Source organism: Myxocyprinus asiaticus, chromosome 47 (genome assembly GCF_019703515.2).
Source record: "Myxocyprinus asiaticus isolate MX2 ecotype Aquarium Trade chromosome 47, UBuf_Myxa_2, whole genome shotgun sequence".
In the NCBI taxonomy this organism is placed as follows: Eukaryota; Metazoa; Chordata; class Actinopteri; order Cypriniformes; family Catostomidae; genus Myxocyprinus; species Myxocyprinus asiaticus.
Genome location: NC_059390.1, coordinates 12,481,346 through 12,553,434, shown reverse-complemented (window position 1 = coordinate 12,553,434; position 72,089 = coordinate 12,481,346). Strand labels below are relative to the sequence as shown.

General features: G+C 39.4%; 2 protein-coding genes across 2 annotated transcripts; both read right to left on the bottom strand.

Annotated features, from left to right (window-relative positions):
• Positions 1–17,184: 17,184 nt before the first annotated feature.
• On the bottom strand, positions 17,185–30,037 carry LOC127436949 (uncharacterized). Its single transcript, XM_051691494.1, has 6 exons — positions 27,564–30,037; positions 26,796–26,859; positions 26,417–26,519; positions 25,986–26,179; positions 25,675–25,797; positions 17,185–19,319 (listed from the first exon to the last, which is right to left on the bottom strand). Exons 2-6 carry the CDS (start codon positions 26,813–26,815, stop codon positions 18,716–18,718), a joined length of 1,044 nt encoding a protein of 347 aa, XP_051547454.1. The 5' UTR covers positions 26,816–26,859; positions 27,564–30,037; the 3' UTR covers positions 17,185–18,715.
• A 559-nt stretch (positions 30,038–30,596) lies between these two features.
• On the bottom strand, positions 30,597–55,305 carry LOC127436944 (cullin-associated NEDD8-dissociated protein 1). The gene is made up of 15 exons (XM_051691487.1): positions 55,022–55,305; positions 50,758–50,901; positions 50,131–50,285; positions 49,546–49,669; positions 48,642–48,898; positions 40,909–41,014; positions 38,675–38,820; positions 36,620–36,912; positions 36,271–36,412; positions 34,518–36,011; positions 34,289–34,384; positions 33,463–33,632; positions 33,199–33,363; positions 32,717–32,824; positions 30,597–31,647 (listed from the first exon to the last, which is right to left on the bottom strand). Exons 1-15 carry the CDS (start codon positions 55,087–55,089, stop codon positions 31,423–31,425), a joined length of 3,693 nt encoding a protein of 1,230 aa, XP_051547447.1. The 5' UTR covers positions 55,090–55,305; the 3' UTR covers positions 30,597–31,422.
• Positions 55,306–72,089: the final 16,784 nt, after the last annotated feature.

Here is a 72,089-nt window from a genome sequence, read left to right as displayed (position 1 = left end):
CTGTAAATGTTAATCCTTCCTGAATGTGTCCCAGACAGCAGGGAAGCGCCACCCCTCACCTGTAAATCAAATGCTGTAATAAAACAAGAGTTTACACTTTGCCGGTAATAAGCGGCATTAAAGCAAATAACCGCCCGATCTGAAAATTTAAAAAAGCGGAGATATGCACAAACACGAACTTCATCTTATTCAGTGTGTTTGATATCAACACAAATGAGAAGCATGAACATCTGAAGCTCCTTTAATACAGGTAATCCACTAAAATAACAAATAATTCTTCTCGAAATTTTGCATTTGTGCTTAAATTTCATGTGCACCTGGGAGAAACAGTTTGTCATCTTTTTCACACTTTCTTTGTCTTGTTTACTTTGTTGCACTTTAATGTCATGCAGTAACACACTGACATATTGATTGAGGTATGTCCTCATGAATCAGAGACCCTCCCCTCGAAATCCGAACACAAGTGTTCACAGGAGACGCATTTAAGTGACCAGGTGTAAACAGGGTCTAAATGGAACCAAAATAAATACAACTCCTTTTAATACATACAGTAGCACAGAACTGTAATTTTACCTAACTTGTTGGGAGGATTTGCAGAAATTATGACGGTTCTCCATGTGTATCTGAAGGCCAGTGGTGTGTGGCAATGCTGATGCTCCTTCATGCTAAAAGGACATTAATCTATGATCTGGTAGACTACTCTGCCTGTCAGCCACTTATGGTATAGAACTAATCACTCCCACACCGTAGACACTTAATTCACCAGTGCAAACATAGTGTCTACAGAAATCCAATGAGAGGAATGGAGGGTTTTTATCTATGTCACTGGAGCTGCTCTCCCTCTCTGCATCTCAAGTTACACCACTAAATTCTGGGGGCTTGCTGATATAAAACGAGCCCTGTGTTTAACCCTTTATGTTTAAGACATTGGGTTTCTAAAGTTCATAGAAGTTCAGAAATGAACTCTTCCGGTAGAATGTCACCTGAACAGCATTGTACAACACACTCATCAGGTACAAAACAAACCTGATGCACAATTAATCCACAGCATACATAACAGTAATCAGATTAAAGTCAGCATGAAACAGAAGTTGCGGCTGATTTTACTTCCGTATTGTGACGTATTTCTGAGTGAAACAGCTTATCGAACAAGAAAAAAATGTAGGGTGGGGATTTGAGTTTATCCACTGGTTGCTGATTGGATTGTGAAAATGTGGGCGTTGCATAGTGGAATGGAGGCAGATCTGAATGCGAGTTTGCAGTGGACACAAACACCCCTACCACCGTGCTGCTTGAGTCAGAGCCGGTTATTGGTGAAATAGAGCTGTGATCTCAACACATTTATTATCAAACTGACAACATAAATGCATGGGTTCAAAAATCTGAGTCTATTCAAAATATAAATTAAACCTGGAAATAAAGTTTTAGGATTTTGCAGGTGTGATTCACTGAAAATGCTAAAATACACTATATTGCCAAAAGTATTCGCTCACCCATCCAAATAATTGAATTCAGGTGTTCCAATCACTTCCATGGCCACAGGTGTATAAAATGAAGCACCTAGGCATGCAGACTGCTTCTACAAACATTTGTGAAAGAATGGGCCGCTCTCAGGAGCTCAGTGAATTCCAGCGTGGTACTGTGATAGGATGCCACCTGTGCAACAAGTCCAGTCGTGAAATTTCCTCGCTACTAAATATTCCACAGTCAACTGTCAGTGGTATTATAACAAAGTGGAAGCGATTGGGAATGACAGCAACTCAGCCACGAAGTGGTAGGCCACGTAAAATGACAGAGCGGGGTCAGCGGATGCTGAGGCGCATAGTGCGCAGAGGTCGCCAACTTTCTGCAGAGTCAATCGCTACAGACCTCCAAAGTTCATGTGGCCTTCAGATTAGCTCAAGAACAGTGCGTAGAGAGCTTCATGGAATGGGTTTCCATGGCCGAGCAGCTGCATCCAAGCCATACATCATCAAGTGCAATGCAATGCGTCGGATGCAGTGGTGTAAAGCACGCCGCCACTGGACTCTAGAGCAGTGGAGACGCGTTCTCTGGAGTGACGAATCACGCTTCTCCATCTGGCAATCTGATGGACGAGTCTGGGTTTGGCGGTTGCGAGGAGAACGGTACTTGTCTGACTGCATTGTGCCAACTGTGAAGTTTGGTGGAGGAGGGATTATGGTGTGGGGTTGTTTTTCAGGAGCTGGGCTTGGCCCCTTAGTTCCAGTGAAAGGAACTCTGAATGCTTCAGCATACCAAGAGATTTTGGACAATTCCATGCTCCCAACTTTGTGGGAACAGTTTGGGGATGGCCCCTTCCTGTTCCAACATGACTGCACACCAGTGCACAAAGCAAGGTCCATAAAGACATGGATGAGCGAGTTTGGTGTGGAAGAACTTGACTGGCCTGCACAGAGTCCTGACCTCAACCCGTTAGAGCACCTTTGGGATGAATTTGAGCGAAGACTGTGAGCCAGGCCTTCTCGTCCAACATCAGTGTCTGACCTCACAAATGCGCTTCTGGAAGAATGGTCAAAAATTCCCATAAACACACTCCGAAACCTTGTGGAAAGCCTTCCCAGAATAGTTGAAGCTGTTATAGCTGCAAAGGGTGGGCCGATGTCATATTAAAACCTATGGATTAAGAATGGGATGTCACTTAAGTTCATATGCGTCTAAAGGCAGATGAGCGAATACTTTTGGCAATATAGTGTAGTTGATCAGCTTGTGATGCGCGAATGTCTTGCACGCGCAGCACGAGTCTCGTCACACTTTAAAAGTGTTTAGTCTCCCATTCAGCTGATGAAAACATGCTGTGTGATCATGATGAAGGATTACATCAAGATTTAGATTGGAATGTAGGTGCGAAAAACTTCATATAAATAAAATAGCCTGCTCCACTCTTGCTGTTGCTTGTGTGCTAGTGATTACATGATTAAAATGACATAATTTAAGAAATCTTTAAGATTCCACACAATTTTGTGATCAGTAATCAAATAAGCAAATTTGTGACTAACTGTTTTAACTCATTTTGTACAAAAGGACAGGGGTTTTTTTCATTAAAGGTGCAGTATGTAAGATTCAGAAACCTTTGTTATTAATGACACCTGTGGCCGTTAAGTGAACTGCAGCCAGCTACCTGTTGCTCGTGCTCACGCTCGTGCACACACTCCATAGGGATGCGAGTGAGCGAGCATCGGCCAAAACAATAACGTAACGTACAAAGTGGCTGAACGTGATTCACTGGCATCATGCTGACAGATGAGGTAGCATAATTAAAATTACACAGTTATGATTGTTTTACTTCAAACTTTGAGACTAAACTAAAACTACTTATCAGCTAACATAGCATATTGATACACACATACAGCTACGTACTACTGAACTATACCAGAGAGTTTACTGTTGCACAGCACTGTTATGTTGCACTATTGTATGTTTTGTATGTCATAAGTTGTACTACAATCAAGAAACCAGCGTATTTGCTTAAATTTATCCTGTATACCTGACTTTTAATATAAAGGGAAGATCGTTGAATTTATTTGAAAGTTACAAAAGGTAGCTTGCAATTCGTCAGCGTTAGCAGGCAAGATCAAGTTAGCTAAAATTACACAAATCAATCCTTATGGCACTATATTTCACATGCTTTGCAGTTCTGTAAGCTTACCTGTCCAATAAGAAGAATGCCAATTCAGGGTCTGTTTTGATCCCCAAAACCGAATGAAGTTCCCTCCAGGAATCAAATGTCCTGCCGATGTTCACTCTAGTATTCGCTCGACCACGATCACGTTCCCGCTTAGCCTAACATTCAGTAGATAGTTTGTGTAGGAGTCAGTGTTGTGCTGGGAGCTGGCCATTTGCTGGATTCCATCTCTAAGATCACATTACCTAGTGTTGCAGTTTGTTGTCGCTGTTGAATAGCGGACGAGAAGCACTGAGGCAAGGCTCTCGAAAGCGCGCATAAACGTCACATTCTTTGGATTTTCCCGGCAAAACCCACCCGCTCCCTTCGCATGAAAATCAGTCTACAGGTTTTAATAGGCAACCTAGGAAGTCCGGGAAGGGCTCATTTTTTAAGTTGCATTACAAGCTGGTCACACATTGGCAAAAAAAAAAAAAAAAAAATCAGGATCATGATTATATCATAATCAACAGGTTTTGCAGAAAATTTTGAAAAAAACTTGTGCTGATAATATCATTTGTAATGAAATATAAATGATTAAATTCAGAAAAATTGACTCAAACTTAAAAAAACAAAACACATACATGCGCATGCACAGCCATTGACCAGGAAAATAGAAAATAGCACTCCATGTCAAAAAGGTTGCCGACCCATGCCATACAATACTTTTACGTTCTGATTCACAATACTGTAATGCTGGGTACAGGGAGTGGAAGAGAGGGGACGCAGGAGTGTATACTTTCAATCTTTTAATAATAATCACTGGAGTGGAACAAACAATAAAGCTAAACATACTAATATAACACAACGTAACACTTCAAGGACCGACAAATGAATGGGCAAAATTAGAGGATATTTAAACACAAGGAGCTAAATGAGGGAATGGAATACAGGTGAGGATAATAAGGAACAGATGGAAGTGATGAGGGCAGTGAAACATGGGAGATGTAGTCCGGATGAAAACTTCAAAATAAGAGTTCTTGAAGAACATGAGGGAGAAAGACTGTGTCAAATACACTTAAAAAACACTGTGCATCCCAAGATAACTGCACTCAAAAATATAAATAAACTCCAGAGGCATCGAAGCGTTGTATTCATTAGTAATCACCTCAGCAATTCAGGCGTGAAATGTCTCGAACACAACCGCAAATTCGCCATTATTCCTCCTCATGCGAAATGTAAATTCAAGGCAGTTGACCAGTAACCAAGGAAGTTTGGGTTAAGAAACGATAGTTTTGAAGGAAAACAGACAAAAATACACCTTGCCATCTTCACTAACATGATACTGACACTTCGTTCAACTCTATGCAAGGTTGTGGTATTTATAAGAAAGGGGCAGGTTTTAAGCGGACTGAATGATTGGAGAAGTCCTGTATATGTCACCAGAGAGAAGTCTGTCATTTCACCGTAAGATTGTGTTATGACATTTTGTTTAAAGATTACGAGGTCAAACAAACAAATAATAAATAAATAGAACATATGCATGGGTGAATCGTTCACAACAAGATCAATAACATGCATTTAGAAAATAGATAGGGTGAATTTTCATTTCATGTCGACTTTAAAACTGAGCAAAAATAATAATATATCTGAGAAAATTGCTCAAAACACAATAACAAAAATTAAACTCGATTTTCACATTTAGAAGACAACTTGAGTGTGTTGTTTGCCAGTACAAAACTTGCTGCCGCAGTGTTAGGGTGTTGTGGGTGGATGATAGAGATGTGTTGTTGCTAAGGTGTTCTGAGTGGTTGCCAGGCAGTAGCTAGGGTGTTTTGGGTTATTGCTAGGTGCCCACTCCCAAATCGCAGTGATATTCTCTTCCCTAGAAATAACTCCTAGTTAAAAAAAAAATAAATTAATGAGGAAAAAAATACTGAGTGCACCTTTAAAAAAGTATTACCGCACCACTCAACAAGCCTCAGTATTTGAGGTATCATTCATAACAGGGACAAACGGTGCAGGACAAGTTACACACTAACTTTTAATACTCCGTGTTGTTAAAGAGTTTTAAATATAATTTTATGTTTCTGTAAACATATTTTGAAAAATCCCTAACCCAAGTATGAGCAATAATAATTGTGGTTTTACAACAATTGCAATACTGATTACTGAAATAGTCTGCAGGTTAACTTAAATTCAACATTATTATGCTTTACAATAAAGCTAATATACATTTAAAACGAAAATGCAAGAATATGTGTACATATTTTCAATGTGAGATGTCCAACTCAAGTATAATCTGAAAGTTGGTCAGTTCTGTGTCTTTGCTTGCCACTCTGCCATCTGTGACCATCTGTGCTGCTGTTACTATGAAAGCATACAGACTGAGGGTCACTGGCATAATGGCACAGTGTGATCATGAGGGCATGTTGTCTGTGTAACAGTGTGTATATAGTAGCATGTCATTCTCATGGCACAGATGGATGCTCACTTTGACTGTTAGGCCACACCTATGTGTAAATCTCAAGAGTATCATGAAATACACTCACTGACACACAAGCTGTCACACTAACCTCATGTGTGTCCACAGGCTTAATTTATCTGAGTCACAGAGAGCAATTATACTGTTACACTCATTATGCTGATCACAAACGTCATGTAGTCATATGCATGAGATGTGGCATGCACTTAATGATTACGTAATATATTTCACCTAACCGTTCTCCCATTTGACATGTTCCCCCATGAGAACCCTCTGTTTTGTTGCTTAGTTACATGTAAGGCATATGATTGGGCCACTTAGAGGCTGTTTACACTTAGAGCTCTTTTCCACCTGGTATTAAGATGCATTTTGGTGATCCAATCACAAGTGGTCAGCGCTAAATATAGGTGGTAACGGGGTCCAAAACATTTTGGGATTGATCACAAAAACCACATATGTAGTTCAAAACCCATATGACCACATCACATTTGAGGTGTGAAACGCAATCTGTCTTGAATGCATCCCAGACAGCAGCAAAGCACCCCTCACCTGTCAATCAACCGCTGGACTAAAACAAGAGTTTAACCTTTGACGGTTACGTGCGGCTTTAAAAGGAAAAAAGCATCCGATCAGAAAATTTGAAAAAGCAAATACATATACATATGTACATATGTTTGGTTCAGCCACCAAATCAGACATAAGGAAACTACAACGGACAGTCAGGACTGCTGAGAGGATTATTGGTGAAATCACAGACTCTCCCCTCAAAATCTGAACACATGTGTCTTAAACCACCACCTGAGTTGGTTTGAATAATCAGATTGCTATCCATCTGGAATTCATCTTGGAGGGCATTTACGCTTGCAGGTGTTTTGAGCGATCAGATAGCTATAGTATCCCAATCAGTAAAAACACATGAAGTGAACAAGTATAAATACAACATATTTTTTTCTTTTCACTTGTGGAGTGATACATTGTGTTTTGTTTATCTATTTAGACGTTTATTTGTTTAGGAGTATGGGGTGTGGTGTTGGCTCCTTGATTGACAGGTTGGGTGTCCACCCCATGAGGTCAGAGGTCGTAACGGTGACACTCTGCTGACCTGTTTCCCATCCAGCACAGATCAGCTGAGAAATACCTCCTATGCCCTCTGCCACATACTACTATCCCCTCCCATGCCCTGCCCCATGTCGCCCTGCAAATATAATGCAATTCCCAGAAACCCTTTATCTCTGTCCCCCTGAGCTGCATCTGACAGCTAGCAGGAGAATTTAAAAAAGAAGAAAATTTTTCACCTGCTGTTTTAATTGACGGACTACCCTTTAGCTCCACTGCATGTCTATTAACAGCCTTAAAGAAGCAAGCTAGCCAACTTAACCTCCGGGAACAAATCATTTTATTTTTGGCAACCATTACATGGCATGGCGAGACAGCCACTAACCCCGTCCAGCTGTCCTGGACTCTGGGTGCAGGGCTTTCTTTAGGGCAGGATTAGCTTACCTCTGCAGGGGTAATCTGCTTTTTACTTGTCACAAACACACACTCCCAAGGAGAGTGACAGGATGAGAGGCTGTACCAGGCTCCTCAATGGCCTTTATAAAGCTAACACACAGTAGATGCAGGTGAATCAACAGTGCAGCCATTCTCTGAATACTGCCTGTCCTGAAATAGCCCTTTAGGGCAAACACCTTTTGTTGTTGACACGACAGCCCTGTGGTCGTTTACGACTCTTTGAATTGCTCAAAGAACTGACTGACCGACAAAGTAGAGCAGTTCCAAACATATGGATGTGCTAGAGTAATCGATTAATAGCTTACTCTTTCAGTTTTAAGTATTTGACTAGTAAAAACACTACTCAGAATTGCAATTTGTTTTCATTTGTACCCTTGCCTGCCATGAGCAACAATGAAACTGCTTCTCTCACCTAAATCTTACCATTACAACTCAATGCATTGGTTGGCGCTGTGGATGCATGGCCCTAAAAGAAAATTCTGTAATTATTTAAAGTGATCATTTTGCTATAATGACTTGGAATGTATGTTTCTACGTGAGAGTGCAAATTATTATTATTGTTATTATTATTATTATTTTTATTTTTTTTATCTAGATGTTGTTTATGCATAATCCTCATTTCAAAACAGGTTCAAAGGTTGAACTTAAATTCTAAATTTCAAGTAAATACAAGTGTGGACAAAGAGGCTAATTTAATACTTACTGGTAAGTACTACTGCAGTTTACCTTACCTAACAATCTTTAACTGAGCACTGATTCTCTTAAAGCTAGGGTGTGTAATCCAGAGAGGCTAGCAGTTAGCAAGCTAGCTTTGAAAGCATAGAGCCCGCTCTCGCTTCAGAGGTGTCTCCAACGCCACGCCTCCTCTATCACACATGAACACACACACACACACGGAGCAGAGTCTAAGCGTTGTAGAAGTTTCTAACATGGTCTTCTTTTCTTGTTTCCTTTTACTGGTGGTTCAGGAGGAACATAAGGTAGCTGCGGTTCGCCTTCCATTCTCGCACAGCGCTCTCTCTGCACAGCGTCAAGGAACCCGCGCTGATGACGTGTGATTGTCTGCGTGAACAAGTTGCAAATATAGACTGACAGACAGGAAGGACATCCTATCATTACATTTGGACCGAATGCAATGACTGGTCGATAATTTTTTAGTCCTGTCCCCTCCACAGAAGATATAACAAAAAATGTTTCTGGAAAAGATTGCACACCCTAGCTTTAACTGATCTGTAATTTCTGGCAATTGATGGAGGGATTTTTTATGACATACCTAATAATTATGTGTTGACAGTTCTCATTTTGGACATATGCAGTAGCTACTAGACTCATATTTTTGCACTTGGCTTTACCAGTTGTCATGTGAAGAAGGCCTTGCTTAAAATTACTGTGTACTAACCCAGTGAAGTACTGTATAGTTACTGCTATGTTTAATATTAGGTTCTATGTAAGATCCCATTAGTATTGGTAAGTACCATAATGTCTTACATTAGTTAACATGTACGTACACTATAAGTAAGTGCCTGTTATTACCCCACACTTGTCTGTAAGTACTAGATATTTGCCATGTGTGTAGCATTGAGACATTCGGTAATGTTTCATATTGGTTACCATGTAGGTACGCTTTAAATAAGAACATATTGTTATGCCACACTTGTCTGGAGGTACAATATAATTACCATGTTTGTACCATTTGTAAGTACAGTAATGTTTCATATTAGTTACCATTTATGAACACTTTAGGTAAGTACCTCTTGTTACTACACATTTGTCTGTAGGTACAACATATTTACCATATACAGTACTGTGCAAAAGTCTTAGGCACATAAGGTGTTTCACAAAAGCATTTGTCTTAAGGTGGTTATTTATATATTCAGCTTTAATGTGTCAATAGGAAAAAATCAATTTTAGACTTACAAACTTTCTTTTTTCAAATAGAATAGAATAGAATAGAATAGAATAGAATAGAATAGAATATATGAGTCCTACAACAGATGGTATGGCCCCCACAGAGCCCGGATCTCAACATCATTGAGTCAGTCTGGGATTACATGAAGAGACAGAAGCAATTGAGACAGCCTAAATAGATAGAAGAACTGTGGCAAATTCTCCAAGAAGCTTGGAACATCCTATCTGCCAACAACCAAGAAAAACTGTGACCAGGTTTACCTAGGAGAATTGGTGAAGTTTTGAAGGCAAAGGTGGTCACAACAAACATTGATTTAGCTTTTTTATGTTTACTGGACTTTGCATGACATTAATTGATAAATGAACACTATTTATGGTATTATTACTGAAGACATCCTCATTATGCAACATTTTTCACAAGTGCCTAAAACTTTTGCACAGTACTGTATGTACCAGGAAAATACATGTACTGTCAAATAAATTGCTACTGCATTGTGTTTTTTATCATGAGCCAGCTTCAAACATCACTTAAAAGTGTTGTAAGTGATTTTTATGGAATAGCACATCAGATATGAATTACTTGACAGATATCACTGAATTAGGTATTTGACAGCCATTGGCTCTGTAAACAGCAAAAAGAGTCAAAGGAGTGACGTGTGCTTTTTAACCAATCAGAAATGCTCTCTGCCTGTCAATCATATTGAGAGTTCTGGATTTCTGACATCGGGTTGGCTGACTTGTCTTTGGAGTTTTTGGGGGTTTTTGGAGAGGGGCCGTGTGGTTGAAGTTAGCAAGACTAATAATACAACTAATAAACAACTTGGTTGCTCCTCACAGTGATCAAATCATCATATGGATGATAAGTAACAGCTCCATAATCATGATTTTCACAGAGAGTGACAAAACCTCAGTAGATTCCCTTGCAACTTCTTTTCAGCAGGTTTTATCCAGTTAGAGGCCAATCTGTATTCAACTCTCCTCCTCTCTTTCCTACACTCTCTATCAGTGTTCTTTAATGTTTGTTTATCCTGAGGCTTGGAGAATAATTCCATTAGCCATGCTTACTCTCAAGGGGTTTTGAGACCACAGTGCAAGGACTTCATACGTGAGCTGATGAAACAGTCGTGTCACGTATGGTCTTGACACATGTTCAGTTGTGTTGTCAATACAGTCTAATTAACTTTTACAGACTCAAGTGGCATTACAATGATGTTAAAATAAAATTCTGCAGAAAGATTCTACAGATCATTTGAACTTTGTACAAGACATTTTTCTGGGAATTTGAGCTAAATGAAGACATTTATTAAGGTGAAAGCTGATGTGCCACAAGTGTACCAAACGGAATTGCAAAATTTAATGACTCTGAAAACACTTCCCTGTCTTCCACTGTTCAGCCCAACAGCCCTAAACTCAAGCCACTGGTTGAGCCAAGGCTGCTATGTCGAGCCACTCAAACAAAGAGATTAATGTTGAAAGGTCCAAAGTGTTTACACTTTTGGGGGGAATTAACTCACAAACGCCTCATTTATAGTTGTCTCTGCACTTTATGCTGGGATAGGAGAAAGTCTAATCTAACATGAAAGTCATCAAAGAGTTTCTCATACTCAAGAGTCACACCTTCAAATTTCAAAGGCAAACAGCAATTAGAGAATAAAGCTAGAGCTTATTTAAAATGACTTCTCTGCCACCCAAATCATAAAATATTCAAAATTAATATAGAACTACTAAAATAATGAAAACTGCCTAGTGCAATTGACCAATTCTGTTCAGTCATGGAGGCTTATGCAATTATGAATTACCTTAAATATTTTCTGTTGTATGTTGCACTGATCCATTTACAAAGAAATCAACAGGAATGAGTGCCATTTAAAAGCAACTTATATTGAAAGTGAACTCTGTGAATTTCTGTAGTTTCTCACTATGTAAAAATCAATACTATCAAACATAGACAGTGACTTCTTTCTGAAGAATTTACAAGGTACCATTCCAGACCTCACTTTAGATAATATATTTTTTAGTATCTAACACACTGTGGTCAAAATAGCTCTTTTAAAGTAAGTTATGTACATTAAATAAAATCATTTGTTTAAGCAAGGTCGTTCGGGACATCTGCTGTACATTGCTGCTGTTTATCTTGACAAGCCCATGTGATTTCTCACCCTGCCGCTGATTAGATGCTCACTACCCACTGAACAACTCAATCTTGTCTGAAATATCACCCGGCCATTTAAGCAGAGTATTGTGGATATGTGCTAGTTTAAACTGATACAGTGGAAATTAACTAGCATGCATGCTCACAAATGTGTTTGAATAGAGTCCTTAAATAAATGGCTTGGTCAGCTCTCTCTGGCCCGTGGTGCATCAGGACTCTGCGGAAGTCACAGAGGACGCAGCCGTTTAAAGACAAGCGCCTGGCATGTGCTGACGGACAAGGGGGGATCTGCTTTGGCAGTCTTGGCAAAGGCCTTTATGAAAGTTATTGAATGATGCGGTTCCAAATACAGGCCTCACAGAGTGTGATCCAAATGAACCCATTCAACCTGACCTCTATTTTCTAAGCCAATGAGTTATCCGGTGCTTGTGCAGTTAAACACTGAACAGAGAACCAACTATATTGGATTAATACAGGTAAAGTGAGATGACTGTTAAGTGGGTTATTAAAGCTTAATTATCTATAAACAGTATATTCTTCCATTACTAAAAATCAGCATTAGGTTTATCCAAAACAATGGGATGACATTGCTGTACCCACATAATTTTTTTTTTTATTTTTATTTTTTTTTTTTAAAGCCAATGACAGCAACAGCAAGTGTCTCACTTTACTTGTATTCACCCTATATTTATGACCCTTTAAGACTAATCATGAACAAATCATATCAGCAGTGAGTGTATTTGTATTGATTAGTCTCGCTTTTATTGTGTTATAGATTTCTTTCTGAGACAAACTTTCCTGTGCCAAGCTATGCAGAGCTTGGTCTTTATATGGTTTTATTACAGATGCTTGTTATATAAGTACAAATGTGTCTACATTATTAACCATGATTCCCCTGCCAAACCAAGTGTTGTGAAGTACAATGATGCCAGAAGTTCTCTGTTTACAATGAATGTCTTGTATGGTGACTCATAAAATATTCAAAGCACATTCACATTGTCATTTAAACCTTGGACTGATACAAAGGATTTGTCACATTCAGGCTAAGCTGACTGCAATAGGAAAGACTATTGAGATCACCAGTTTATTGCTTATTATTTGGCTTATTATTTGTTGGTTGCCAACTAGTTCTTTTAATTTGTTTTGCAGTATGAAATGCAACTCATATGCAACTCAAAAATATCAGATTCTGCTTTTCTGAATATTTTAAAAGTGGTTTCAGCATTTTGTGTTGCAAATAAAAGAACTGACTGTATCTTGCAACAACCCTCCATGTTTATAATACAAAATGAAACCAAAGAGCATGGAAAAACTTTTGAGGCAGATCTGGGCTGCTACTATATTAATGGATGGACTTGAATACAGTAATTCTTGACTTCTTGCTCTGTTTACTTTTATGGGGGCATTTTTGATGAGTCTCATCCATGTCTTGTGCAGTCATTCCTAAAATGGACTGAATAAAATGAAGAACAACTTTTATAGAAATCTGGAGGTCTTTTTATGGTTATTGCTGATGTGAGATCTTCTGGTAACCAATTTGAAAATGTCGTAATCTTCGTGAATTGTGCTGAGGTGGTAATTTGGCACTGCTGTGCTTGGAGTCAAATATAGAAAGTTACATGGATGCATTGGCACACGTAAAATCTCACATGCACACCAAGAAGGTGATGGTCCCTATGAGAGATAAAGATCGCATGATGCCATATTCCGAGAACAGGTGTTGTTCATGCACACGGGTGCATGTTGCTTGAGTGAAACTATAGATTACAAATGGCAGCGCAAAAACAGACTAGTGCTGAAAGCTTCACCATGGCCATAATATGTTGGAATAAGTTTATAAATGCGCCTTGGTTGAGATTATATGACATCAAGCATACGGTTCACATACACACAGGTTTGACACCCCATTGTAAGTGAATTGGAACTTGTGCCCTAGTGAGCATACCAGTGACCTTCCAGTTTTGGAGTCAGGTCTGATGCTGAAGTAGCAACTGCTGCTGTAATCCTAACATTTCGCTAGAAATCTGATAGGCAGATGAATGACCTCCACATTTTAAGAGAGCTGTCTGTAAATGCATTGCAGCTGTTTTCCATATATGCCATATTCCAGTCAAATTTGGATATTTTTGGGCACTGAAATCACACTTAGAAATGTCTGAATTTCACTGCATTAGATGACAAAATTTAAAACCAAGTAGCATCTGCAAACAAATGATGCAAAAACTTTTCTTAGAATTAATTTCACTTTCCTGAGCCATTTCTTCCCACTTACTTTCAACTAACTGTTGCCAAGGTTATTTGTAGTGGATGCAGGAAGTCCACACATGTGTAGTCATAGGTATGGTTCATCTGCAGCAAACACAGAACGTTTCCCTAACGTTAGCATTTGGGGGGAAGTTACACAGAACCTTCCTTATTGTTATATATATATATATATATATATATATATATAATCAGAAACTAATATTCCCAGAACGTTTGCTGGGTCAATTTTGAATATTATATAATATTATATTGTTTTGTAAAATATAATTTTAATCATAACTTATTTTGTTAAATGTTTTGCTTGAACAATGTGTTTGTGTTACATTTCTTTCAAATAATTGCCACATGGGTTGACATGTATTCCTGATTTGTTCAGTTATATATTAGTAATTTTACCTTAATGGTAGTAACAATGATTTCAATTTAGTTTTTAACAACATGTGCTAATTGTATACTAGAATGACGCTGTTTTTTATTTTCATGTGGTTAACATAGCAACACGAGACCTCTGAGGTAACAGAAAAAGGTTTCTTTCGCCCTCTAGTGGTAAAGGCATTCATTTACATTTATGCATTTGGCAGTTGCTTTTATCCAAAGCGATTTACAGTGCCATTATTACAGGGATATTCCCCCTGGAGCAACCTGGAGTTAAGTACCTTGCTCAAGGACACAATGGTGGTGGCTGTGGGGATTGAACCAACAACCTTCTGTGTACCTGTTCAGTGCTTTAGTCCACTACGCCAACACCACTCGGCATTCCAGTGCATATTGGCTAGCAGGAGTTTTCCTCAAATTTTCTGCTGCTTGTCCCTATATTTTCTTATAGTTAGACACTTTTTTCAAGGGTTAGACTTATTTTTATTTTTTTTAGTTTACGGATGTGCTGAGATACTTGTAAGTACAAAAAAATAAATACAATTTTGCTACATTACCTTGGGAAGCTAACAACTGACAACTTTTGCTAATGTAATTTGTGCCTATATATTTGGCATGGGGGCCCATACTGCCAATATTCACTGTAGGAATGAGAGGAATGCCTGTCAGTGGGAGAGAAAAGGGTCAGGCGGTACCAGGACGGGGCAGAGGCAGTATGGGGGTGGGTGCTGCCATGGGTAATAGCTGACCAGATAATCAGAGCGTGAAACCACGGAGCCATTAAACCCATACACAAGCACAACCGGAGGAACAAGACCACATGTTTACACACACACACACACACACACACACACACACACACACACACACACACACACACACACACACACACACACACACATACACACACACACAAACTTGTTTTTATATCATTGTGCATTTTTTGGATTTTATACAGATCTAACGATAATTTTTATCCCCCAACCCTACCCCTACACCTAACCCTCACAGAAATCTTTTTGCATTTTACATAAAAAAAAAAAATAAAAAAACATTTAGTATGTTTAATAAGCCATTTTCCTCATGGGGACCACTGGCTGGGCCCCACAAGGTAGGTGATCTCAGGTTTTACTATCCTTGTGGGGACATTTGGTCTCCACCATGTAGTATAAGCATGTACACACACACACTCTCTCTCTCACTCACGCACACACACACACACGTTGGTGCAGCTGTCATTATGAGGACTCTCCATAGACATAATGATTTTTATACTGTACGAACTATAGATTCTATCCCCTAACCCTAACCCTAAACCTAACCCTCACAAAAAACTTTCTGCATTTTTACATTTTCAAAAAAACATCGTTTAGTATGTTTTTTAAGCGATTTGAATTATACAGACACTAGAAATGTCCATATAAACCACATTTATAGCATAATACCCTTGTAATTACCAGTTTGTAACCTTAAAAAAATGTCCTCGTAAACCACTTAAACCTGTCCACACACACACACACACACACACACACACACACACGCACACACGCACACACATTTACGTGGCTTTGTAAAGACCAACCCTAAACCAAACCCTAACCCTTCCCATACCCCTAAAAGAAAGCATTTTTAAAATAATATATAAATATAAACATTCATTTCTTAATGAATTGTTTTTTCCAAATGAGGACAAAAATAGATGTGGAAAAAAAGTCCCCTGGGTTTTGTCAGATTTAGCTAACTTATAAGAACAAACTTGTCCCCAAACTTCAGCATATACAAACAGTACACATACAAACACTTTTTTTTTTTCTTGGTGAGGACTCTCCACTGACTTTTTGTTTTGTATTGTTTTTAATAATAAGCTAGTTAAATTTTATATTCCATAACTCTGGCCTTACCCTTTAAGATAACTCTCACAAAACCTTTCCGTTTTTTTTATTTTTAATTTCAAGTTAATTTCAAGGAATAACGCTGATTACCACAGAAATGTATTTCAACTTCTCCCTCCTTTTCTTTAAAACAATACATAATCTGGGTGACAGTGAGGCACTCACAATGAAAGTGAATTGGGCCAATAACCTGGAATATTCCTATACACACATACTGGTTCAGCAATGGAGCTAAGCCTGGGCTGCTGAAGACCCCAGTTGTGACATGTTTGCTTACCGCTGTGGAAAGAGATGTTCATTCTATAAGGTTGTTAGGTATGTCCCTGCCCTAAGCACTGTGAAGCAAATCTGAAAAACATTTAATTCCATCAGCTCCAATATCAAAATCTCATTCCTCACCCTGTGACACCACCGAGCTGTTCTTTTATTTCTTGTGTTCTGACAGCAGAGTAAAGAATGTGAGAATTCTGCTCTGACCTCATAGCTGAAGTAGCAATGGAGTGCACAAGCATGCTTTACAATTCACCGTTGTGACATTTTTGCCTCACCGTTCCAGTCTGTGCATTGAAGGCCATACTGACAGCACTCTAAGAGCTGTGCTGTGCCAGATCTTGTGCTGACCACTAGTCTGAGACAACAGCTAAGAGGCAGAGTATCAGCTAAAATACAGCAACTGCAATTTTAATTGAATTTACTTATAATAAATGGCCTAATATATTGCAGCACTGTTGGAAACCTAAAAGCTCTTCAAAATATTTGACTGGATTGGTGTAGTTGGCAGAGATTTATTAGTATAAATCTCACAATGCACCATTTCAAAATTATTTAGATGCTATGATTCAAGTCTAAATTATAACTACTCTATAACCTTACAGTATAACATTATCATCATCATTAACAGCAACAACAAGGACAATGACAACAACAACTAAATCTCACAATTAAAATCAGACCAGTACAGTATATATTTTATTTCTGCAGCATAACACAGTGCAAAGTCAAAAACTGAAGCTGGTCATTGGACCATTGTTTCATTAATAACATTAATGTGAACAAATGAAGTTCCCACGTTCTGTTTAATCATCATGAAATAAACAATTATGTAGTTCTGGTAAGAACTGTCTTAAATGACACATGGCAGCTTAACAGTATATTGTCAATAGCAATAGCTCTGATGCATATTATTAAAGTACATACTGTATATTACTTTTAGATTATGCTGTACTCTGCAAATTGTGTTGATTTTACTTAGAAAAAGAAAAGAAAGCCATGAAGAGTGAGGCAAAGAAAAATTATTCCATTCTTTAGTAAGACAGACAAAAGGATTTGTACCCCAAGGGTCTTAACATCCCAGAAAATATATAGCATGACTTTATAAAGCTCCTCTTAGGCACTTCCTGTACCTCTCAGTTAGTTCCTGTGGAATAGTGCAGCCCCCGGATCTAGTTCTGACATAGCTTGCCTTAATGATCCTTAAGTTTTCCATGGCAACCAGATGAAAGATGACACATGATTTAACAATGATTTGACTAAACAGAGAACTGCACAGAAGTGATATTTACTCCTGTTCAATAATTGCTGGGTAATCAGGAACAGTGCCAAGTGACTTCACATATGTGTCGGTTTTGGCTATATAGTCTCTTAACATGAAAAAAATGAATTGAATTTGGTGATCTTATCTCTTTACTCATTTGTATGCATTGCAATATTCACTTTGAATTGCACTGGCACTAGTTCACCCAACAATGAAAATTATGTCATCGTTTACTTAACCTCATATCGTTCCAAACCCTTAGATTTTCTTTCTTCTGTGGAACATAAATCAGATGTTAGGCAGGATGTCCATGCTGCCCTATTCCAAGCTCTTTTGGACCATCAAGCTAAAAAAAAATAAAAGTACCAAAACAATAGTCGACATGACTTGTGCACTACATTCCAATTCTTCTGAAGCCATGATAGCTTTGTGTGAGGAACATACCGACATTTAAGTAATTCACTTAAAATCTTCCAATCTACGGTAGTTGTCAATTCTCATTTGTGCAATTTGAATATGCTTATATTGGAATATGTACATGAGAACCAATGTTGCTTCGCATTGATGAGATTTAATAGCTGCAGTGGTGGAAAAAGAATATCAGTGAATTACTTGCTGAAATTTAATAACATGAATAACAATTTTCTAACAATCTTTATGAAGTCCTACTCACACACAAAGCTGTCATATGGCTTCAGAAGACTCGCATGTACCACTTTAATGGTGTTTTTTTTTTTTTTTTTTTTTTTTCATTTTTGGAGCTTTGAGAGGCCCTGATCATCATTCACTTTCAAAGAATGGAAAAGAGCAGCGGCAACATTCTGCTAAACATCTTTTGTATTCTACTTAAGAAAGACAATTGTACAGGTTTGGAATGACATGAGGGTGAGTAAAGAATGACAGAACTTTCATGTATACTATCCCTTTAAATAGGCAGTACTCAGTAATGCTGCAATGCTTGTTTTGTCTGTCAAGCTGCATGCCTTGTCTCAGTGCGACAGAGGTATTTTGGAGAAGGTGTTGGGCGGGTCATGGTGATCCTGGGAAGCTTCTTTCCTTGGGAGTTACAGAGCTCCACAGTGCGTTCCATCAGGGAGCCATATGGGCCCCTGCGGGCAGGCACCAAATCCACCTGGTCCTGTTGGCAAGGTATATGGACCTGCGGCAGAGCTGCGCAATAAGGTAGGGGAGAGTGAAGGATCTGGCGGCACAGATGCTCCTGGAAACCAGAAAATGGCTCTAGCAAGTGGGGCACCAGTGTGCAGTTAAATACTCCTCCATATGGTGCCTGTGCTTTTTTCAGTACAGACCTCAGGGACTGGCATGCTATGTCAGTCTGCCTCATCTGTTGCACAGTGTCAGGACTGATGGGGTACACTGCCTGCACTACAGGACTCTGGAAAGTGATGCGAGATCCCCTGGACACTCCAGAGTCTTTGGAAGGGGACAAGTAGGGCCCGTTTCCTTGTACACTGTGCACCTTGACAGACAGAGCCGTCTGGCCGACAGGTACAATTTTCGGATGGATGAATGCATGAACAGGTTTAGCTGAATCGGTTTCCATTTTATCCGGCCTTTTCATAAAAACATAAAAATAAAAATAAAAGATTTTGAAATACTATGATCTTTTAAAAGCAGGAGTTTACATGAATATACAGTTGTGCTCAAAAGTTTGCATACCCTTGGAGAATTGGTAATATATGTACCATTTTTAAAGAAAACACGAGTGAGCAGGCAAAACACATTTCTTTTATTTCTTATGGGATTCACATTCAACTGTAGGTTATAACAGAATGACACAATCATAAAAAAAAACATGGCAACAATGAAAATGACCCCTGTTCAAAAGTCTGCATACCCTTAGTTCTTAATACTGTGTATTGCCCCCTTTAGCATCAATGACAGCGTGCAGTCTTTTGTAATAGTTGTCTATGAGGCCCCAAATTCTTGCAGGTGGTATAGCTGCCCATTCATCTTGGCAAAATGCCTCCAGGTCATGCAAAGTCTTTGGTCATCTTGCATGAACCACACGTTTGAGATCTCCCCAGAGTGCCTCGATGATATTAAGGTCAGGAGACTGTGATGGCCACTCCAGAACCTTCAACTTTTTCTGCTGTAACCACTGGAGGGTCAACTTGGCCTTGTGCTTAGGGTCATTGTTGTGCTGGAATGTCCAAGAGTGTCCCATACGCAGCTTTCGTGCAGAAGAATGCAAATTGTCTGCCAGTATTTTCTGATAACATGCTGCATTCATCTTGCCATCAATTTTCACAAGATTCCCCGTGCCTTTAGAGCTCACACACCACCAAAACATCAGTGAGCCACCACCATGCTTCACAGTGGGGATGGTATTCTTTTCACTATAGGCCTTGTTGACCCCTCTCCAAACATAGCGTTTATGGCTGTGACCATAAAGCTCTATTTTGGTCTCGTCACTCCAAATTACAGTGTGCCAGAAGCTGTGAGGCGTGTCAAGGTGTTGTCGGGCATATTGTAACTGGGCTTTTTTGTGGCATTGGTGCAGTAAAGGCTTCTTTCTGGCAACTCGACCATGCAGCTCATTTTTTGCTCAAGTATCGTCATATTGTGCTCCTTGAAACAACCACACCGTCTTTTTCCAGAGCAGCCTGTATTTCTCCTGAGGTTACCTGTGGGTTTTTCTTTGTATCCCGAACAATTCTTCGGCAGTTGTGGCTGAAATCTTTCTTGGTCTACCTGACCTTGGCTTGGTATCAAGAGATCCCTGAATTTTTCACTTCTTAATAAGTGATTGAACAGTACTGACTGGCATTTTCAAGGCTTTGCATATCTTTTTATATCCTTTTCCATCTTTATAAAGTTCCATTACCTTGTTATGCAGGCCTTTTGTCAGTTCTTTTCTGCTCTCCATGGCTCAGTATCTAGCCTGCTCAGTGCATCCACGTGAGAGCTAACAAACTCATTGACTATTTATGCACAGACACTAATTGCAATTTAAAAACCACAGGTGTGGGAAATTAACCTTTAATTGCCATTTAAACCTGTGTGTGTCACCTTGTGTGTCTGTAACAAGGCCAAACATTCAAGGGTATGTAAACTTTTGATCAGGGCCATTTGGGTGATTTCTGTTATCATTATGAGAACTATGTGATAATAAATGGCTTCATATGATCACTATCCTTAAATAAAAGATGATCACATGATCAGTCATATTTTCAAAATCAATGCCAAAATTTCACAATTTCTGCCAGGGTATGCAAACTTTTGAGCACAACTGTATAGAACTATAGTGTTAATATATAGGACTAACAAATTACAACATACAGGCACACTTGCATTCTTTGTGCATGAGGTGACCAATCGAATGTTATAAGAATCTGCCATTGACATATCTAAATCAGATGTGTAAACATTATTGGCGCTAGCTCATTCTCAAGTCTGAAACACCCTACATAAGTATGTGAACACAGATGCGAGCGCTTGGCCAACACATTGCCAATACGTGGTCCGGTTGAACATGCTTAACGTGCATGTGTTATTGTGGGGGGAACAATCCACAGTACTCAAGGTGGCGATAGAGTTACCTTCAAACTTCTGTAACATTAAACTGGATGTGTAATTATTCTGGTAAGTTATAAATATATTGACTTTAACTTACTTGCTCAGCAATATTCTCTTTAAACTGTTGCTCTACCATGACAGTAGTTGGCTTGAAAGAGAAAATGCACAGCAGAAGTGGACAGTTCACACTAATCTCGCTATAGCACCCCTGGTGGCAACATTGAGAATGCAGTGCATACTTACATAGTGTTATGAATTGCGGTCTGACACATTCTGGAATGCAACAACGCACGACATTGAGCTTGCGCAGCTAGAAATGTCTGCAATTACATACTTGCATACAAGGGTGTAGCCAGGAAATTACTTTTGGGTGGGCCTCAATAAAAATGGATGGGACAAATTTTTCCTACTTTTCCAGAAAGGTTGAAAGGCAGCGCATTCAATCAGTTCTTTTACATGTTCAGAAAGCAGAATTATTATTATTTTTTTTTTTCTATTTTATAAATATATATTTTAAGTAAAAAAATAATCTCTAATATTCTGGGTGGGCCTGGGTCTAATTTAGGTGGGCCCGGCCCACCCTTGGCTATGCCACTGCTTAGAGTATTTTCCAGCCTTTAGGGATAGGGATTTGAAAAATTTTGAAAATTTGGTGTGAAACTTAAAAAAATAGGCCACATATTTTCTTTTTGTGCTATAGACATGAACGATATCTCAAATTGTGCACCTAGCAACCACCTAGAATCCTCATGGCAACACTAAAAACTACTCAAAACACATTAGCAACCATATTGCAACGCCCTGGAAACCACCCATAAAACCCCAGCATCATGGCAAGAGCTTTGCATGGGCAATCACCAATCACATTATAACGATGCTGGCAATGACAGGCAGACGATGATGATCTGAAGAACCCAAGTAACGTGAAATCCAGAAACCGTGAACAGAAAACATAAACATGAACTAAACTAGACTTGACATAACTTGACTTGACATAACATAACTTGACAAAACTTGACTTGACTTTACATAACATAATTTGACATAACTTGTCTTGACTTCACATAATATAACTTGACTTGACTACCAAACAACTTTACATAAACAATACCTGACAAGAGACAATGGCAAACATGAGGGCTTAAATACACAGACATGGGTAACAAGTAAACAAGACAACCAATCACAAGACTGAACTAATAATGAGACAGTGAATCATGAACCAATGACATAAGACTGATAATGAGATAACAAGACAATGAACCAATGAAAACAAGACACATGAACATGGAGGGAAACAGGAAATCACATGACATGAAACCACATGACCTGAACAGGAACAGGAACTAAATTTAAAAATAAAAGACATGAAAACAAGAACAAAACACATAAACATGACATATCCCCCCCACTAGAGGCGGCTCCCGACACCCCAAAACATAAACACAAAGTTCACTGTGAAAGACCTTGGGGGTGGCCGTGGTGATGTGATGTGGCTAAATGGCATGACGTGGTAACATGGTACGGCAGGATCGTGACTTGGCCATGGTAGTCGTGGATGCTGAATTGTTGGCCGTGGCAGGCATGAGCGCTGTCTCGTAGAGCGGAGGCGGGCCTGGACCGTGGAGCAGTCTGGCTGAGACATGGCATGGAGCAGGCTGAGGCGTTGCTGTGACATGGCATGGAGCTGGCTGAGGTGTTGCTGTGACATGGCATGGAGCTGGCTGTGGTGTTGCTGTGACATGACATAAAGCAGGCTGAGGCATTGCTGTGACATGGCATGGAGCAGGCTGAGGCGTTGATGTGACATGGCATGGAGTAGACTCAGGCGTGGCTGTGACATGGCATGGAGCAGACTCAGGCGTGGCTGTGACATGGCATGGAGCAGGCTGAGGTGTTGCTGTGACATGGCATGGAGCAGACTCAGGCGTGGCTGTGACATGGCATGGAGCAGACTCAGGCGTGGCTGTGACATGGCATGGAGCAGGCTGAGGCGTGGCTGTGACATGGCATGGAGCAGGCTGAGGTGTTGCTGTGACATGGCATGGAGCAGACTCAGGCATGGCTGTGACTTGGCATGGAGCAGACTCAGGCATGGCTGTGACATGGCATGGAGCAGGTTGAGGCGTAGCTGTGACATGGCATGGAGCAGGTTGAGGCATAGCTGTGACATGGCACGGAGCAGGTTGAGGCGTGGCTGTGACATGGCATGGAGCAGGTTGAGGCGTGGCTGTGACATGGCATGGAGCAGACTCAGGCGTGGCTGTGACATGGCATGGAGCAGGCTGAGGCGTGACATGGCATGGAGTCGACTCAGGATCCGGGGCAGAAGGTGGTGCTGGCTCAGCGACCATGACGTGGGACCCTGGCTCGGTGACCGTGACGTGGGACGCTGGCTCGGGCGGCCGTGATGTGGGACGCTGGCTCGGCGGCCGTGACGTGGGACGCTGGCTCGGCGGCCGTGACGTGGGACGCTGGCTCGGCGGCCGTGACGTGGGACTCTGGCTCATGGAACATGGCAGGCTTTGTGGGAGTGCTGAGTCCCTCATCAGCCACTCTCACAGTGAAAGGTGAACCGTTCAACAACAGGGCATAGTCCATGAACTGAGCCAGAGTCCATTGGATTTTGCCTCCAGGCATCATGGAGCTGACCGGCTCATTTAGCCCAAAACTGAAAAAGTCTTTGAGGGCCACCTCATTAAAGTCGACTCTGCAGGCCAGAGTGCAGAAGTGCTCTATATATTCCTCCAGGGGACGATTCCCTTGACGTAAACGAAGAAGCCAAACTGCTGGGTTCATTTTAGGGTCAGGTATTCTGTAACGATGCTGGCAATGACAGGCAGATAATGATGATGTGAAGAACCCAAGTGCAGTGTTTATGTACATCAATGTGAAATCCAGAAACCATGAACAGAAAACATAAACATGAACTAAACTAGACTTGACATGACTTGACATGACTGCCAAACAACGTTACATAAACAATACCTGACCAGAGGCAATGGCAAACATGAGGGCTTAAATACACAGACATGGGTAACAAGTAAACAAGACAACCAATCACAAGACTGAACTAATAATAAGACACTGAACCATGAACCAATGACATAAGACTGATAATGAGATACCAATGAAAACAAGACACATGAACATGGAGGGGAACAGGATATCACATGACCAGGAACACATGAGGAAACAGGAAATCACATGACATGAAACCACATGACCTGAACAGGATCAGGAACTAAACTTAAAACTAAAAGACATGAAAACAAGAACAAAACACATACATGTGATACACATAGATTATATAGTTATATAGTATTTCTCATTGGCTTTTTCATGACATTTATTGCCAGTGCCATATTGGCTTGTAGAACATTAGCAAATGAACATAAAAATATACCATCACTAGATGCCAGACTGATCAATTTACCCTTTCTACTGTTGACTTTGCAACAGTTAAACAGAGAAAGGTTATCAGGTTTTCAATCACATTAAGATCCAATTACCATTTCGGTTACTCGCTCAGATTTATCAGTGATATCCCTGACATTTGGTAAGCGCAGACATACTCCAACTAATTGCTCTTAAATCAAATAGCAAGTGATGTGTTTACCAGTGAGACAAGAGAGGAGCCATTTAAACTTGCTCACTTTACAAGCTCACAGTCCTGACTGTTCTCTTGTTGCGCTGTTTAATTCCACTTTACTGGGACAATTTCATTTCATTTTATTGGCTCAGCTGTGGGAGCTTAGAGTAACTGAATAGAAATCCTGCAAGGTTTCTCTATCTGCCTCTCAGTTCTCAGCACTCTACACCCTCCATCATGCACCTAACAGTATCAAATAAATGAGGGAAGCGGAAAAATACTTGTCCACGTGATGCCGAGACTAACCAGGCTTCAAATAATTAATAAGCAGAAAATGACTTTGCACATACTATATCTGCCGGGCGTGGTATTGACTGTGCCTTTTCATTTTTGCTCTGTGAACTGAATGAATGCAGAAAGAAGTCGAGACTTGCAAAAAAAAATGTGTCTCCTGCCTACACAGCGACAAGTATGGAAAAAAATGTACCTTCCTCCGGCCCAAAGAGAGTAAGGCTATTGAATTCTGCTGATAAGTCCTGTTTTCTTTGTCTGGGGTTTCTAGCTGATAGAGAACTGATTTGATCTATGGCCCAGGCCAGTTAGCACCACAGACACTGAGGGGGGTATGTCCCCCAATCCCTCCCATCCCCCAAATGTTCAGAATAGTAGTCGATCAATTTGGATTTTTTTAATAGCAGATTTGTATACCTTTCATTTGGTCTTTTAAATGGCCTGACCATTGTAAGTTCACTGGGGCACAAAGTAGAATGGCTGGTAAGACAAAAAGGAGCTAATACCTGTATCCAGCCCTACAAGGTGGTCTCAGGGGTTCCATTTCATTCCAAGTATTCCTGAATTTGGTGATCGGTGGGAGTTTGAAGTCAGTTTTGCACCCAGTGCCTTTCACAATCAAACTGCACCTGGGAATCATGTTTACCAGAATTGAATTATCTTATTGTGGTATGCAATTGAAAATGAGCATTAATAATCCATTAGGGTAGCTGAAATCCCTGTTTGGAGGGATGCATGAAGTCTGTATTAAAATATTTTGCTCATAGCAGAACCATTATATTGCATATGACCACCTGGAATGGTCCGTATTCAGTACCTGGAGCTTATAAGAGGAGGGAGTCTGGAAATGACTTGATTCTCAGAAACTCTGTGTGACCTGTTGTGTCTAGGTTGGAGGGTTAATGCAGTCATCACCACTGGCAGGCTCTTGTGACTCCGAGTGTCATCATCATCTTCATCCCTTAGTGCCCCCTTTACACCAGGGAGGCGAGGAAGGCTAGCAATTACATCCTATACAATACAAGTGTACAAAGCCACATAAGTGCAGACTTACCTTACTTATTAACACATCTATTATTTTTGTTTCAAAATTCAAAATGCACAGTAGGTGAATACCTACAGTATTTATATTTTAACTATAGTTTCCTGCTTTAGAATCTTGTTTTACATTTGTGTATAGAAGCTTGCATGTACACCTATGTACTGTAAGACTCTATAATAAAGAGTTGGATGATTTTGCAGTGTTACCCGGTGTTGTAAGAATGAGACCGGTTCTGAGAAATGTGAAGGTACAGGTGAAACATCACGAAAGGGAGACTGGTTTCTTCGTTTTCTGATTTTGTTGGAGGGCCTGTTGAAGGGGCAAGTGATTTTATTTAAAACACACATTTAGCTGCTTTGGCAAAATTTCAAATAAATAAAAAAGATAGATATATTTACATTGCAAGTTACTTTTGTTGATTTATTAACATTTATTACGCATGATGACTGTTACTTCTCTAAATGATCTTGTCAATGTCATAACAGTTGTTTCTACAGACAAATACCTTAAAAATGCTGTCTTACAAAAGTTGCATTTATAAATATTTGCATTATTGTTGCACATTAACAATGAGGAAAACATTACCAGTCTCCAATCCCATCCATGGCAAGACCTTTGCCAGAAAAGCCCACCCTGACTCTTATTTACCCTTAAAGAGAACAAATCATTAGAACTGGTGCTTACTGGGATATTTATAATGACCAAATAAACCTTGATTAATATTTCCAAACCACTCTATCCTAAAAATATTTATATAATTAGAGATTTTCTTGAGCAATAATTCAGTTCTTATCTTTAGCACTGTGATTTCCAAAATGCTTTTAGTGTTGCAGTTCATTAACATATAAATAGGAGTTTCATTGCATTAATTCAGTGCCACAGTGGAGATAATTTGTCTTTTTACTGATGCAGCAGGATTGTTTTAAAGCAATCTCATGCTTTCAGATATTAATCAAGCACTCAATCCGCCATGAAATACATTGCTCCTGTTGCCTTCCCCATTTCACCAACATAAACCACATATTTCCTTCTTTTTCTCCATCTAAAATCTGTCAGTGCCAGATTAATGCAGCTTTAAATGAAAGCATGGAGAAGAAATGAGTGTATTTGTGCATTTCAGCCAACAGCATATTAAAAAATAAACCAATAAGGATATAAATTGCACATTGTTTAATATAGCCCATATGCTTTTATTAGTTATGCTAAAGACGTTTTATGGAACAAAATTCTAATCCTTGAAGCATAACAAAATTGTTACCTGTGTCAAAAAAGAATGAGTCAAATTTACTGTTTTTGGTATCTAAATGAAGAGTTTAATAAAACTGCATAAAAAAAAAATCCTTTCAAGCTTACCATGGGCATGCCAAATTTCAACAGGACTGCTCGGAGGAAGTGCTGACCACGTCCACATACTGAGAACAATCCACAGTACATTACCATGACCACACTAACAGACCAGTCAAAATCAAAGACAACAAAGTTCTCCACTGCTGATTGGTGGGTTGTGTCCTAGAACCCCACACCGAACTGAAAACCACATTTCCTGTGCAATAATTTGTAATGGGTCATTAATATCATAAAATAAGTAAACAAAGAACTATGAGTAACAGTAATACAGATCACCATAACTTGATGCTGTCTGCATAATATACTAAAAAAGCCTGCTACTTTTTATAAATAAGAAAAATAACACTCACTTTCAGTTGGTTTCCTGCCAAAAAAATAAGCTCATTCCAACCCTTAAAAGCATTTTAGCTTCTGTAAATCAACTAGTCCAAATTCACATTCCAGTTCTGGAAACTGCCTCAACACACAGACATTTGTCAGTGCATAGACTTAACTCTGGCACATAGCTAGTGTAAGCATCATTAGTGAGATGATATTAGTTATATGCCCCATCAGGGGGTGAGGTCTCTATGCATTGTTTGAATCCGGCTTAGAGGTGAAACATTAAGCTTCAGGCTTTTAAAGCTGCTACAAGCGACTGCTCAGTGGGCCGTGGACGGGTCTGACAGCGGTAGGGAGGCATTAATCTGCAATGTGCAAACACTGCTGAGCCTTTTCACGACCTCCTGCTGTGTTCTTCCATAGGGTACCATAGCCAAACACTCTGTCATCATCATAAAACACATTCCATCTATTACAATCATAAGTTTTTTGCTTGCTCACAATGATATGATCACAAATACACACACTTTTTGGAAGTCTGTGCAGCAAAAGTTTCCATGAATCCTTTTGATATTCAGATTTTTATTGGTTGAAATGTTGAATGCCAAAAAAGAATTTAAACTTTTTCATAACTATGTAGTGAATTAATCTTCAACCAAACATTATGGCTTTTTGAAGAGATGTGTACTATTACTTGTAAAAATGATTGGATTTAAAACAGGTGAAAACCAACTTTGAAGCAGCTGCATAACCATTACCGCATTTTGTTCGAACAAGCTCCACTCACATTTTCTTCAGATAATCTAACAATCTAGCAATTTTGTTGTGCTTATAACTAGCATCAGAATTTTGAGTAAAAATTAAAAAGGTGGCAAGCATGGAAATACAACAAACCCAGCTTTTTAAAGCGGAAGTTTATGAGCCACTAGTGCCACAGAACGGAATTGCAAAAATAAAAACATGGTTTTCAAACAGCTTTTCGAATACACCCCTTTTAGTGCCGCCCACAACTCACACCATCGGCTGAGCCAATGTTGTTGCGTCTGGCTGGATAGGCTGCTTAAACCAAACAGAGCAATTTCAGAGACAGTGTTTACTGTTTTTCTGAAAATTAACCTTCAAATGGCTTATAGTTGTCTCTGCATATTAAGCTGGGACAGGAGAAAGCATTTTAACACTAAAAAAGTTACACGCTTCAACTTTATAAGTGTGTGGAACTAGAATTCTCTTCTTGTTTAAGGCCAAGTTTATTATTTAAGGCAAATGTATAAGACATAGTTGAACGGGTTAGAGATGATCATTAAAAGATGTACACATAGCCATGCTGAAGCCTGTATTGACAGCAGTTACATCTCTAAAATTATTAACAGAACACTTTGTGAGGTCAATATGACGGCCCACGTGTCCTGATGAGCAAACCATCATGCCTGTGCATTAGTCCTCGCACCTCTGATACGAATCATGTTGCTAAAAATTGGGCTTTAATAACATTTGTATGACTCATTAGCATGCAAATTGGGAGTGGGTTCATTTAAGCTACGACAAACATAGCTAATGTACTTTCATGCTTCAGGCAGTCTTGAAGCTGATCAAAGGTCTGTTTAGAAAGACTCTTCTGCCCTCAGATTAGGATGTGTTTGTCCTGTGTGGCATGTTGACACAGTGATATTTTAAAGTCTTCGCAAGCTTATAAAAATGAATCGCTAGGGGTTGTTCTCCATGCATGAATGGAATCAATGACCTTTGCAGTGTGGCTTTGTTTTTCTAATTATTAACACAGGCTGTCAGAGGGCTAAACATCAGATCTGACCAGTTCATCTCATTGTTAATCATAAAATAATTTCACTAAAAAAGTTAAATCCCCCATGTTGCAGTTTTAATTAATTAGAACTTAGTTATAATTCACATCAGCTTTTGGAAAAAAAAGTGACATTTGTCTGCTATTTGTTACGTATAGTTGAACAAAACTAATAAACTTTAAAGTAAAATATTCTACTACAGCTTTGTTCACAATGCAACCAAATCTGATTTACATGTAAAATCTGATTGGTAGGACTGACTGGACACATTTAGCAAGTGATGACATCAAATCTTTTAGTTTGGACAGTGTAGTCAATATCCAAAATATCCACATCAGTTGTCACAGTAATGACTTGAGTGTCAGCATTCTTGCATTTTTCTTCAGCTCAGATTACAACCAAATATTAGATTTTTTTTCTGCCTGTTTGAAGAGTGCTTGCTATGACAGTGATGGTACAAACTGCACTGGAAAGACCATAAAATGACATTTTGGATGCAGGCAGCAATGGACCATTTTATTGATTTCTTACCAAACAATGTTGCCATACTGTCACACTTTAATGGAAGTAGAATGCAGTGTAAATGACTAAATAAACCTAGACTGTGTATTCGACACACTGTTTTCCAGAGCATTGAATTCAAACTCTTTTCACCTGTGGCTCTGTTGTATGGTCAGATGTATGGTGCTCTTTGATTCATCAACTTTCAGACATTCTTAAAGAGAGAATTGTACACTAAACATTGTACTGAAAGCATTGCAATAAATAAAACTAGCACTATGATAATTTTCCCAACCAATTTTACAGGTAAGCTACTCAAACAAGTTGGTACAAACAGGGTAGCATCTTATACCAACCCATCAGATCTAAGTAGTCTGAGCAACACCCTTATGGTTTCAGAATACAGTACCTGAAGAGAGAAGATTCTCCACTCGTTTTATTCACATATGTGCGTTCGATACAGGGCAAATATTTCCTCATAACAATGTTTGATGTCATATTTCATCCCTATATGACCGAGCCAAACAAAACTGTCATTAAGTAGAAAAAGAAAAATAGTATGCAAATTGTGGGCAGTTGAATTCTCATTTCTATGGATGCATGACACATGCAGACAACTGACTTTTTCGGACAGTGGGAATGTAATGAAATGCAATGATGAAAAAACATTGGTCATTCATTCAATGTAATACTCTAACTATGCCACACCTCATCAGGATAATATTTCTAAGATCTTGCTCTGTACTCGAGACATCAACAGTAACAAGAGGAGAGAGAGATGACATTAGAATCATACAAAAACCTAATAAAACTTGTCTGATAAGAAAAAAAAAATGGTCCTGAACGATTAAAACTCATTGAGTGCTACCCCTGTGATCCCGATTTCAGTTGTCTGCAGCCTAGAATGTAAAGAATAAATCTCCCATGGTAACTCAAATACTGTGGTCCATTTCTACGCTGTCAGTTTGGTGAGGGAGGAATGGAGAAAAGAGATCAACTGAAACGATTTCTTGTCGTGTAAAGAAAAACAAAGAATGTGGTAATAAGCTTTAAAGCTTAAGAGAATGAATGTCTGTCTTTTCATTAGTTTTTTTTCTTCTTTTTTTGATTTTAGATTTTTGTTTTCCTCCTATTTTGGATTCAGTGCAATGCATGGAACAATATAAGGGTCCCCCAGGGTTGGTAATCTCTCTGTATTTTCTTGGGAGCGACAGTGACGGGCGCGCTTTCGTTGGAGTCATCATTTAACTAGTGTCCATGGATTCCATGTTGGCGCTGGAGGAGTCCCTCTGGATGCTGTCGAAGATGGCGGCCAGCTCAGGGTTGGAGCTGATCTGAGACTGAAATTCACTCATTAGGGGGCTTTTCTCTGCCTCTGGGATGGTTAGTAGGGCCACCACTGCTCGCATGGCTGATCGTTTGAGCTCATCTTGCTTTTCAAACTCCTGTTTTACAGAGTTGGCCTTTACCTAGAAAAGAACAGGTGTATTTTGAGCCGATTCCATAATCAGAGAGTTGATTATGAGCACTATTAATTATAAGAGCAAACCTGGTAAGGTGTTTAATGATTTAGTTTTGCAATAGTCTTTTTTATTTTAGCGGGACAGGAAATGGAGAGAAGAGAGGGGAACTTGATCAGTAGCAAACTCAATCCCATGTCACCCACTTGAGCATCCTGGCTCATTGTGTTAGAACACTAACTGCTAGGCCACATCTTTGACTAGTTGACCATTTTGACACTTGTATTGAGGAGGATGGTGGAAAGAGGAAAGGAAAAGATAGGGAGAAGGGGGTAAATACAGCTCAGCCGATATGAGCAGCACGACTCAATATCAGGATTCCTACTCTTTTCAAGGCATAATTTTCCAGGGCATATCCAGGACATTTTATGTACCACACAGTTGTCATTAAAATTGTGGTTATTGGAAGGTATTTTGTTTTAAATTCTGTAAATTAATTTGTTAAAACTTTAAATCAAACGAAAATATTATTAAATTAATAACATTTTTCAACATAACATTGCATTATTTTTATCAAATGAAGTGCTTTTATACAAAAATCATAGGGCCCTAATTAATTTACATAACAAGGTGTAAAGGCCACATCATCACCACATCATCACCACACTACCACCTTGGAGTGTGAATGAAATTTTTTTTTTTTTTTTTTTAAATCTGCAGTCCAACCATCGTCGTTGTCTAAAGTTAACAACTCAAATGTTTTCGTAATTAAAATTACAGCAGTAATGGAACAAAAAAATGTGCACTATATTAATACTTGTACATGTAACAAAAACCTTGTCAGCTACAAGATCAAACTAAAATATTTTCCAGGATAAATAATTATTTTCCATTTAGGTATTTTTCTCATTTTCTGGAAAAATGCCTTGCAAAATTCCAGATTTTCCAGGATTTCCAGGATGCGTGGGAACCCTGCAATATGTCAGACTATATGAGCTAAAAGCTATGCTATAGCTTTGACTTCTACTATTGTCAGCGCAAACAGAGACTGTTCTGCGTTTATGTACGCTGTTTTTACCTTTGTGGTGCATGTAGCCCTGAGTGGCTCTACAAGTCTGTCCAACCTCTGTAGCACTGCACTGGGACACAGAGAAGACAATCTGGCCAGCATGAGAAACGTCAGCATCTACAAAAGATATTAATGGAGAAAAATGACAGACTATCAAGTCCATAGTAACTATATAATACAGAAGTCGTCTAACATAACAAAAAAATACTGCATTTTCTCCAGTAGACTGTACTGTATATAATTGTATTAAAATGGTAGTTAATGCTCCAGATTCATTACCATAAGAAAACACCTGGCAATTAGTATATTTAAAATAAAGTTTGACCACCTGATCTCTTGTCAATGCATAATGCATTATGTCTTTGATATGCCCACAAACTGATTATTTGTTAATCAATTCACTCTTTCATCTTCTCTGGTCACTGCATGATCTGCATGGCAAAAAGCCTGTGTCTCATAAAAGATTCATGGCATAGAGTCTCATGTCTTACCTTGATATCGTAATGGTCTTTAAGTCCATCTTCAACATGGTTTAAGAATTCAAAGATGTCAAGTCTATCAAGGCAGCTGTCTAATAGAGTGTACATGCACTCAAACGCAGCCTTCCGAATGTCCAGCCCATCATCCACTGTATGTTTGAACGGACCCATCTCAACCTAGAGACAACTTTCATTGAGCTCTTGGTTTTTTAAAAGCAAAGAGGTTTTAAAGCCGGAGACAGAACAGAAAAATTATTTGGAGAAAGTGCAGTTTACCTCTCTGATTAGTTCCTTGCGAACTTTGGTCTCATTGTACAAATGAGGAAGAACTGTATCCAATAGGTCTCGGATAAGGGAGGGTTTGTTATGTGCTGCAGAGTTGAAGGTAACTAAAGCAACTCTTCGTACATTGAGGTCTGGATCTTCCAATGTTTTCAAGAAATCACCTAAAATTGTAGGCAAAGCAATAAAATAATATTAATACAAATTTTGTCAGGTGGAAATTGTAACCACAGTGTGCACTTAACTTGCATGGGTGGAAATGTAATAGTAATTTTGGTTCTACACCATTTGGATCAACAGCTATAAGCAGAAATGCTTATAAGATGAAAAGGTGCAACTCTGAACTCTTTGTTGACATTTAAAATGTAAAAGTATTCTTTTAAAGAGATACTTCTCCCAGAAATGAAAATTCAGACATTGTTTACTCATCCCTGTGTTGTCATAACCCCATATGGGGTTGTTTCTTTTTCTTAACACAAAGGGAAAAACTGTGAAATGTTTTTGTGCTCAGTGATGTCATTCAATGGCAGTTTATGGTGACCACATCTTCAAGCTTCAAAATGACACAAAAGTATAATTCAGAAGTCTAACAAATTATTCCGGTGACTCATAATTTTTCAGAAAGCATATAATAAGGTTTGGTGAGAAACAAACCAAAATCTAATGTATTATTTAGTGAAAATGTTGACCGACAGTTGCTCTTATGTGCGCGTTCATAAGACTGCACTCTTTAAGAATAACTTGATGAGGAAGGGAGAACAGGGATATGTCTGTGTAGAAAACCCACTGAGTTGGTATTTCCTGAATAAAAAGTACTTGCCTATGCAGTTTTTAAGAAGGGGGTCAATTGTCTGTGGGTGATCAGAAATCGTGAATTTAACTGCTGTAACTACAGAGCTTCTGGCGTAAGATGATCCTGAAAAGAAAAGAGAAACTTGATAAGACAGTTATTAAATTAAAACCTCCACGTACTAGTTTTAAACTTGAAATAAACTGATCATAAATAAAGTGTTTTGATAAAGATTCAGCAGACTGAGTTTGGCAATCACCTGATAACAGATAGCTCTTTAGTCTGGGCAGAAGAGTCTCTGGGTCAATGAGCGTTAATTTGCCCAGACATTCCGCTACAACATTCCTTGTGCCTTCTTCTGTACACTCACAGTGTTTGAGCAGCAATGCCCACACGCTTTCCACATACGGTTTGAGACCTGCCACAGAGGCAGAACTAATGATTTCCTTGAGAGAGTGCAACAGCAGGTACTGCCGCTTGGGCTGGCCAGAGATCTCTTGCAGGACAAAGGGCAGGTACTCCGGGAGGTTTCCCACACTGATGCTGCCCAATGCGTATGAGGCTGCCGATTTTACCTCTTCGCTGGCTGAAGAGAATGCATCCAGGATGACAGTCTTCAGCTCTGGCTGGCCACTCAAATCAACGTGATGTCCAACCTCTCCCAGGGAAAGCAGAGCCAGCAATCGGATGGAGTCAGTGGAGCGCGAGTTCTTCACATCTTGTATGAACTGCCCCACCACTGCAGGGCCTTCTTTAGGGCAGGCGCGCGTCAGAGCGGCCACGCACTTTGCGATGGAGTAGTAGGACTGCTTATGGGTTAGAGTTGCACTCTGGGCATACACAGGACCTGTTAGCATACGTAGCAAGTCCATGTAGCCCAAGCTGGCAGTTCCCGTGGCTACAAGAGCTTGGAAGAATTCCAGCATGGCGCTAAGGGCACCACCTTGTAGTAATGGCGAACGGACAAGAGCGATGAGTTCAGCCAGAATGGAGCCACTGATCTTGGACAGTGAGTCTGGGTGGACTCTTGCAAGTGTTGTTAAGAAGCTGATAGCCATCTGGGAGACATGCATGTCACTTTCGTTGATAAGAGGTGGCAGCTCAGCCAGCACGGCATCAATCATGGCCGGTGTTACACTATCGCTGTAGTTCTTGACCAGAATATCCAGGGCAGCAAGCGTGCTAAGCTTCAATGCTCGTTGGTTCTTACGCAGAAAGGAGGCCAGAATGGGAACAGCTTCACCCAAGATGGGCCTAAGGTTGATCTTCAGAGGTGACCCTGCAATAAGCGTCAAAGCTTTGACAGTGGTCAACCTTGTTATCTCATTCTTTAAACGCTCCAGGAAGATGTTGAGAGTACCTGGTAGGTCTGCTCCAAGGCTATCACCAAGATTGCAAATAATCTGCCCCATACAGGAAATAGCTCGCTCCTTAACTTCTTGGTCAATATCTGCTGCCTTTAGCCTTTTGATGGTGCACGCAAAGAGGTCAGAGATGTAGGGTGAAGCATCAAAAGCATCTGGTTGATCCAGGGGCCTGATGACTTTGACCACCTGCTGGGTGACCAGTAGGGCTTCAGAGGTGATCTTGTAAAAGGGATCACCCACACAAGCAACTACAGGAGGCACTATGGCCTGAACATGGGGATGGAAGACTTGGGGCTGATGATTGCACAGGACCACATACAAGCAGGAGAGGGCATCTATCTTCAGGTTAGAGGAGCTTGACTTATCATTGAGAGAAAATATTATTCCTAGATAGAAAAAAATAAATTCACAAATGTCACTACACCCTGAAAAAAAAAAAAAAAAAGAATAGAATATGGGGAGAGACTTAATGACTACATATGATTTTCAACTCAAAGGGAGCTAACATTTCAAGATTTACCTCTTGGCAATTTTATAAATGTCACAGATGTAATGCTGATCACACTTGTCAAGAATTAAGCATATAATGACCGCAGAAATGACTGTACTAGTTTTAACATGTAGCAGCTTGCCTGTGGCCCATACCTGGGATGAGAACTGGAATATGCTGTGTCAGGGCCCCTGGCAGCACATTCACAAGTTCTGTCAGCATGTTAAAGCAGCACTGCCTGGTCTTAACACTTTTCTCCTTCATCTGTTTGTGCAATGCTTTCACTATCATGGACACCTGCAAAGCCACAAATTATATATTGTCCTCACAAATCCCTTTAAATAAATTTCAATAATTAGGAAGCCCAAGAGTTTGGAGGAACCAGTATTCTTTTATTCTTTTGAACTGTTTCCAAATGGCTTATGGACATAATCAACACCTTAACCCATTTCTGAGATGTGTGTAAACTAACTGTCCCCAATAAAAAAGGGTATCTTTCTCTACCTGGCTTTGCAGCATTGTGAGAGGAGTTTCTCCCTGTTCCATGGCATCTGGGTCACAGAGCCAGCTCTGGGCCGGGCGCGTCTGCTTGAGAAGTGACAAGTAGGCATGGAATACATCTGCTTTTACATTCTCTTCCCGTTCTTTAAATCGGGCGATGAGCGCTGGTGAAACCGTGCGGTAGAACTCGGGTAACATCTCGTGCCGTGTGCTCACCACGGCGTCCAAGCATTTTGCTGCCGCCCGCCTCACTTTCCAACTCATGTCATCATCGTCACTGTACTCATCATCACTGCCTGTTGGGTCACATGAATTAGATGAAAGAGAATTAGATGATTAGAAGCAAAGTTGCTAATTTGCATAATCCTTCCGTTTGCAAATACAGCATTTATGTTGCATACTGTTTGCAGGGTTAGGCATCAGCATCATTAATAGCAACAAATGTTGGCATAATATGTTTGTAGATGTGTCTGGTGCTGCCTTCAAGTCATGTTGGATGAGCACACATAAACAGTGGTAGCCACACTGTTGTAATTACCAGGGGGAAACTCTGGAATTTCTTAGAGCTACAAATCTCTGAGTTGGGGGCGTGTTGAATGATTACTGAATCTTACTGGAAGCTAATTGAAATTAATCCAAAAATGCTGACTGTACAAATCAGATTTTACACATTTTATATGCGGTTGATGAACATTGATAAGGCTAGTATTTCATACTCCGTGGCAAAACGAGAAAGCTAAAATATATAGTGTACATTTAAAAAAAAAAAAAAAAAATGAAATCAAATGCACATCAGGTCATAATTAAGATTTCTGATCTTGTACTTAGGAACTTTGTAGTAGGACTTAAAGGCAGCATGGATAGTTTGCATCCAAGCAAGCAGTACTGAAAAGTTTGTCAACACTCAGGACACTGTGGAATAAATGGGGCAGCAATTTTGTTCTTTGATCCCTCTTCTTCAGTAGCACAAAGAGCATGGATTTCTAAAGCATAGTCTTCTGAGAGAAAAACAAATGTTCCCTCAAGTCTGCTGCCAAAGCCTGTGAGCCACTTAAGGCTGCTTACAAGCCAGCGCACAGTCAGCACAATCAATTATTAAGAAGAAAACAGCAAATAGGTAGTAATATGATTTATGGATGAAAATGATAATCAAGTAGAGGTTGAGAATAAATCTCCTTTTTGCCAGAAAGGATCAAGCAGACCAAAGGCGGCAGTCATCAGGGTGGTTTTGTTCAGACAGTGAATCTCAAACTCAAGCTTTTGGAAAAGGGCTTGCTTGTCATTACGGCCATCTCCTGTCAAATTCTAGAGTGCAATGACCCACATTTCCTCATGCATGCTTCCACAAGAAACACTTCATCCCAACACTTTCACCGTTACACTTTTAGCATGCAACGTTGAGTAGATTCACATTCAGTTGTGCTTCAGAGCACTAATGGCTAAAAGAGCGCTTAGTTTTTCAAAGATGTCTAGAATGCATAACAGCTGTCAGAGACACGAGGCATGACATGCTCTGCACATGCATTTAAGAGGGTGAAAAGGTGCCTGCTTCACTGAAATGGCAAAGGGGATGAAAGTAACTGCAGCAAACATTTCAGCCTGTCTGGACATTACTAAGTCTACAGTTTTACTTTTACGGTACAAAATATTTCAGTCTAAGCAAAAGCAAACTTAGATCCAATTTCATAAGCTGTGAAGACTTGGGCATTATTCAAAACTGCGAGACTGGACCAATTACCACCATTCATTCATTTATTCATTCCAATAACAAGCTGATTTTCGATGATCTGGCCAAGAGTTGCTGCAGATGTCGAACATCTCATGTCCTCATACCCTATGTTAATCTGGGAGCTAGATTCCCACAAAAAGAGAAAGAAATAAACCCCAAAGTTGTCATTATTGATGTTATGAGATTTTTACTCTGAAAGCAGAGGCCGACACACACCAGAGCTCAAAAACCAAGCTGATAACTTACAGCTAACTGAACTGTTTGGGTCGGGAGAGAGAATAAATCCTTCTTCCCTCAGACAGAGAGGAGAAATGATCCCCGTCTCATACCTTGGTAATCTTCGTCTACACCATCGGCATCCATCGCGTTTTCATCTTCATCTTCATCATCATAGTTGTAGTTGGGGTCGTAGGTCAGATACTTCAGACATATGCTAATGACTGTTGGGACGTGTGGGTAGACTTCCTTCGGACACCTGGGAATTGGAGGGAAGAAGAGAGTTTGCATTAGGTATACTTAAGCAATCAATTTGCATCAAGTCATGGAAAGGCTGCAACTGGGAATTTCAATGTTATAATTTTTCATTGGCTATATTCCTCTCACACACAGGGAATACTAGTATACATGGAGAACATTTTCAATCTCTCAAAACACAGTAGTCGTCAAAATTAATACCATGCACATTATGATATTCCTGCTGTGAATTATGAAATATACATCAACCTCAACAAGACAACTTAAATAACCCAAGAGAAGTTAAAATGGGAGGTAAAGTCTATCTTTGTGAAATGCTCCCACAACTGCTGTAAAACTATAAGGATTCACAAACTTTGGTATACAGTTGAAGTCAGAAGTTTACATTCACCTTAGCCAAATACATTTAAACTCAGTTTTTCACAATTCCTGAAATTGTTACACTTGGGTCAAACTTTTTGGGTAGTCTTCCACAAGATTCTCACAATAAGTTGCTGGAATGTTGGCCCATTCCTCCAGACAGAACTGGTGTAACTGAGTCAGGTCTGTAGGCCTCCTTGTTTCGCACACGCTTTTTCAGTTCTGTCCACAAATTTTCTATCGGATTGAGGTCAGGGCTTTGTGATAGCCACTCCAATTCCTTGACTTTGTTGTCCTTAAGCCATTTTGCCTCAACTTTGGAGAAACTTTTGGAGTATGCTTGTGGTCATTGTCCATTTGGAAGACCCATTTGTGACCGAGCTTTAACTTCATAGCTGATGTCTTGAAATGTTGCTTCAATATATCCACATAATTTCCCTTCCTCATGATGCCATCTATTTTGTGAAGTGCACCAGTCCCTCCTGCAGCAAAGCACCCCCACAACATGATGCTGCCACCCTCATGCTTCACGGTTGGGATGGTGTTCTTCGGCTTGCAAGCCTCAACCTTTTTCCTCCAAACATAACAATGGTCATTATGGCCCAACAGTTCAATTTTTGTTTCAACAGACCAGAGGACATATCTCCAAAAAGTAAGATCTTTGTCCCCATGTGCACTTGTAAACTGTAGTCTGGCTTTTTTTTTTAATGGCAGTTTTGGAGAAGTGGCTTCTTCCTCGCTGAGCAGCCTTTCAGGTTATGTATAGGACTCATTTTACTGTGGATATATATACTATACCTGTTTTCTCCAGCATCTTCACAAGGTCCTTTGCTGTTGTTCTGGGATTGATTTGCACTTATCACACCAAACGTTCAACTCTAGGAGACCGAATGCATCTCCTTCCTGAGTGGTATGATGGCTGCGTGGTCCCATGGTGTTTATACTTGCGTTCTATTGTTTGTACAGATGAACATGGTACTTTCAGGTGTTTGGAAATTGCTCCCAAGGATGAACCAGACTTGTGGAGGTCCACAATTTTTTTTCTGTGGTCTTGGCTGATTTCTTTTGATTTTCCCATGGTGTCAAGCAGAGGCACTTAGTTTGAAGGTAGGCCTTAAAATACACTGACAGGTACACGTCCAAATGACTCCAATTAGCCTATCAGAAGCTAATTGCCTAAAGGCTTGACATAATTTTCTGGAATTTTAACTTGGTGTATGTAAACTTCTGACCCACTGGAATTGTGATATAGTCCATTAAAAGTGAAACAATCTGTCTGTAAACAATTGTTGGAAAAATTACAAGTAGATGTCCTAAACGACTTGCCAAAACTATAGTTTGCTAATATGAAATCTGTGGAGTGGTTAAAAAATTAGTTTTAATGACTTCAACCTAAGTGTATGTAAACTTCTGACTTCAACTGTATACACATAGTATCAGTCAAAGGTTTGGACACACCTACTCTCTCTCTCACTTTGTCTATTTTCCACATTTTAGAATAATAGTAAAACCATCTGATGTATGTGCAGTGACCAAAAACATTAAACAAAATTAAATATTAGCTTCTTCAGGGTAGCCAACATTTGCCTAGATTGCAGCTCTGCACACTCTGGGCACTCTTAACCAACTTCATGAGTTCTCCGCTTGGGAAGCTTTTCCAACAGTTTCAAAGGTGAAGCTCTGACTGGTATCATATCCTTATATCATTAGTAATTAAATGTAGACTTACCTCCTTACGAAAGACTCAAAAGCTTGGATGCAGTATTCCCTCAATTCATCATCATCAACATTGCAGAACTTCACTACCAATGGGATGATCTTCTCCAAGTACTCACCTGCAGAGATTGAACCATTGTTTAAATTAATTTACCAAAACACAAACATTGGGTAGCAAAAATGTAACATCAAACTGCAATAACAACTCATGGCCTAATATAATTAACTTTGTAGAGCTGCAAGATAAAGTTTTCAGCACAATCGAAGAAACAATCTTAATATGCGGGGGAAAAAATTATTAAAACAGCAGCACGAGAAATAGCTGCAAAGCAGCTTTGAGTGCATTCCTCTGAAGTAATCTTGCGCATCTTATTTCCAGCTGTCTTTGTTTCATCAAACGAGGGAGATAATTGGTTGATGGGGGAACAGTGCACCACAGCAACAAACCTAAATGACTTTTCACTTCATGTGGCACAAATGAAATGAATCGTCTTGGCACCGCAGCAATGGGACAACGTGGATGACAAGGTGACAGGTAATAATGACCGAACTGGAGATTGTTCTATCTCCTGTCAGGAAATAACATTCTGGCAATTTGTTCGATCAAACTTCAATAAGAGTTGACTTTAAGCCTATACCCCCATACAATTGCACTTTGGAGGTGGAAATGTAGAAAAAGTAAACAAAGTTGTAAATAAGGACAACTTCAAAATGTTTGACTACTGTATTTAAGCAATATCACAAGCAAGAGTGCTGTTGTACTGAATATCACCACAGCTGCGATTCGTTCGTAGGTAACAGAATGATATCATGATATAGTTACATACAAAAAAAATCTATAAAAATTGGTTTATATATTAAATACCCATATTATAATTCCTATTTTTGAAAAATTCAGTGAATTAAATACTTTATAAATGAATACTACTTCCTCTTGTATAATGTTCTCTTTATTTGTAACTTGACAAACTGAGAAAAAAAAAAAACAATTGGTGGTAATCAAATAGTGGTAATCAACCCTGCTAAATTTCACATTTCAGTCTGATGTTGTTGACTAGTATTATTATTACAAAACTTTCCTCAAGAAACTCAACATCTTCTGAAAGCAATGCAACAAAGGAAATAATCCATAAGTACAAAAATATCCCACAAATAAAACACTTCATTAGGCTCGTAATGATTTAAGTCAATCTGTAGCCAATTTTTGAATATCTGAAAGCAATGCTGTTTTGTTTTGTAATATCTAACATCATTCAAACTGAATTTTATAAAGGGTGATGTGTAGTTTAAAAATTCTGCATGACAGATGACACACAATTGTTGCCGTATGACTAGGGCTGAAACAATTAGTCGACGTTATCGACAATGACAACAATAAAAAATTGGCGACAGAAAATTCTGTTGTTGAATACAGTCCAGACACACTCCAAACTTTCCAAATAGCTTAAGGTGATGTAGATCACAAAGTACGAGTATATACAAAAGAAATAAATACAGAAGCACTCTAGTGGAATAAAGTGAAGCCGGTGCTGCTGTTCTGCTTTAAAGCAAAACTTTCATGTCGAGCGACTTTAAAGGAAACACCCCGGCGTTATATCTTTAATGCATCCTTTATTAAAGTTCAAATAATAAGGCAGCAGGTCATGTAAATAAGTACAAACTCCGAAACTGGCATTTCTCTGTGTGGTCAGTGCCACGTGGAATGCCCCGATCTAGGGGGAGAGACTGAAACTGCACCCGGCTGATGCACAATCTCTCACGGAGACACTCATCCCTTGCATGGGCTTGCTGCAGTTAGATTAGAACGTGATGGCTCGTGACATAGTAAATCATAATACATACGTGTTGTGGTGTGTTTCTTATCATGAAGAAAATCTGCAATATGCAGCTCTATCAAGAAGAAAGAGTTGGGTGCCTGGGTAGCTCAGCGAGTAAAGACGCTGACTACCACCCCTGGAGTTCATGAGTTCGAATTCCAGGGCGTGCTGAGTGACTCCAGCCAGGTCTCCTAAGCGACCAAATTGGCCCGGTTGCTAGGGAGGGTAGAGTCACATGGGGTAACCTCCTCGTGGTCACTATAATGTGGTTCGCTCTCGGTGGGGCGCATGGTGAGTTGTGCGTGGATGCCGTGGTTGATGGCGTGAAGCCTCCACATGTGCTATGTCTCCGCGGTAAGACGCAGAGGCAACTGAGATTCGTCCTCCGCCACCCGGTTTTGAGGCAAGTCACTACGCCACCATGAGGATTTAGAGCGCATTGGGAATTGGGCATTCCAAATTGGGGAGTAGTTAAAAATGGATCGAAGTGAATAAAAAGGGTAGTCTTATCCCATTAAATCAAATCACATTTGTCACACAGCCATATACACAAGTGCAATGGTGTGTGAAATTCTTGGGTGCAACATAGCAGTCGTGACAGTGATGAGACATATACCAATTTACAATAACATCAAATTAACACAACACGATTTAAAGTTTAATACACATAATTACACACAACACAATGTACAAATAATAACATACACTGTACAGTATACAATACACACAATATAGATACACATTATTCAATAAAAAAAAAGTATATATAGTATATATAGAATGTACAGTAGGTCATATTGTACTGTATTGACATTCAGGCTGTCGGTTGATAGTAAGTTGTTAAGAGAGAATATAATACAATAATAATATAATTTATGACAGTCCGGTGTGAGATATAAGAGTAATAAAGTGCAGTGCTGATGTATTTTGATCGTGGGAGATCAAGAGTTCAAAAGTCTGATTGCTTGGGGGAAGAAGCTGTCATGAAGTCGGCTGGTGCGGGTCCTGATGTTGCGATACCGACTGCCTGATGGTAGCAGTGAGAACAGCCCATGGCTCGGGTGGCTGGAGTCTCTGATGATCCTCCGAGCTTTTTTCACACACCGCCTGGTATATATGTCCTGGAGGGAGGGAAGCTCACCTCCGATGATGTGTCTGGCAGTTCGCACCACCCTTTGCAGTGCTTTGCAGTTGTGGGCTGTGGGCTGTGCTATTGCCGTACCAGGCGGAGATGCAGCCAGTCAGGATGCTCTCTACAGTGCAGGTGTAGAACCGTGTGAGGATGTGGCGGTTCATTCCAAATTTCCTCAGCCGTCTCAGGAAGAAGAGGCGCTGATGATTCTTCTTCACAATGACTTCAGTGTGGATGGACCATGTGAGTTCCTCAGTGATGTGGACACCCAGGAACTTGAAGATGCTGACTCTCTCCACTGGTGCTCCATTGATGGTGATGGGACTGTGTTCTCTGTCTTTTCTTCTGAAGTCCACCACAAGCTCTTTTGTCTTACTGACGTTGAAGGAAAGGTTGTGCTGCTGACACCAGTGTGTCAGAGTGTGCACCTCCTCTCTGTAGGCTGTTTCATCATTGTCAGTGATCAGACCTACCACCGTCGTGTCATCAGCAAACTTAATGATGGCATTGGAGCTATGTGTTGCCACACAGTCATGTGTGTACAGGGAATACAGGAGTGGGCTGAGAACACAGCCCTGTGGGGCTCCAGTGTTGAGGGTCAGTGATGAGGAGATCTTGCTGCCTATTCTAACCACCTGGCATCTGCTTGACAGGAAGTGCAGGATCCAGCTGCACAGCGATCTGTTTAAGCCCAGAGCCCTGAGTTTCTCATCTAGCTTGGAGGGCACTATGGTGTTGAATGCTGAGCTGTAGTCTACAAACAACATTCTCACATAAGTGTTCTTTTTTCCAGGTGGGAGAGAGCAGTGTGTATTGTAGATGCAATGGCATCATCAGTGGAGCGTTGTTGCGGTAAGCAAACTGCAATGGGTCTAGAGAGAGAGGCAGCACAGAGCAGATGTAATCTCTGATTAGTCTCTCAAAGCATTTGCTGATGATGGGGGTCAGAGCAACTGGACAGTCATTTAAGCAAGTGATTTTGGATTGCTTTGGAACGGGCACAATGGTGGATGTGTTAAAGCATGTGGGGACTACAGGCAAAGAGAGGGAAAGGTTGAAAATGTCTGTAAAAACACCAGCCAGCTGGTTCGCGTACGCTCTGATGACACAGCCCGGAATGCCGTCTGGGCCCGCGGCTTTGCGGATATTCACCCATCGGAAGGATCGGGTTACATCCGCTACAGAGACGGAGAGTGAACTAACCTCTGTATCTTCAGCCGCGAGAGCTCTCTCCGCAAGGGCGGTGTTATTTCCCTCAAAACGAGCATAAAAAGTATTTAGCTCATCCGGGAGAGAGGCAGCAGTGTTCATTGCGGAGTTTTTATTCCCTTTAAAGTCTGTGATGATGTTAATTCCCTGCCACATGCTTCTAGAGTTGGTGGTGTTAAACTGTCCTTCAATCTTGTTCCTGTATTGGCGTTTTGCTGTTCTGATTTCGGAGGACATAACTGGCTTGTTTATGCTCCTCCGCGTTCCCGGAATTAAAAGCGGCGGTCCGCACATTAAGTGCCACGTGAACATCGCTATTTATCCATGGCTTCTGGTTCGGATAGATCCGTATTGTTCTGGTCGGAACAACGTCCTCTACGCACTTTCTGATGAAACACATTACGCTATCAGCGTAAAGCTCGATGTCGTCATCAGAGGCGGACCGGAACATCTCCCAGTCCGTGTGATCAAAACAGTCTTGTAGCGTAGAGTCTGATTGGTCCGACCAGCACTGGATCGTTCTGAGGGTGGGTGCTTCCTGTTTCAGTTTCTGCCTGTAAGCGGGCAGAAGCAGAATGGAAGAGTGGTCCGATTTGCCAAATGTTGGGCGTGGGAGGGATTTGTAGCCATCCCGGAAGGGAGAGTAGCAATGGTCCAAAACCCGGTCCCCTCGTGTGTTGAAACTAATGAGCTGGTGGTATTTTGGTGCGACTGATTTGAAACTGGCTTTATTAAAGTCCCCGGTCACAATGAACGCGGCCTCAGGGTGCGCGGTTTCCTGCTCACTTATACTCCCATACAGTTCTTTGAGTGCCCGGTCTGTGTCGGCTTGTGGCGGGATGTACACAGCAGTGATAATGACCGCTGTGAATTCCCTTGGACACAGAAGCATGAGAAATTCCAGATCAGGAGAGCAGAAAGACTTGATAGAATGTACGTTCCTCTGATCACACCAGGATTTGTTAATCATAAAACATACACAACCACCTCTGCTTTTACCTGAGAGGTCTTTTGCTCTGTCCGCTCAGTGCACGGAGAACCCCGTGGGTTCAATGGCTGAGTCTGGAATCTCTGCAGACATCCAAGTTTCTGTAAGGCAGATAATGCAGCAGTCCCTCATCTCTCGTTGGAAAGAGATCCGCGCTTTCAGCTCGCAGAGCTTGTTATCCAGAGACTGAACATTTGCCAGTAGAATACTGGGTAGCAGGGGTCGATTTGCACGGCGTCTTACTCCGATGAGAACGCCGGCTCTGTTTCCCCTTTTCCTCCTGCGTTTCCGCGTCCGGGCTGCCCAGACAAAGGGCTCCGCTTGCGTGTTTGTAAACAGCGGGTCGGCATTGAGGAATTTGAAGTCCGGTTTACGGTGTGAAATTGCTGAACCAATGTCCAAAAGTCTGTCGTAGACAATAAGGCAGACAATATCCAAGACAAAAAACTTAAGAATTGTAAACAAAACAAACAAAACACTACCATATTGTGTCGGAGCTCGCAACGCAGTAGCCATACTCAGCGCCATCTTGAGGTTTAAACATTAAACACTGCAACAAAATACATTTTTGATGTGTTTTTGTTTTGGCTTGTTTTCCAATATAAATATCTATAACTCCTTTAAAACAACTTACATTTACATTAGGAGCTATACTCCATAAGATTTATTTTTTTTTAATCCAAGAATGTTGAATATAATATTAAATAATTAAATATTTAAAAACCTTTAAAACAAGATACATTCACCTGAGAAACAGCGTAAGATATTTAGACTTGCTTTCAGAGAATATATCTTGAATATAAGTATATTTTGTCTTTACTGCACTGGCAAAAGTATAAACAAGTGAAAAAATACACTTACTTACAAAATACACTTATATTCAAGATACATTCTCTGAAAGCAAGTCTAAATATCTTATATGTTGCTTCTCAAGTAAATGCTTCTTGTTTTAAGGATTTTTAGATATTTGTAAATGGAAAACAAAACAAAACCACTTGATAACAATGGGTATTTTTTTTGCAGTGAATTTTTTACTGAATTAACTTAAGTATTTTTTTCCTTTAATTCAGAGAATGTAATTTAGAGGTATTTTTAAAAGATGATTTTGTCCTCTTTATTGTTAGTAAGTACGTTTAATACAACCTTTTAAGTCAAGGCACAAGCTGAATAGTCAATTAAGTGCTAATGATTAATCGTTGCAATAGTCGCCCGAATACTTGAGTAATCGTTTTAAATAATCGTTAGATAAGTCGATTATCAAAATAATCATTAGTTGCAGCCCTACGCATGACATTGTTTTAGCTGTTTTCCTTGTCAGTGTTGGTTAGAATGTCGGGCTCTCTCGAGGTTTGAGATGTATAACTTCCTCCATAGTGCTTTAAGGTAAAAACCTCAAATGGGTCACACAAGTTTTGAAGTTTGTGCCGCGATAAAGACAAACCGGATTGAATAGTGGGAGTGATCACACACTCTGCGTTCTCCTGTATGTGGAGCACAGTCTTGAAGCCTGCTGGACTCGCACACACTTTCATGCTTCAGTGACAGCGCGCACGACAATCACGTGAAACACAGCTGCATATGTGAGATGAGAAGCATATTTACATCGCGAGAAGAATGAGCAAATTCAATGCCAGTCTCACGTGAAGCCGCTTTGCCTTCCATCTCCATTTCTCTGACGGAATGTGTACCGCCTATGTGTTATGTGGATAGAATGAGGTGCACAGTTCTTGCCACGATACAGACGATTTTCCAAAATGCATTGCCAAATTTCTACCGGTTTATCATGTCAGTTACTCCTATTTTAAGTGCAATATTCCTTTATACAACAGTTCTATAAACAACAAAACAAGTAACTTACATTTTAGACACAACATGACCAGCTATTTGAAAACAGTTTCAAAAGCAGGATCAAACATTGCATGTCACAAAGCAACACACAGACAGACTGTATGTCTGGAGTTCAGTGAAAACAAAAAAAAAAAAACAGAATAATTTAAACACTAAAGCGTCCTATTGCTGTTATAAGACATATCAGCACTCCTGAAACACCGCTTGTCCAATCAAATTAGAGGACCAGAACTAATTGTTAAATGTATAATAATGCATAACGAATCTTAATTTTGTTTTTAATGAAATGGCATTATAATCTTTCATCAATGCAAAACTAATATGAAAAATGTAATCAAGATTCAGTGTCGATACTGGTGACCTCATTCTTGACTGAAACATTTTCTATCACAAGAAAAGACCCAGGACTGCAGGAGCAAACCATAAAGCAATGCAGTCAAATGCAATACCTAAGAGAAGTGATCATTCCACAAATGTATTTATATTGTGTCTTCTAAGCAGTAATTGTAATAATTGAACCATTTTCATTAAAAACCTTTGAAGATGGCTTTGGTTTGCTTTTGCTCATTCCAGTGGAGTCCAAATTACAGGATCAGTGAGAAACTAATGGCTGCCTTGAGAAGATCACAGCTGATAGCTTCAATAAGTGCATGCTAAAATTGCTTTCAGCACTTAAGAGTAACTGAGTTGAGGTCTTGAACTCTGAAGACATTAAGTTAACTCAGAGATCTGCAACACTGGAAGATCCTCACCGATTCTGTGGCCAGCCTGTCTGCTGATGGCAGCGATGCACTGGATGTAAGTGCGTGTGGTTGACATGGATTCATTGCGAGAAAGCTCGGACAGTAAGTGCTCGATGAGGTCCACAAAGACCAGGTTTCCGCAGCTCATGACCAGATGTCCCAGGGCGATGATGGTCCTCTTCCGCACAGCCAGGCGAGGACTCGTCAATTGAGGCAGCAGACAGCTCAGAATGGAAGGGTGGAAATTCACTAAGAGACCTCCTTGTCTGGAAAAATGAACACAAACAATGTCAGATATTCAAGCAAAGGGTTCATGGGAGAGGCCACAAACTGACCACCATTCTTGAGCTTTTGCCTGTTTATCAGACAAAATGCTTTTGGAATACCATACTATTATTTTTTCTGCTGTATATTGTATGTATACTGTGCATGGTTTTCAAATGTAATGTATGCATGAAATACCCAGATCAGATGATGTACTACATATGTGGAGAGTGACAGAAAATTACTGGAAAGAGATCAGCACACATTGCAGGCTAGATTCAAACCTGCAATGCCAAAATGAGCACCACAGCTAAAAAAGTGCATGTGCATTAAACTAACATTTAGTCTTTACCCTGGACAGACACTTCTCACCATTCTCGTGCTTTTAATTCATTGACCAACGTCACATTCAAAAGTCTGTACATAAACGAACAACAGAGCTGAGAGCCAGCATATGAACTGACAAACCAAATGTATATTCAGCTCACTGAGCTGAGAAAAGTACAACTGAGACGTCCTTAATGTCACAGAGGGGAGATTTAAGTATGCACAAACATCCAGAACTTACCTGGCAGGAACTCATATGCTCTTATAAACTTTATTGGGTCCAAACAAAAGCAGTAGTCATCACAAGGCTGCTCTGACATACCTGCACAGCATGTCTGCCATGATGTCCAATGCTTCCAGTTGAACTGACACATCCTCCTGCTTGGCAATGGCACTTGTGAGGCGGCCTGTAATCTTTTTGCAAACGCTAGCAGCAAGAGCAGAGCCTAAAGCAAAGAGACATGGACTTAAAGAGATAGTTCGCTTAAAAATGAATATTGTCATCATTTACTTACATTGTTCCAAATTCATGGTTTTCTCTTTTCTGTGGAACACAAAAGGAGATGTTAGACAGAATGACAGCATCAGTCACCATTTACTTTCACTGTATATTTTTTCCATACAATGAAAGTGAATGGTTACTCAGGCTGTCATTCTGCCTAATATCTCCTATTGTGGTTCACAGAAGAAAATAATCAAGGTTTGGATCAACATGAGAGTGAGTAAATGACAATTTTCATTTTTGGGTGAACTACCCTTTAACAGGGAAGATTGCTCATATTTTAAAAATAACCGTAGCTCCTTTCATAAGACAATGACTTCTCTGTCCTCTTTAACACATGAGAGAGAAAAAAAAAACTGCATTGACACCACAGGAACATTAAGCAGAGAAAACATGTGGTTTTACCACTGGATGCTGGCGGAAGCTCTCCGATCACAGTCTTGAGGCCAATGCTGGAAATATCTCGAAGCTGCTCCTTATCTGATAACATGTTCGTGCACAACGTATCAACAATGGTTTCAACCTGGTACTCCTTCACTTTGCTGACAAGTGGGCCCAAACTGCAACAAATAACAAAGGTTTATAGGGCAATCTGCAAAAAGCTGCCTTTTTATCTGCAATGCATAAATAGGTTGAATCTCTCGCAAAAATAAACTCTGGTCCCAGTACTACAAAATGATACATAACGGTTTGTTTATTTATTTAAAGCAATTAGGTCAGTTTTTGTTAATCCAATTGCAAGGCAGCTTGAACTGGCATCAGGTTTAGCAGTCACTGCATTTTAGGACAAAGACTAAACCAAACAATAACAGATTACTGCAGGTGATTCATGCAATCCCTTCAAAATTATCTAGGTTAAAAATAAAGACCACAGAGGCTAATAACTAAGAGAAATCTAGGTAGCTAACAGCAATACCCCTCACTAAGGGAAATGAATGACCAACTCAAAACACATTAAGCAAGAGATGCTTCAAATTCACACAGCATCAGCAATGAAAGATTGAAATAAACGAATGATGGCAAAATTCTTACCATTTTACAGCCAGATTCTGAACTTCTCCATTCTTGTCCTCCAAGAGCTTTAGGATCATCTTGACAACCTTCCGTTCACTATCATCGTCCAGCTTTATGGAGTCCTTCTGCAGCTCAGACATCAAGTCATTGGTAGCCATGAATCTGAGGGAATGAAGTCATGGTGTATACAGAAAAAAGTTAAAGACATCTCAATTTTAAATCTCTGATGTTTTTGGTTCTAATACACATTTTAATATGCATTCCTGGTCTTATTGTACATGATTCATCAGTGCACATTATTCCAAAGGAGAAAAAATATATATTTTTTGCAATCTTTCATCAAAATGTATGTATTTATTTTTTGGCCTGCCTCAGAAATGACTTTCTTTTTGGGCTGACATCATTAAGCTCTCTTCAACCCCTCCCATCAAACCACCTGTCATATAAAGACTACTTTTCATGATCCAAATAATTCCTGATGGTTCAAATCATGCCATGTCTTTTCTTTCTCATTGAATTTACTGTTTCACTTGAAAACACATGACACTATGGAATGCAAATACATTTTGAACGCTGTTTCATGTTAACTTCAGGTCTGAAAAATTCCAACATTCCAAGTCATGACTAGCAGTTGCAGGACATTTTCCAAAGGTGTTCCCGATGGTCTAGACGCAGTGACACACTTAAAGACGGGATGGGAAATGGTGGAATGTTTCACAATTTCTGCACTAATAGAACATATTGAACTGAAAAATTACATATTTTGCTCTGTTAGCCTATATAGCCCCAAGGAGATGGCCACCTGTATGGTGCACTTGCTGGTAGCAAATGCAAACAGGCATTATGTCAGAGCAGGCAGGCCGAGTGAAGCAATTTTCCCTTTTCATCCCACTTTCATGGTTTGCTAAATTCATAATCCACTTCCGAGTTTAAACTGGAGTGGAATCAAATGAAATCTTGTCTTTGGGTGCCAACATCAAAGCCACTGCACTTGAACCTCATCTGTGTTGCAAACGAAAACCTCCTGCATACCATATTACGTGCCATCTTAAACACACACACACACACACAGTCCTAGACATGGCTGCTCTGGCACATATTTGAAGGCATGGAATCTCTTTTTCCAGCAAGAGCTCAATTAAAAATGAATAATGCATGAGAAGCATACGCTCCAATAGCAGGGTGAGAGAAGGAGCACCAACACAAACTCATGCGCACACACACTCACAAAGACCAAGAATGGTAAGCGAAATGTTCCTGGCGGGGTAGTCTTGTGAAATTTAAAAAGAGCCAGAATGAGAACTGCTAGCAGTTTGACATGGATGACAGGCAGGAAAGACTCTGGGAATCTGATCCGTTGACTGCATTAGTATTCATGTTCATATTATTATTCAGAACTGTCAGATATGAAACTCAAAATTATTTAACCTCCAGACAGCAGCTGTTGAATATAAGAACTTATATCATTGAAGGGAATCCCCTTTGCGAGGAAAAAAAAATAAAGACAAAAAAAAAAAAAAGACAACCAATACAGTAACAGCATTGATTGCTTAGAAAATTTAACTGCAAAAGCTACTGGTTTCCCAGCAAAAATTTCCCAGTGCTAGACTAGACAGCAAATCAATCATGTTCAAATCAGAGAGTCAGAGCCTAGAGAGACAAGTTAATAAGCAATCTAGCCATGCAATTTTTGCATTGACATTTTTAACATAACAAGAGGGGTTTCTAAATGCGTTAATAAATGGATTAACACTTAACAAATACATGTAAATCTTAGAAATATGCTTTTCTTGCCCAGATTGTTTTTATTTTTAATAAAAACCTGTTCTACTTGAATAGATATAACTCAGAGGTGACATATGCCAGATGCTCCAAGTATTGAACAAATTTAGAGATACTGATCACTCTGCAGTAAAGACGTGTCAAATATTAAGGATTCCCTAGCTATTCCAGAAGTTAGTTTGACTGTCATGTCATGCATTTCTTCTTTTTCCTTTGGCGTTTTATGGCGGTTGGCAAACAAGGATAGGTGCATTCCCGCCGCCTACTGGGCTGGAGTGTGGACCATTGATGGAATGGTTAAAAAAAAAAAATCCTATTAAACAGTTCTACCTTTAAGTATCTCATTAATGCATTATATATTTTATGATTATGATTCAAACCATTATGCAGCAGTGTTTTAAAAGTAAGATTTCCTATCCCCATTTCTCTTATTTCTTCCAACAGAAATACTCTTTCATTTTCATAAGCAGTACAATATATTAGTACATGCTCTACAGTTTCTGCTGATCCACATAATCTACAATTCCCAGACTCATGTTTGTTCATTCTATATAGGGAATAATTTAGAGCTGTGTTCCCAAGGTGATGTCTGGTAATGATTGTGTCTTCTCTTCTACTACCAAAATTCCCTTTCACCTCCTCCTTTATTTTGAATATGATAAAGAGGTCTTCCTCTTCCCTCCTCCTTCCAAAGTTCTTGCCATTTCCCTTTTATAGCTGTTCTGATTTTGGCTTTCTTCTTTACTTAGTAGGATATTCATTTCTATATCAGGATTTCAGCACCTGCTTTGCTAAATGATCAACTTTCTCATTTCCATCCACTCCCACGTGTGCTGGAACCCACAGGAAACACATCTTAATTCCTAACTTATTTACTCTATACGAACTTAAAATAATTTAATATAAAATGTCTTGTCTTGAGGTTCTCCCGCTAATAAGGCTTGATATGCTCAGATTCATTCTCTGCTTTATCACTGCATTCATTGGCCGAGTGTCCTCCATCCACCTGATAGCTAATAATATTGCTACCACCTCTGTTGAATAAATCCCTACTTTTTATCAATTTTAACTTGAAAATTTGGGACTTATACAGCTGCTGAAGCTCGACCTGTTTCAGGATCTTTAGAACCATCAGTGAAAATTGTAAGCATTGAGTAGTAATTCTGCTGTAGATACTGTTTAACCATTGCATCCTTTGCTATTACTCTATTTTTATCACTAATCATTTCTTGCAGCCAAGGTGAAATAGGTGACACTACTACTGTGTGGCTCACTTCTACATTTATTATTCCACATGATTGGGCTGCTGCTTCTGCAATCCATCCAAAACTTCTTAACTTGGCTGACTCATATTCCCAGCATTTTACCAATACTTTTTTAATTGGACGAGTTTCATAGTGTCCCTTTACTGTTATCCAGTAAGTTAACATTAACTTTAGTCTTCTAATATCAAGAGGCAGTTCACTCATTTCTACCTGTAAGGCAGGAATAGGGGAAGATCTGAGAGCACCACAACATATACTTAATGCCTGTGACTTAACTATTTCTACTTTCTGCAGCAATATTTTAGATGCAGACCCATATGCTATACATCCATAATCTATAGCTGACCTAATTAATACACAATATATTCTCTTCAATGAGTGAGGCCTGGCACCCCAATCCACCCCAGCTAAACATCTTAAGATTGCATTTATCAACTATTTTTTGTATGTGAATTGCAAATGTCAGTTTTTTGTCTAACCATACCCCCAGATGTCTTATCACATTCACTTGTTCTAAAGGTTTGCCGTATAGCTGTAATCTTACACTAGGACAGTCTCTCTTTTAAAAAAACAAAAACAAAAACAAATAAGCTGTAATTTCGACACTGTTAAACGAAGTCCCCATTTATCAGTCCATTTTCCACCTCATTAATTGCACTCTGCATACTTTTAGCCACATACGAAACATTCCTATGTCATGCATTTATCTCGGACGTGCTCTTATGACAAGTTGGCAAGTACTACCGCTAGCATTAACCATCTTATATGACCACGAGGTTGGAAACAGCATAAAATAAATAATTTTGTATTGTCCCAGTAACTTTTATGCACGTTTCGGACATAGTTTAATACAAAGTACAAGTTCATTGAAATCAATGTGAGCCGCTAAAGCTATTCGGCTAACACACTAGCTGCTAGCCGGCTAACATTCATGCATACACCCGCAAACACTTTGGACAGCTTCTATTTCAACAGGAAAGACAAGCCATATCCGGCAATGTAGTGCGCATTGTTAGTTTACAATCAAACAAATACGCATTAGAACCGAAATTAAAGCACACAGTACGAGTCTGACGTGCTAAGCTAACTAGCTAAACAACTGTCGCGCGATTCGCGGCCTAAAACTTTCTGCGATCGTCTCTTTCCTATTCAAAACATTTAAACACCATCACAAGCTTCAAAATGCACATGCATGCGCTTTTACACTTGTTCTTGACATATGCATCTCCACTGACCGGAAATCCTTGTCGCTGGATGTCATTTTCTCCAAAAGATTAGAGATGTGGTAGGAGGCACTCGCCATGTTTGCAGTAAGGGAAACCACTTGTGTGTGTGTTTAGGGCCAGAATTATTCAGTCCGCCTCGTTTTTGGAGGTAAATTGGGGTATAATAAAAATCACGATGGTCCAGAGTTTGTTGTGCAGGCAGGTGTTCAGCAGCAGCAGCAGTGCAGCGAAGAACAAACGTTCATGCCTTGAGTTTGGATGGGTTTGAATGGAGGTGCTGCTCAATTCTGAATCTGCAGGAGGGTGGAGCTGAGTCTTGAGTGAGAGTATGGCTGTGTTTCAAAACCAAGTGAGCTGCCTACCTGGACAGCTTCGGAACGTGGTTATGATGGCAAGAAATGCTCGATTTGAACAATCGGAACTATGATGTCCAACGAGCATATTCTGCCCACAAATACGGTCAAGGTTTTGAGACAGCTTATAACTCAGAACCTCTAAATCAGAAATATCCAACCTTTTTCCTACGAAGGGCCAAACATCAAACTTGACTGAGGGCTGTGGGCAGAAAGCAAACGTTGATTTATATCAAACTGTATTGTATTCAATTATAAAAGTTGCCCTGGTAACCCCACATTTATAATTTCGTTCCCCACCTTTATAATTCCATACTATCTGTATACTGTGTATATAACATTACTCTGCAGTCTGCTTAATGCAATGAAGAGCTGTGCCAATGGCATATTTTTTTTAATGTTTTTCCTCTTGTCATAAATGGCAAGGCAGGCCAGATCAAAAGTCATCACTGTCCAGCTTTGGCCCGCGTGCCCTGGTTTGGGGATCTCTGCTATAAATCCACTGAAAGAAAACTAATGATACTGTTACCGATATTGATGATGATTAAGATCATGATGATGTTATGAGCAAGTAAATCAATGAGAGTAAGTTAGAGTTTATCTTTACTTCTCCTGTGTTGATTGGTGTTTTTTTGTTTGTTTTTTTCATTGAGGTTACAGAGCTTTCCAGAACATGTTTACAGAACATTTCAGCAACATTTTGCTCACTGCTTGTAATCAGCCTTTTCCAGTAATCCTGAAGTTCTGGAAAAGGGTTATAAAGTCACAGAAATTAACTGATCAAAAAGTGTAAGAGCCCTGTATTATATCCTATGGAAAGTTACATATTTAGCATGGCCCATTAAAGGGTTAGTTCACCCAAAAATTAAAATTCTCTCATCATTTACCATCCCAGATGTGCATGACTCTCTTTCATCTGCTGAACAGAAAATGAAGATTTTTAGAAGAATATCTCAGCTCTGTAGGTCCATACAATGCAAGTGAATGGGTGCCAACATTTTAAAGCTCCAAAATCCACATAAGAGCAACATAAAAGTACTCCAGACGACTCTGGTGGTTAAATCCATATCTTCAGAAGTGATATAATAGGTGTGGGTGAGAAATAGATAAAAATGTAATGTTGCGTTCCATTCAAATCGGATGTGGGGTATTTCTATTTGATATCTCCGATCTCTAACCATAAATGCATTCCATTGCCAGATGCTCGTAAGATGATGTTTAAGGAAACAAAACTGCAATGCTCCCGTTAGCTTAGCAGGTGTTAGACTGTCACCAGAGACGTCTCCTAGCATCCCAATTCATAAACAATTTGCAATGCTAGCATTTGTGCTACAGGTGTATATTTATAACTTATTTTTTATATCTTCCTGGGTGCCGACATTATTGTGTGACATCACGCACCTGCATCTCGGCGAAATTGGAGTTTAAAATTTCTGCACAACTTTCCAAATTGGAATTATGACTCCAAGTGGCATTCCAGTGCACTTTCCAAGTAGGAAGTTGGAAAATCCAACTTTCAGAGTTGAATGGAACGCAGTATGTGTCCTTTTTTCCTTCACTTTAACTTTAACTTTCTCCTTCTTCTGTTTTTGGTGATTTACATTATTTGTGCATATCGCCCCCAACTGGGCAGGGAGGAGAATTTATAATAAAAAATTACTTAAATAATGATCTGTTTCTCACCCACACCTATCATATTGTGTCTGAACACATGGATTTAGCCACTGGAGCCATATGGATTACTTTTATGCTCTCTTCAATGAGTGAGCTTCAAAATTTTGGCACCCAATTCACTTGCATTGTATGGACCTACATCTTTATTTGTGTTCTGCAGAAGAAAGAAAGTCAGGCACAACTGGGATGCCAGGATGGTGAGTAAATCATGAGAGAATTTTCATTTTCCTTTTATTGACTTAGGATCATTTTTGACCTGGGAGAAGTAAAAAATATATTATAAATACTGCATAGTTTTTGATACTTGAACCAAATGTTGTGGCTTTGTCAAGATCATTAAAAAAAACAATTAAAAAAAGTAAAAAGAAAAAGAACATTTGGACTCATTTGGAAAGAACCAGTTTTGACCTTTCACCTTTTTGTTTTGACTTTCTAGATGGCATAGCGCTTTAAATCAGTTTTTGTACATCTGGGAATCAGATTTGACCTGGAAAATATTTCACATTTTCTCAATTTTAGCCCATGTTCTGTGCCCCACTGGGTACTGCATCTTTCCCACAAATTGCATACTTTCCTATCAAACAGGTTTGTGCACACACAAACCCAATTTTTTTTTTTTTTTTTTTTTTTTTACAGTTTTCAACAGGTAATATGTTAGTAAATAGAACATGATTTTATATGATAAGGTGCAATGGTAAAATACCTATTGCACATAATTTTCTCCTAAAACTTTAGACCTTCCTAAACCCCTGTAACTCAGCAACAAATTGTTTGACATTAGTGGGAAGGAATGGGTTTGTTGCCATGGATGTGCAAAGTGGGCCGATTTTGACTGCTGTAAAAGGCGATAGAGATTCATTTGTGAAATAGGCATGTACTAAAAATTGTAGCTCTAAAATATATACTGTTGATTTTCTACAAGCAGAATAAATCATAAATGGTTATTGCCATGGTTCTGGTGGGTCTTCTGTGTTTTTCCTGTGTGTCTGTGTTGTTATGTTTTCCACTGCCACGTGGATGGCGCGATTACGTTCCCATGGGAACGTTCCATTCGCGCAGATCACGAGTTATTAATCTCACCTGCCTCTTATTAACCCTGCCTACAAATACCCTCTTGTTTCACATGTTCAGTGCTAGATTGTTCATTGTGTTTGTCGCTCCGGTCGCGGCCTTCCAATTGGTCTAGTCATGTTCCCCACAAAACAAACAATCACATTTTGGGACATAAATCTTGAACTGTAAGGGCGTTCGTAGTGGGCGTGTCCATTTTACTAAAACGGTTATAACTTTTGAACGGATTGAGATTATCACCAAATTTGGTAAACATATATATATGGGCTCATGCCGATGTCACACAAAAACGCACCTTTGCCTGTTGGTGGCGCTATAATCCTGTTGGTGGCGCTATAAAATGGCTCTAACTATGGAACCGTTGGTCCGATCTACTTGATATTTTGCATGCACTGTCTTTACTAAGGTGCCTTCAAGGTCTGTGAGCACAGTCGCATATCTTTAAAAGCATGTCCGCCATCGACCAATCGGCTTTCAGCAGCTTTTATATAGGGTTAAATAAGGCCGAACGGAACTAAACTTGGTATGCCTATTTGTCTCTTGGCCCAAGAGGTCTGTGCAAAATTTGACAAAAATTGGCCACATGGAGGCGCTATTCCGTTTTACATGCATTACATTGTTGTAGATAGCAATGTGTTTAAAAAAAGAAACACGTTATTCTAAACAACTGCCTTAAGCACCATTGGTTTGAAACAAAACGTTCAATAAATACTTGAGATTACTGTAAAAGATTACTTTTTCTAACTAATCGTAGGCTGTTCGCCCGATTGGAACCAAACCAGTGCAGAAACATTCTCTGGAGTCCCAAAATGAAAAGTTATCAAAGGAATTGTAAAATGTTAATTTATCGTCAAACGGTATGCCAAAACGTTCATAATGGGTGTGGCCACTTTTACTAAAATGGTTATAACTCTTGAACAGATTGAGATATTTTCACCAAATTTGGTACACTTATGTATGAGGTCATTCTGAGGACACACACAAATATTGTGCACCTCTGCCTCTTGGTGGCGCTATAATGGTTAAAAACAAAAATGGCTCTAACTATTGATCCGTTGGTCCGATCGACTTAAAATTGTGCATGCAGTTTATTTGTCCAAGGTGTCATCAAGGTCTATGAGGACAGTAGCATATTTTGAAAAACATGACCGCCATCGACAAATCAGCTTTTATATAGTCAGTTTGTATAATTTGGCATCCACTGGATCATTTCTGTCAATTCTGATTATTTAGGTTATTTCTTCACATGTGCTTGGACCCCAATGATTGCTGCTTGCGCTTATATTTTTAGTTTTGTTTTTCTGCTCAGTGTGCTCCCGTTTCACCTGCTCTCATCGCCTGCTGGATTATCGCTCTATGGAAATTATCATTGGAATACTTGGATTTACTACCTGCTGGTTTCATCATCTGCTTCTCACCCGAGTGTTCCCTCGCTGATCATTGCTGTCATCTTACTACCGTCATTGTCATCACCTCCAGCCATCTGCATCTGTTGCTTTACGTTTTCTTCACTGCCTTTTGCATCTTAATTTCTATAAACTCTGTGTTTTCTGCATCCCTGGGTCCTCTTTTACAAACTGTGACAGTTGTAATATAGTTGAGATATTATAATGTCAAAAGGAATGGAAATAAATGTAAATTGAGACATTCTTGGCCAATGTTTGCCAAGTTTTAAACTTTTTTTCTTTTTCTTAAATTGTAGTCCATTAACATTCAAAATATATATAACTTTCCCCCTATCATTATACATTTATACCACAATAAGAGAGGTTTTCATTAAGGGTGGTTTTTAGTGTAGTTGTACAAGAATCAAGAATTTATGCATTTTGTGTGGTTTTCAGATACTATCCGAAGGTAGCAAAATATCTCTTTACAGTAGCCTTCAGCAAATGCAGAAAGCCCACACACAAACCCATACACCCTTATCTTTTTTGTGTGATACAGCTCTGACATATAAACCCATATACTCTAAAAGTGAAGCATTAACTTGCAGATTTGTTAAGTATAATAACTAAGTGAAAATAGACTGTTGATTGAAATAGGCTTTAAGAAACAATAGTAGACAACGGTCACAACCTTGCACATCACGATTAATAGTTGTCTATGATCAAGCACTTTTGCTCATTGCTTATTATGGCCAGTTTGCAGTCTCATTATGAGCAGCAGCAACCAGAAATGTTATCCATGAGCTCATTAATTTTGGATTAGGTTTACATCACTTTTTCTTCCTCCTTTGAGAATAGGGAGAAAATGAAATTCAGATTAGCCCTTCTCATAATGCATGTTTCATTGGCTGGGTTTTGGTTTCATCTGGGTTGCATTGAGGGTCTGAATATAGTCAAAGCCAATGCTTCATGGTATCAACTGTGATCAGATCAATCTTAACCATTTGGATCAATAATGAGGGGTTCCAGGATGACTAGACACTCCAAAAAGCTTGCAAATTATATATTGTCTAGACTGGCCAGTAACACATAAGACAAATGGTTGTCTATTGATTATTTCATTTGAAACACTGAAATTATCTAGTGCATGAATAAAAGATATAAAGACAGAGAGAGAGAAAAGAAAAACTAGCAATTATTCTGTAGAGAGTACTCCCTGTTGCGGGTTCGACCTCTGGACCCACTGTTAAGAGAGCAGCTCTCCTCTCTCCACTTGTTTTAGGTGACATTTGTCACACCACAGCAAATGTCTGAAAATATTTCACATCAACTACCCATGCATACATGTGACTATGATCTGTGAGATTATGATGCACTTTGTGAATGTGCATGATGTGCAGCAGCCTTCCGGCATTGTCTGACCCGTTCTCGCAGTACAAAATCTGCATTCAGAATCAGTATTGCATAAAAAAAGAAAGAAAAAAATTCACAGTCATCTCTAAGTTGTGTCTGAGATCAAATATGGTAAGGTTAGATGCACTTCACATTGTTTTTTTAAATCAGTAGGAGACAGGAGGTCAAATATAATTAGGATTACAATTTCAACACTCTTGGCAGTGCAGAGTATGGTCATGCAGTGAAACACAACCTTGCTATTCCATATGCTATTGAAGTTCACACAAATGCATGAAACAGAACAATTAATGATGCATAAAAAGCAGCAGAAATAGTCATTGCATAATAATGTAAATGTGCATGTAATAATGTAATGTAGATAAAACATTCAGTATGATAATACGCATACATTTTCATTGAATAAAAGTAATTTGTGTCTTTTAAAAGCAGTTTGATTTTATGCTTGTCAATCTGTCAGCTTATTTTGAAGCACAATAGCAAATCAATTTGCCATGAAATCAGTTATGATTTCAGAATACCCTCAACAGCTGTGTAGGAAATGGCTCTTGGATGGACACCAGGTGGCAAAAACATAAAAAAGAAATAAAAGAGAGATAGAAGTGTGTGTCTGCATGTAAAAGCACAGATGAGAAGCAAAATAAAGCCATTTCATTCAAAACGATTTAAAGGGATAGTTCATCTAAAAATCATGTCATCGTTTACTCAACCTCACATTGTTCCAAACCCGTATGACTTTCTTTCTTCAGTGCAACACAAAAGGAGATGTTAGGAAGAATGACAGCCTAGTCACCATTCATTTTATTGTATAAAGAAAAAAAGATGCAGTGAAAGTTATGGAGTCTGAGATTGCTAGATGATGACAGAATTTGTATTTTTGGGTCAGCTGTCCTTTTTTGGAAATACTGTACATTGCTTTTTCATTTCTTTAAACCGCAATAGATTCAATGAGATTTAGCGAATGCTAGTGATTCATAATTTCTGTGCTATCCAATAAAAACAAAACTTTCTTTATAAAAAAAAAAAAACCTTACAATGATGTCCAGAGGCTCAGTTCTCTTCTGTTAAGATTGAACAGAAATTCTTTTTCAGTCTTGGGGATTCTAACTGCCATTTGATTGGCCTACACTGCAGTTGGGCAAAGCTCTAGCAGGTCACATGAGAGTGGGAGCATTTGCGCGCTCGCACGCGTGTGTGTGAATGACAGTGTGTCAGAATGATAGAGAGAGAGACCTCCTGTCATCTGCATGCACCGAAATAAATCTTGATGCTATTGCCTAAGATTATCCAAGACTTTTTCAGGCAATGATGTCCTAATTATGTTACCTCGTGGAGGCATTGATGTGTGATGGAGGCAGAAAAGCATGCCCGTAGCTCTCACATAATGCCATGCCTCCTTCTGTAGGCATTAGCAAACAGATGCTCCAAGTAAAACAGGGGCAAGGGGAGGAAAAGATGGTTGTGGCCTTATTTCCAAGACTGTGTGTTGTCAAATTTCTATTATAACACATAAAAGATTATCTAAATCAAGATAACTGATGAAATGTGACATTTTTCATTCATGCGTTGACGTATTTACTACTGAAACAGGAAGTTAGGCGGGACGATATACTGTATTTTTTCCCCCTATATATCCAATAGCCTTTTAGTTTATGTAACAGCTGTGATTTGCAACATGCTATTGATAGTCAGTGGCAGGAGATATTAGGGGAGGAGACATTCTCATTCTAGAGGGCATTTATTGACAAAATTGTAGACATGCCTTTGAGTTATCATTATTTTGATCTGTTTTCCTGGACGAGAAAGACTGTAAATTTTAAAGTCATATCTCCTAACAGTAAAGTAGACTAGCACATACTGTAGATGGTCTCAAAGACAGACAAAGAACTGAAAAACAGAAAACTTTTATTTCATTGGGTCTTTAATAAATGGAATAAAAAATAAAAATAAAAATGAAGGTTATATAAAATGTGCCCCTCTAATTCAATATTGGTTAATTCCAATTAAAGACTCAAAGATCATTTAATTACACAGACAGAAAATGGCCATATGGAGCTGAATGGCAACAAGGATGAATAAGCATAAATGGAGTTTAATGATGCACCTTCTGTTTACACTGGACTCAGGGGAGCCGTAATTGATTATCAAGTGGTAATTGTCCTTTCTTCTGATATTCTACATTAAAGAGTCAGCCAGTATACTGCCCTGCAACTTACAATTTCTTCTCTTCTATTCACTTTTTCCAATTGCTTTCTCAGTATTTTGCCCCAATTGTGTATTAAATGCAATCTGAATATTACAAATGACCTCTTGTCTTAAAACCGCTACAATCTATGGCGCATTAATGGCTTCTTGAATTGAGGTAATTGTGCACCCTTTGATGCACTTAACATTTAAATTCAATTAAATTTTCTTGCCCAACACTCTAACATCACCACGAACAGACCTACGAATTCATGGGCAACACTGGATGTCAGCCATGAATCCATAGCAATAACAAAGATGTTATTTACCCAATGCAGAGCCTCAAGGCAAAGTCTCAGGAGAGCACATTAATACAGGATCCTATACATGCACACATTGTATTGTCTCATTCATCTTATCAATCTCAAACAAGCACACTGATGCCTGTGAAAGAGCTAGATAGTTAATTTCATTATCTCCTCCTACTCTCTTTTCATAACAAACTGTTTATTATGGCTGAGTGTATGAAGGAAAGACCGAAATACATAAAGAGACAGACAGCAAAACAATTCACACCATGCTACGTGGACTCATCAGAATTGTTTGTTTTCACAGTTTTCCTCTCTGTTTAAAGTAAAACATCACCCTGCTTCCAGCTCTGCTTTTTAATATGGACACTGTGTTGCTTCTGACAGCTGCTTATTTAAAGTATTTTATATCCACATCTGAATTACTACCAATATTAGAGTCAGTGATATTGCAGCATGAATCATGCTGATATACGACACTAACCTAAAATGTTCTTATCGAAAGAATTTAGTGGGACTATACAGACGCTAAAGGCAGCTTTCACTCAGTTGCTCTATTCCAAAATCTATAGCACTGCCTAAGGAGTCATTTAAAGGGGCCATTCACATTAACAAATTTTTGCCCCCATCTGCGTTGTTTTTTTTTAATGGTTTTTTATGCAAACATGCATTAGACGGACATACTGTTTTCAAAAGTGTTTACTGGGACCATGCAGGTGTTACAGGCAGTTTTAACTCAGTTGCTCCGTTCCAAAACCTAGAGCTGTCATTTCAAGGGGCCGTTCACACAAATGCATTATTGCACACAACTGCGCCGTTTTTAATAGTTTTTCTATGTAAACATGCACTAGACGGTCATCCTTGACCCTTGCACTACATCTCTCAATTTTTTTCAGCGTCTCATGCACAAGCGGCATTTTTAAGACACTATGAATGAATTTCAACCTTAAAAAACTTATCTTGAGACACCTGCATTCTGTTCCATTCATTGCACTATGCCTTGGGAGGCATGTAGTCAGTATGTCAAGGCCTCTCGATTTGTTGTTGGTCAACAGGAGGTAAATTAGATGCAAAGGGCGTTTATACAAGGTCATGTATTCTTGGATTCAGTGTCTCTTCACACTCCCATCATCCTCCTTCAATTTGTCTATCACAGTGTCCAATTGAGCTCTTTATCACCAGTGCTCTCTCAAGCCTCTCTCTATCCCTCAAGATCATGATTTACAGTGAGAAATAGCTCAAAGGAGGATGCTGACAGAAGATGGTGGAAGCACACAGGTCTATGAGTGTTTGGCCTCATTGCTGGTGCGCTTTCTGATTAATCAGTGCCGTAAACACAGAGCACAACAGAACATTCCAAAGGCTCCCAAAGGGGATGTAAGACACAAGGTATAAAGTACCTCCCACTGAGGCATCTGTGACCTCATTGCTACCTGTGCTCAGAGGCGTCATTTTTCCAAAGCCTCCAACAAGTACAGACCCCAGATCAGCAGCATAACACACTTAAATATCCATTGATTCTGGACCAATTTACTTTATGATGGATAAGTTTTATGACTTTTAATTTAAACCTGATAATGATGCTGTTGGAGCTATGGCAAAGTGGTTAGCAAACATGATCCATATACACTGAGCTGTGGTACTCATGAGAGTATTCATGTGGATATGGGCGGACGAGAAGAGAAAGTGAAAATCGTCCCTGGATTTTATATAGAAACAGGCCCAAAAGTTATTGAGGGGGGCTGAAATGGGCTGCCGCATTTATGCCGAACAGGCCGTGACTGGCTGAATAAGCCCATTTCAGCTTATCATCACTGTCCTTTTTTGCATATTGCGGTGCCGTTTTGCGGCCCCCTTCAGCCAGTCACGGCCCGTTCGGCATAACGCAGCAGCCCGTTTCTGCTTAACGCCACCCGTTCGACACCGTTCGGCCCCGTTTCGTGGCCGACCCACTGGGAAAAGTCCCGGTTTTCCCTATGGCCAGTCTGCCCCTGCATGTGGAAGACACAGGTTCAATCAAGTCTGACCTGCAATGTGTCCCAATTCCCGCATCTCTTTAATAATTTCTTGTATTGATGATGTTGAGATAAAAGAAATGTGTTTGCGATGGTATCTTTTGGAATTGTCTGTTTAGCCAAAATTAGTGCCCAGGTGCAATGCAGCTGTAATGTGTCAAGTTAGGAGGCATTCACATAGGGCACGTTCTTGTGTTCAAAAACAGTGAGACACTGAAGAGAAAGCAAGATGCAACTGAACAACCAAAGACATTAATCTAAGATGTGTTGACCAACAATTAAGAAATAGCACAGATGGAACTCAGAACACGGAATGTCTGAATGGCCCCTTACTAGGTAATTGGAAAGTTATGTGACTTGGAAATAGTACTTTGGAATTGATAACGATGAAGTGACCTATACATTCTTCATGTGAAGTAAGAATTTTTGGTTGCTATTTGTAAAGGTACTAAGATAAACAAGCTCAAAGATGCACTGGCAATGAAAAATATAAGACAGCAATGATATATATATATATATATATATATATATATATATATATATATATATATATATATAATGTATACATAAATATATGCTTTTAATCATCTGGTATAAAAATGTGCTGTTTATTTTTATGATTTTTATTTTCTTATTTCAAAGAAACAATACTACAGAACTTATTATTTATCCTTCTAAAAAGGACCTCTCTGTCACAGGGAAGCAAACAAACTTTATGTATTCAGCGGGTCTTTTGAGTATTGTTGTTTGAAGTGCTTGCATAACAACTATGTCTTATTAAAACGCAGTCTCTCTGTGTCCCTTGTTTGCTAAAACAAGCACACACTAATATAAGGAACACAATATAAAGTATCCAAAAGGTTTCAGCTCTGAAGAGAATCAGAGAGCACTATGATTTTCATGTGAGCAGTAATCTCTAAAATGAGTGGCAATTAAATCTCGGGGTACTAATAGGTGTACTACAGTTTGAATGCTACTGATCTTTGTAATTCTGTTCAAATGATAACAGTAAATCCACAGTCCTTCTCTGCACACACCCATCCAAGACAAAAAGCCTGATATCGTGCTGTTCTATCCATGAGAATCAAAGGGCAATATGTTTTTCTTGTTTAAGGGATAGTTCACTCAAAAATGAAAATTCTGTCATCATTTTCTCACCATTATGTTGTTCCAGACATGCATAACTTTCTTTCTAGTGAAACACAAAAGAAGATGTGTTGGCAGTGTGTTAATCTCAGTCAGTATTCACTTTCATTGCATTGTTTTACCATACAATAGGTAATATTAGAATTTGACCTTTTCTCACAATAAAAAGAATGAGCCAAATGCATTGTGATTTCCTTAGAAAGTAGATGTAGCCCTGTATGTCTTTGAGCGGTTACCAAATATGTTTAATTATGAAACTTGCTGGTTTGTGGAAGGCTAAGATGATTTTGCGGTATGTTGTGTGCCATGGCCAAATATTCTGAGACAGAATATATTCCCAAACACTGGAATGTATGCACTATGTTGTGTAACAAAGTTAGGCCTGTGTATCTTCTCTTTCAGAGGTTGTACCTTTATATTTATTGATCTATTTTACAGCCAAACAATTAAAAAGCTCTTAGCTTCAGCAGAAAAGCAAATATTGAGGTATCTAAACATATGATTTGAGATAGAGATTTACTAATAAGTTTATGTACTGGCTAATACCAAACATGATTTGCAATGAAGTAATCAGTAAAAGGCTTTATGGAGATTGTTTGAGAAAATGATACCACACTGAGGACATGTAAAACTTTCTGAGGTTAAAAGGTAAAGAAGCACGTGGTGATGTCTTTAGTGCCAGAGTGCCATTTATAAAGATGTGTTTAAATTTGTAGCTGACTCTGCAGTGGATGTTGCATGGATGTTGCAGAACACAGCACAACACCCTGCAGTGCCTTCAAGTTTTACAGTGGCCGTCAGTTGTCATTTTGATTCATGGAACACCAGGACACTTGACAAGCCTTAGACAGGGAAGCTAAATAAAGACAAAATTATTGCCGATCATTTCTGACACAGCAGAGGACGAGTGCCATCACTGGGACTGCCCTCCCTGCTCCAACAGTGCCAAACAAGAGTGAAAATAATGTTTTCTATTTCCGATATCCTTTTGAGCATGTCTCTGTTTGCTATCCCTCTATTGGCTCAACCAGTAGTGTGACTTTGAGGTGGAAAAATCTGTTTGTTCGCCCAATGGCAGATGGGAGAGTGTTCAGGAAATCTATGCAGAAATGATCAGCACAAAAATTACTCCTTAAAAGGTTGACAGTTATGTTAACGTCTTTCTAAAAATAAATATCTTAACTGAGTTATGCTTAATTGACAACATTTCTGGCATAATTGTAAAATTCCATGAAAATTAATTTCGACTCATCCCTCCTTTTCTTTAAAAAAAAGAAAATCGAGGTTACAGTGAGGCACTTACAATGGAAGTGAATGAGGTCAATTTTTGTACGGTTTAAAGGCTGAAATATTAAGCTTATAATTTTATAAAAACACTTATATAATTTTTTCTTTTAAAACTTGTGTATTATTTGAGCTTTAAAGTTGTTTAAATTTTAAATTTGTACGAAATTGTAAAATTGGATACACATTTACACAGAAATGGTTAGTAAGCAATTTTATATGACTAAAATCGTGCTAACACACGATTATATTATTTATGTCTTGTGGATATACTTTTGAAACAATAATTTTTGGAAGTGAGTATTTTAACGTTTATGGTTTGGCCCCTTTCACTTCCATTGTAAGTGTCTCACTGTAACCCAACTTCTGGCTTTTTTTAAAGAAAAGGATGGACAAGTCAAATTAATTTTTAGTTTTAATCAACATTATGCTACAAATGCTGTCGATTGAACTTGTATTGAACCCGGAGTATTCCTTTAACAATCTGCTTATAGGCTTTATAGCTTTTCTGTGATTTCTGTCTGGGTCAAATATGGCAGATAATTGCCCTAAAAATAGCTTATCTGCTGCAACTTTAGCTTTCCCACTTGAAAGGATCTATGCTACTAAAACCTTCCATAAATAAAGCTTCACCTTGATGAAAAGTGCTACAGAAAGCATATGACTGAATCTGTTTTTTAGGGCTGAGGAAGACCTTAGGCATCTGTCTTTGCTACAAGGCAGGGACTTCTTTAACTTTGTTCATCCCCATGTACTTCTGCACGGACATTATGTTTTGGCTTCGCGATATTCAACGCATAATTTAAATTAATTGAAACTGACTGATCTCAGTTAAGAAGACTCTGGGCTGTCAGTAAAGGGTTCAGCTTTCAATGTACAGAATCATGTGACAAAACAACAGCGCCAATAACAGCAGCATTTGTCTTTGGGAAAAATGGTAACAAAACTACATCTGGTAAGAAACCTCATTTAGTTTTTACATGGAAACCTGTTTGAGTCAAACGAGTCTCTAGTTTTATCCAAAATGCCATTTTTTAAATCTGAGTGAATTTTCTCGAAATGGCACACTGTTAAACACAAAGACCACTATAGTGGACAATAGCAGTACTTTTTCATTAGAAATCCTATATTTACTGTGCATTTTCACATTGAGTTCAGAAAAATTGCTTTCAGAGGCTTTATATGGAGTTAGGATGAAAATAAGGTGCATTTAGAACCGTTCTGAGACCGGTGCAGACAGACAGAACACTGGAGGTTAAGTCATTCTCTAAACAGGGAGCAAGGGAGTATCCTATAGCTTTCCTATGCAGCTAAAGGTGCATTCACTCCAAAAATCTGACCAAAAGTTCAGTTTCAGGCTGCAGATGATGTTTGGACCACTTTGGCAGACATGGGACAATGTTAATCAGTACATAGATTCAGAATTTCTAAAGTTTAATTTTATTTTAACATGGTTAGCAATGATTGGACGATGCTGGCTATTACTTGAATTATGCTAATTTCTGATTGGTAAAATGCTTCAGCACTGGCTATCACTTGTTTGTTTGACAGTGCACAGAAAGAACATTGAGATTTTTTTTTTTTTTTTTTGCCAAAGTAGGAAAAAACATTAAACATAACATTTAACAAAAGTTAAATCAAGTCAAATAATTTTTATTTGTATAGCTTTTTATTTGTGCTTTTCCCAATACACATTGTTTCAAAGCAGCTTTACAGAAAATCAGCTGTAATGTGTGTAACGTTTAAAATATGTGAATTACCAACACTCCTGGAAACATAATAAACAATTTGATAAAAAAATCTGACTTTCTGTATCTTGGTATTATTTTTTAAAAATTTTAGTCCTGCTGTCCACATACTGTTTTTGGACATCAAATTTTAGGAAAACTATTTGCTCTACAATTTATTTATTTATTTGTATGTTTATTAGGTGCTACTAGTTACAAATCAAAAACGGAAATGGAAAATTTACACAGCAGTCACTCTCGGGTCTCAGGAGGTGAAGGAGTGGCAAAATTGTTTATAAAAACTAAGGACAATCACACAAAGTCAATATTTGTTGCTTTGCGAAATCATTGTGATTTTGACATCCCTTTAAATATTGTGTTCCTCATTTCTCCCAGAGTAATTGCGCATGTGTCCCTTTTGTTGTTTTTCACCTTCATTCCATTTTTCTCCTTGGTTTTCAATATCTGTCCCTCAGCAGCTTTTTGGCTGCTAAGAGGAAGTACACGCCATTGGATTTTTATTTGGCCATGCATACAAGAAGTGTAATGGGCACTAAAGTGCTCTGATTGAAGCGGAAATCATATTGCCTTTGATTGCCCTGTGAGACTTGAAGCGCAGCCACAGGGCTGTGAATTACATTGTGCGCAGGCAGACATAGTGTGCGAAAGCTGGTCTTTCTCAGCAGCATTGGGAGCCATTCTCTGCTGCAAGACCTGCATGTGAATTTGCGATTTTCTCCTGGAACATTCCCTCGACATAACCCTCAGTTACCTTCTCAGAAGCAGAGAAATTCTCTTTTATTCCATCTGTCCTTTATTTCTCTCTGCTCTCTCACTTTCTTTTCTTTCTTTCTTTCTTTCTTTCTAACCCTTTATTCTTTATTTATGCTCTCTTTGTGTAGGTTCCATCTGCTGTATGCTACACACATCCAGTACTGAGAGCTTCACCGGCCTTGCACCCAGGTGGTGCCAACTGCTTTCGCCAGCACTGCTAGAATGTAGAGACTGAATGGGGGGTTGTGGGCACTGCAAGGCATGCTGCGAATGTATTTAAAGTTGGGCATAACTATAGCAGCATAAGATTGTCTGATCCCTCGGCTGGTCTGAAATTGGCAGGGGAAAATATTTTCACTGCACACCCTCAATATTTTGAGTGACTCAATGGGTGTTTTGAGTCAGCAAGCAGCCATAGCTTCAGTCACTCAGGATCATTGATAGGGAATCTGTGAAAAGTTAATCTTTCCTCATGTGATGATACCCGCAGTTTTCAATAGGTTGAAGCATCCATGTTAAGCACACGCATGCACCATCTTGAAAAAGAAACAGATACAAAACTATAGCAAATCCAATTCAGCTTCTGTATAACATTCCTCCTTCCCTGTAGTAAACAGTACTGCGCTTCCGTATTTTTTGTAGTTCATGCGTCTGTTCTTGCGTGAACTTGCCAATGCACTTATGTCACGCAAGAGGCTGCTGTCATGTTTATGTGTTTTGTGCTTGTTTTCATGTCTTATTTTCAAGTTTAGTTCCTGTTCCTGTCATGTCATGTGATTTCCTGTTCCCTCATGTGCTCTTGTCATGTGTTTCCCCTGTTCATGTGTCTGGTTTTCATTGGTTCATTGTTTGATTACTTTACTTGTCTTTTCTTTGGTTTAAGTTCATTTAGTCTTGTTATCTTGTTTATAGTTTAGTCTTGTGAATGTAACCTTGTTGTTTTAAGTCAAGCCAAGTCAAATTTATGAGTCAAGTTCATGTTTATGTTTTGTTCAAGTTCATGTTTTCGTTTAGTTCATGTTTGTAGTCAGGGTTTTGAGTCCATGTTTGAAAAATAAACTACACTTGGGTTCGTTACTTCATCGTCATCGTCTTCATCATTGTCTTTGCCTGCTTCGTTACAGAATACCGGACCGCCCATAATGAACACAGTAGTTCAGCTCCTTCGTCTACGCCAGGGGAGTCATCCCCTGGAGGAGTACGTGGAGGAATTCTGCACTCTGGCCTGCAGGGTGGATTTTAATGAAGTGGCCCTCAAGGACTGTTTCCGCTTCGGGCTTAATGAGCCGATCTCCTCTTTGATGCCTGACAGTCGGTGTGCCACGGCTAACGAGCCAATGTCCACGCCTGCCACGGCCAACGAGCCAATGAAATTTTCCCAGTCATCCAGGACTCTTAGTCTCGAGCCTATCACAGCTCTGCCTTCTACTGCCTCGCTCCTCGAGCCTCCCATGGCTCCACCTTCCATGACTTTGCTCCACATCATGGCCGCCAAGCTCGAGTTCCACATCATGGCCGCCAAGCCTGAGTTCCACGTCATGCCTGCCAAGCCCGAGTTCCACGTCATGGCAGCCACGCCAGAGTCAGCTCCAGGCCATGTCACAGCCATGCCAGAGTCAGCTCCAGGCCATGTCACAGCCATGCCTGAGTCTGCTCCATGCCATGTCACACCTCAGCCTGCTCCATGCCATGTCACAGCCACGCCTCAGCCTGCTCCATGCCATGTCACAGCCACGCCTCAGC

Bases quoted from the DNA above. Each gene is read 5' to 3' on its own strand.
- LOC127436949 (XM_051691494.1), bottom strand. From the start codon at position 26,815: ATGGATGGGATTGGAGACTG. The intron at 25,798-25,985 runs GTACTGAATACG...CATGATTCCCAG, and splicing joins CCTCCTCTTATAAGCTCCAG to GTGCAGTTTGATTGTGAAAG. The intron at 19,320-25,674 runs GTATTAGCTCCT...TTTTATGAAAAG, and splicing joins CCTTGTAGGGCTGGATACAG to GCCGGATAAAATGGAAACCG.
- LOC127436944 (XM_051691487.1), bottom strand. From the start codon at position 55,089: ATGGCGAGTGCCTCCTACCACATCTCTAATCTTTTGGAGAAAATGACA. The intron at 34,385-34,517 runs GTGATTGCCAAA...TTTTCTTTTCAG, and splicing joins AAAGAGCTATCTGTTATCAG to GATCATCTTACGCCAGAAGC. The intron at 33,633-34,288 runs GCAAGTACTTTT...CTACAATTTTAG, and splicing joins CCTTCTTAAAAACTGCATAG to GTGATTTCTTGAAAACATTG.